At 37.3% G+C, this 72,089-nt stretch overlaps 2 protein-coding genes across 3 annotated transcripts; one reads left to right on the plus strand and one right to left on the minus strand.

Moving 5' to 3' along the window:
* Window positions 1–605: 605 nt before the first annotated feature.
* Window positions 606–40,195, minus strand: LOC6653174 (FUN14 domain-containing protein 1). Its single transcript, XM_002075541.4, has 3 exons — window positions 40,018–40,195; window positions 22,751–22,946; window positions 606–1,018 (listed from the first exon to the last, which is right to left on the minus strand). The coding sequence occupies exons 1-3, from the start codon at window positions 40,104–40,106 to the stop codon at window positions 836–838; spliced, it is 468 nt and encodes a 155-aa protein (XP_002075577.1). The 5' UTR covers window positions 40,107–40,195; the 3' UTR covers window positions 606–835.
* A 650-nt stretch (window positions 40,196–40,845) lies between these two features.
* LOC124459829 (protein ALP1-like) lies at window positions 40,846–42,953 on the plus strand. Of its 2 annotated transcripts, none has more exons than XR_006953831.1 (2): window positions 40,846–41,239; window positions 41,574–41,660. XR_006953831.1 is itself a non-coding variant. In XM_047009555.1 (2 exons), exons 1-2 carry the CDS (start codon window positions 40,956–40,958, stop codon window positions 42,838–42,840), a joined length of 1,230 nt encoding a protein of 409 aa, XP_046865511.1. In that variant the 5' UTR covers window positions 40,867–40,955; the 3' UTR covers window positions 42,841–42,953. The 2 variants fall into 2 exon arrangements, 1 of the variants encoding a protein (XP_046865511.1); XM_047009555.1 differs by lacking the exon at window positions 41,574–41,660 and adding an exon at window positions 41,895–42,953 and having other exon boundaries at window positions 40,867–41,239.
* Window positions 42,954–72,089: the final 29,136 nt, after the last annotated feature.

Below are 72,089 nucleotides of genomic sequence, written 5' to 3' on the forward strand. Positions count from 1 at the left end.
TAGCCACAGATCACATGTTAGAATGGAGGAAACCCAATAACGAGCATATTTCAACTGGAGGTTTTCGTTTTGTATCGCTATTAAGAAAACTAAAACTTGCAGCTAGCAATACGGTGAACGAGCATTGGAACAGGATACAGCATGCAAGACGACAGATTGACAGCGCCGATGCTATGTCTGAGCTGCACGCATCTCATGCTTACAAACTAAACCTTATTGATTGCACCAACCGAAGAAAATGTAAGGCAACCAATGGCAAGCGTAGCTTTGGCTCATCTATGGAACTCGCTTCAGGGTCGAGCAAACGAACTATATACCAACTCTTGGTTTTCGCCAGACACACGAATATCCTAACAGATGTAAGTCGCCATTGGTATTATCCACATCCGCCAAAACTACGAACCACAATGGGTCTGTGTGGGATTTCGAATTGATGTCCACCGGCTGAACCTAAAGAACCTAAAGATATTTATCTTACTAATTCGTGCTTCTCTCTTGGTCGTTACTTTTACCTCTATAGCAAGATTTAAAAAAGTCGACGAGTCGCCCATGTTGGCCCGCAGCTAATAAATAGAATTGGGTTGTCATGAGTTAAACACTTTCACTTCGTCAAGGACGTTTAGTTAAGCTTTATTTTTTGTTTTTTGATTCAAACTTATAATTATGTAAGTTTAATGTAGCTTAAAAAGATCTTTTTTTTTTGTTTTTTTGTTATTATTGATGTAAACAAATAAATAAATAGATACTGTAGTTTACATGTCTTATTGAAATATCGACCTTTATGATCGAAGATTGGATAGAAAATATTTTTGAAAGAGATATATTATTGTTGAAATTAGCTAGTAGCTATCCCCAATGCCACTCCACCAATAAAACCACACAGGAAAATGTGTAACGATGTTATTCTGGGTCCATTATCATCGCCAATCATTTTAGTGTACCACTTTTTAAAGGTCTTATTGCTGTTTTGTACAAAACTGTCAGCTTTGTCTAGTTTGCCATCAATATATGTTTCTGTCTGAAATGAAAAAGTTTATTCATACATCAAAAAATTGTTTTAAACTTGAAGCCGTTCTGAAAAACGCAATATAAGTATCTTTGCAAAATGGGTGCATTAATGAATGAATGAAGCATATCCGACTATATGAAGTATATATATTCTTGATCAGCACGACAAGACGAGTGAAAATAGTCATGTCCGTCTGTTCGTTCGTCCGTGAAGGCGAACTCCTCCTAGACCGTTAAAGCTACAGGCTTGAAATTTAGCAAGTAAGTTGGTATAAGCATTTCATAAGCTTCTGCTCTCTGACGTGACGGTAGTGTTTTTGATAGTACCTAATTGTTTATCAATAGTTATTGTTTCTCTTAATTATTTATTGTACTATGAGCGTAGTAATTATGAATTGTACTTAGTTCGCTTACGCTTTCGCCGGTGTGTTTTTCTTGACACCCTTGTGTTTTATTTACACAATTTGCCAAATCAATTCGTTTTTTTTTTTGTGTTTTAGTGTTTGGTGTTTTTTTTTTTTATTTTTTCTGTTTTTGTTTTTTTTTAAGAGTATATTCCGTCAATATTATTACTTCGTCCAAAAATCTACCCGACTTATAGTCACAACAGAATCCAGCCTAGAAATATATGTTTCTTTAATAGTATCCCAACGAAAGGCTTCGGTCCCGAAGCGTCAGCTTGATCACGGGGCCCTAAATACATTTGGAACTTTCGGGGATATCCATAGGAATGTCTACTTGAGGGGACAAATCGGACACCACAATTGGTGCTAAAAATTAAAATAAAATTCAGCTTTGTCGAAATGAACAGAGCAGCAGATCACAAATAGACGCAACTCTACATTAACTCTATTGGAGAAGAAAAAAACATTGTAGTAACAATTGTAATAGTTTAAATATTTTTGCCAAGGATATATAATTTTTTGCAAGGGTATATAACCATCGGCATAACCGAAGTTAGCTTTTTTCATATTTTTACAATAATTCTACAATCGAACTTTCGGCAATATCCATAGAAATGGCTACTTTTCCGTACAAATCGGACACAACAATGGGTAATTAAAATGAAAATAACATTCAAGTACAAAACATTATAATAAAGTTCATAGTGAGTTTAGAAGTGATTATAATGTTTTTAGTCTGGCTATAATTTTACTCAGCCATCTTAAAAGCTTTCGGGCTGAATTTTTTTCTCTGCTTTTTATTACCTGGGTCAGATCAAGTATGAAAGTCTCTCTGATCGGACCACTATATCATTACACACGAAAAGTTGGTGAAGCAGTTTGAGTACCGCTATGATTTTCACAACCCAAAATTTTGATAGATATGGATGGCTTTCTGATCGGACAAATAGAACACAAGTTACAGTCAATAGAAAATTAGATAGAAAATCTGCTCAAGCGCTGCCTACTAGGTTGGCCTACAAATTGGCTGAAAGGTGCAGCTACGAGTAGCGACGGAGGGCAGCTGGTTATCCTTCAGATCAGAAAGATTACCAAAGAAGTCCGGTACCCTAGATCTGTTAAGAACCCTTGGGGCGGACGGAGCACGCACCTACGTCTTAAGAAGCGACACACCCTGTAGTCCGGTGAGGGGAAGCAGAACCTTGGTCTCGATACTATAACAGAGGCGGCCCAATTACTCTTGTTTTGTACGGAGGCAAAGACCATTGGAAGAGGATGTCGCAGATGTCGCTGTAGTTCTGACCTTAGTCCTCAAACTTCCATCTCTACCATAGTAAGTAGAACTAGAAGGGCCGCCTGGGTACGTAAAGCACTATATCTGGGGCCCGCAGATTTTATCCTTTTAAATAACACTACAGTAAGGTAGTGGCCCTACCTTATCTAATGTGATTATCTAAATACAAGTAAAGTCCTAAGCAGACCATCCTTCTCAAATTCCGAACTGGGACCGTTGTCAAACACAGGCTATCACATGGCATGCAGGACAACGAAACACAAGATGCGGAGCAAGTAGGCTGGCTTATATGAAACTTCGAAGAACGCGGAAACAACTCCAAGAAATGTTTATGTTAGCCAAACAAGCTGACTATGAATTTGTATAGGAGGAACACAAGCGTATTTTTCGTCAATTTTAGAGGGAGATGCACTCAGCAATACGGAGAGACTGGAAAACGTCTCAGAAGCGGTCAGACTTTGGAAGAACGGAGAGTAGACATCAAACAGCAGAAGGAACTGCTGGAACAACTTTTCTACGGGGAGCAGACTATCAATTCCTTCAAGCCTCGTGTGAAATGCAGGAAAGTGCAAGCTGAATGAACACCTACAAAGGAAGCACATGGAGTTTTATCCCCTCTAATATGGTAAGTGACCAGCTCAGCAAAAACGAGAGGACTTCCTCCAGGATTACTGCCTATGCGGATGAAATAACCATTATCCTAACGGGGCGATGTCGTTCAACACCTAGTTGTCAAATGAATTACTCTTGGTGTTATGCTAAAGTGGGCCCGTGAAGACGGAGTGAATCGTGAACAAGACGGAAGAAATTCACTGCACTAAGAGATACAAGGTTCCACACTTGAAAACGCCCAAAATAGATGGCATTTCTCTGACACCATGCCAAACTTTTAGCGAGCAAGACAGCACAGCGTCTTGCTGCCATTAACTTAATTAAAGTATAGGGATACGGTCATATGTCATTAGCTAGAACTATGCGGAAACCTGGAAGCCCATCTATGGAGCTTCAGGGTCGACCAAACGAACTATATACTAACTCTTGGTTTTCGCCAGACACACGAATATCCTATTCTGCAAAATTCAGCAAAACTACGAACCACAATGGATCTGTGTGGGATTTCGAATTGATGTCCACCGGCTGAACCTAACGAACCCAAAGATATTTATCTTACTAATTCGTGCTTCGCTCTTGGTCTTTACTTTTGTCTCTACCCTATTGGATAATGTTGCATTTTTATTTTGTTTGTTAATTTGGTATTATTGATGCAAACAAACTAATAAATAGATGCATGTAGGTTACATGTGTTGTTGAAATATCGACCCCTTAATGATCGAAGATTGGATAGAAAAAATTTATTCATACATCAAAAAATTGTTTTAAATTTGAAGGCGTTCTGAAAAACGCAATATAACTTTGAAAAATGTGTACACTAATTTTGGTCAGAAACGTGCGTCGCATAGAAAGAACCATCTCCGACCATACGAAGTATATGTATTAATGATAATTTCTGTATTGTTGTCCGTCAGTGCGTCCGCCCGTCTGGATCAAAGCGAAATCCTCCTAGACCGTTAAGGCTACAGGGTTGAAATTTAGCAAGTAGGTTCGTATAAGCTTTTCATAAGCTTCTGCTCTCTGACGTGACGGTTTTGATAGCGCCTGTATATATTTGTGCTTTGTGTTTCTCTTTGTTTTTCAATGGCTTGTTGTCTACCTACTTGCAAGCATGCTGATCGTTTTCATGATCAGTATAGATAAATATTTTGTTAGCTCTGCGATTATCTAATTCACTTAAAATGTGCTGTCCTTAACGGCCGTGACTATGACAAATTTTCTGATTTGTCTGTGTCTAAGCCTGAGCTTGGCTTAATGCGCTGGACATCTTATGCCAGCCATCAATTACATTTTAGCCGTATGTACAGGGATCTTCGTTTAAAGTTTCTTTCTTTAAACAAACTGGCCAAAGCTGTATAAAGAGCGTGACTATAGCAAACATTTATTATCGCAATTAAAGTTCGTTCCATCTTCTGATATGTTGTTAAGAAGTGTGCAATTGAGTTGCCCCATGTACAATCGCCAGCCCTCTCTATTTTATCCTCTCCCATTTTATTTCGCCTACACCAAGATGGTAGTTCCTCTTTATGCTGTTCTTTTCAGATTGAAGTACTCTGTACAAGCCCCGCTGTACCTCAGTGCCTCACGGGAACGGTATTTGATTATACTGGATAATACTGGTTTTCCAATCACTCGTGGATTCCAATGATCCTCCGCCTCTAACTGTAGTGCCTCATCGCAAACAATTATTTATCTCTAGGCTTGCTCCAGAGGCGTCGTTCTGAGACGCGTGTGGCAGCTTACATTGATAATAAATGCCCTGCTAAAGTCTCAATTCAAAGGTTTAGGTACTCTAGGCCTCGCGAAATATCCTGCTTTAAAAAGAACTGCACCAAATGAGTATTTCTTAGCTATGGTAGACCCCAATTTTTGGCCAGATGGCTTAGCTGTACCCAAGTTTGCGTTTGGATCACGAAATTTTTTCTAACAACTTCATTTCTTATAGGCTTGGCTTGGTCGTTCTGCTGTTAATCCCAATCTATGTTCAGATGTTGTGCCTGCTTATATATTTCTTGTTCTTATATTCCTTCGGCTTTTAATATTATCACCTACATGCACCATGATGATGAATAACATCTCAGTTTCTCGTCGTAGATGTATTTGTAAAGCAAATTTTAATCTTCTTAACAACCTTATTTCGTCGTTTGATCATTGGTCATTTCTATTTGAGTGCTGTAATATAGATTGTGCAGTGAATTTTTTCTACTCTGCTCTTAATTCTCTAATTTCGATTAGAAATTACGATTTCGGTGCGTTGGTATGGTTCACCCATAGACTGTCTAATCTCCGTCACATTTAATCGAGATATTTTAAAAGGTTTAAAAAACTGGTTCGCAACTTGACTAGGAAAATGTTTGTGTACCGAAATCTTAATTTTGTCTTTGAAATTTCAAAAGGTAAAAATATTATTGCTAAGGACTGCAAGGGTATATAAACTTCGGCATAGCCGAAGTTAGCTTCTTTGATATTTTAAAGTAAATTTAATATTATTTATTTATTTTTATTCCTTTGGAATATAAAATAGAAACGATAATCTTTAAAGTAAAAAATATGAAGTTGTTGTTCGAGGCACATAATTTTAATTCATAATTCATAATATTTGAATTAATATTTAGTTGTTCCAACTTTATTTTTCTAGACTTCGCGGCAACGACATCTAATGGAATCAAATAACTTGGCCAAATCGCTGGTTTTATAGAAAACCATTTAACCTAGATCTTTACCCTATATACTTACTTATTTACGCTTTATATCCAGCAGTGTTTTTTTTAAATGTTCCCTGAAGCTGTTCTATTAAGTTTTAGTCCGGGGACTAAAACATGGCGGATCCAAAACGTTAACTTTATTTTCCTTGAACGGTTTGTTTGTCTGCTGATATTATCACTTTAAAGGCAAGGATATTTACATTGTTGATGGCGCTAATTTTATCTTTTATCAAAAATAACGGACCGACAATTGAGAAAGAAACATGTTTCCACCTTAGTGCCTAACTATCTTTAAAGTGTGTTTTGGATCATAAGCACTACTTTTTTCCTGTCTTACAAACATTTGTTTTTTTGTTGTTTGTTTTTTTACATTTGTTTCATCCGCCCACTGCACTTTTTTTAAATAGGACCGAAGCACATATTGGGTGTCAAAATCTAATCTATGTTGTATATTTTTCTTGCTCAAGCACGGTTCGTTTCGAGCACTTTATGCCTTTAACCGCTTTGACTTCAATCTTTCACTGTTAGTTCTACTGGTTATTGATGCATCTAACTTATTTTTGAGCTTTTTTGATGAAAGAAATGGGTTTTTATTCGCTTCCGGCATGATGATCCGTTCGAATTTTGACGTTGTGACGCGTTTCCGACCTCGATTTTCTTGCTTATATTCACGATAAATAGCGGAAAGCCCTTTTACTCTTAGGCAAATTCATTATTTTGGCGACCCATGCAGCATATAATGTTATAAAATTGAATGGACTTTCGAAACCTTTAATATATTATATTATATTAAATCTAAATATCAAAGAAGCTAACATCGGCTATGCCGAAGTTTATATACCCTTGCAGTCCTTAGTAATAATAATTTTACATGTTCAAAATTTGTTTTCTGCAACTCAATTCATCAATATACAAACAAAACAATTTTACTCTCTATTTTACAATCACATATGTAAATTTCATAGCATACTCCGATTTTTATGAAAATGTTTCTTCTAGTTCTTTGTGAGCTATATGATATAGTGGTCCGATCCTGATGGTTTTCATACTTTATTTTTCCCGGGTAATAAAAAACACCGAAAAAAAATTTTAGCCCGATAGCTCTTAAGACGGCTGAGTAAAACGCATTCGCACAGGCGGACGGACAGACTGACATGGCTATATCAACTCAGCTTCTCATGCTGATCAAGAATATATATACTTTATGGGGTCGGAAACGTCTCCTTCTGTGCGTTACAAACATCTGACCAATTTTATAATACCCTCTGCAATGGTATAAAAATTGACATCTATGAGACGTAAAATGTTTTTGACTGAAAATATACGGAGCGTTTCCATTTTTGTTTTCAACCGAATAACGTGATTTTTTTACTATTAAGCATGTAGATGAAAAAGTTTCGCGAAAATAGGTGTCGAAATGAATTGAAATAATAGAACTACTATCCAACATTGTTAAACACCGATGTCCACCTCGGATAATGTGTCCAATGTTGAAAAAAAAAAGATTTCAAAAAAGGTTGTCGTTTCTATTATTTCTTCCAACACTGTACTTTCGTTTTGTTTTTCTTCATACATCCATTTACTCTGCCAAAATATAGTGAAAAACCTTAACATGTAAAATTAAAAGGAACTATCGCGATAGTTCATACATATTGTAATAGAAACGTCCAATAGTAGAAATTTAGGTTCAAAATGTTTAGACACAAAATAGTTCCTTTGTGGTTGAGCTCAGTTTATTGATTAAATTTTAATTCTATTACAATTGTTCTCCATAGCTAAAACCGCGTAGCTGCGCTGCTGGCAATGCAGGCAGAGGAGCGGTATGCTTATGTATAAACATATGTATGTATAAATGTATAAATGTTTACATAAAAGTATGCATGTGTATATGCCGCCGCAGCGAGAGAGTGAGGATGTATCATATTGCATATTGGGCCAGAGTGGCCGCGCGTGTTATATTTGCCGACACAGCAATTGTCCAGCACCATGCACTCAAGGGTGGTCATGTTGCTTGAGAGGCAAACGCACTTGAATGTTGCGCACATAAATATTTTAATTAATTGGTACAATATATTTGTATACATTGTAATGTTGTTATTCTAGAACATGCTACAATATGTCACGAGAGAAAACCACTTTGTTCGCAGTACAGGAGTCTACATTTTATTTATTTATTTATTTATTTATTTATTTACGTCAACACGTTAACACAGCAGTCGACGAAAAAGCTTAAGCTAAAGACAGATAGTAATTAAATGAAGAAGGTAGCTTAGCTTTATACACAACTAAACATCCCCGGCCCGGTGGAGGTGTTTTATTTGCACAAGGTGCCAGCTATGCCCCGATTCACAGCCAATGTGGCCAGGGATGAGTTGCAGCCAATCCAAGTCCAGAATATTTTCATTGGTTTCGCTGTAGATGATTAAAAAGTATAGCGCGAAGAGAAGTGACAGAAAGATGAGGAGAGATAAGGTGAGAAAGGTTGTTAAAAGATTGGCAAAGAACACGAAGAGGTTCGTGAAGAGAGTAGTTAGTCAGACATCTACTAAGGTGAATAGGAAAAAAGTTTCTGGTCCGACGTGAGGGTACACAAAAATACAGCGTATCTAGTAAATTGGTAGAAATGACTTCGCCGTTGACTAGTTTATGGAGAAAGAGAATGCCAAAAACAAGCCTACGGTTATAAAGTGAAGGAAGATTAATAAGAAGAAGTCTATCAGAATAAGAAGGTAGGCGAAGACCCGGGTCCCAATTTAGACCGCGTAGCGCAAACTTAAGGAATTGCTTCTGTACCGATTCAATACTACGCTGGTGAACATCATATTGCGGGTTCCACACTGGCGAGCAATATTCTAGAGTAGGGCGAACTAACGAAGTGTATAAAACCTTTGTTACATAGGGATCATCAAATTCTTTGGCCCAACGTTTAATGAAGCCGAGAAGGCAGCTTGCTCTGTTGACAATTGAAGAAATATGAACATCAAATGAAAGTTTTGGGTCAAACATAACGCCTAAGTCTTTGATTGATGGAACACAATCTAACAGAACAGACTTAATAGAGTAATGAGCTAGGAGCGGAGACAAACGACTGAAAGTCATAAAAGAACACTTAGAGGCATTAAGGTGTAATTTATTAACGTGGCACCAATCACAGAACGCATCGAGATCTGATTGCAAGTACTGTTGGAAAGAAGGATCATTATAGGAATAACAAATCTTGACGTCATCCGCAAACATGAGCACGCGTGAATGCGCCAAGGCCAAAGGCAAATCATTTATAAACAATGTAAATAATAGTGGGCCCAGATGACTGCCTTGGGGTACACCTGACGTAACTCGAACAGTTTTAGATATCGAGGAACGAAAAGACACCTTTTGGGTTCTACCAATAAGATACGACTTTAACCAACCCAATAATTTTGGTGAAAAACCCATGATGTTAAGATTCGCGAGAAGCAAAGAATGATCAACCGTATCAAAAGCCTTACTGAAGTCAGTATAAATAACATCAGTTTGACACTTTTTACGGAAGCCATGGTGTACAAGGGTAGTCAATTCTAAAAGGTTGGTAAGCGACGAACGACCTTTCATGAAACCATGCTGACAAGGAGAAATAGTGGATCTGGATAGATGTTGAAGAGAAGACGTAATAATTTTCTCAAACAGTTTAGGTATTGCCGAAAGTTTGGCAATGCCACGGTAGTTGGAAACATCCGATTTGCTACCCTTTTTAAAAAGCGGAATAATAAATGACTCCTTCCAAATATCAGGAAATCTACAAGTCTCACTCGATATAAAGAATAACCGAGCTAAAGGCTTAGATAGGGAAATAGAACACATTTTAAGGATGCAACTAGGTATATCATCAGGCCCGGGAACGAAGGAAGACTTCATAGATGACAAGCTAGAGAGAATACAGTCTTCAGTAATACTGGGAAAAAACATACAATTTAAATGTGGGATTGAAAAGGGATAGGGTGTGGGATCCGAAACAGTAGTAGAATATGTCGACTGAAAAAATTTAGCAAACAGATCTGCAATATCTAAATCATTATTAGCAGACTGGTCGTTAAGTCTGAAGGTGGAAGGTAGGACATTAGAGCGTCTTTTGGAATTGACAAAGTTGTAAAATCTTTTGGGGTTATTATAAAATTCAGCCTTACAGCGAACGAGATAATTGTTGTAGCATTGAGTATTTAAGAGACAAAATTGAGATTTGGCTATACAATAATTTGCATAGTCAAGTCGCGAACCAGTTTTTTTAAATCTTTTAAAATATCTCGATTTAATGTTACGAAGATTAGAGAGCCTACGTGTGAACCAGACTGGCGAGCTGGAGACGGTAGAGACATTCACATAAGGAACGCATTTATCAATTAGAGAATTAAGAGCAGAATAGAAAAACTTCACTGCACAATCTATATCGCAGCACTCAAATAGAAACGACCAATCAAAAGAGAAAATAAGGCTGTTAAGAAGATTGAAATTTGTTTTACGAAAACATCTACGACGAGAATTTGAGATGTTTTTAAATAAATTAGTAACGGAATTGTAAGAAATAGTAACTTCAATGTTAGGATGATAAGGATCTTCAGGTTTCACTAGTGGCTGTGTTTGCGATACAGCACTAACAGTGGGATCAGAGACAAAAACAAGATCAAGGATTCTTTTAGAACAGTTAAGGAAAGAATTCAACTGATATAGTGGACATTCAAGTAGGCTATCAAGAAAAACATGTTGAGATGAAGGAATTAAGAAAGATAGATTATCATCAACAAGCCAAGAAATATTAGGCAAGTTGAAATCACCTAAAAGTATAAGAACATCACGATCTTTAAGACGACCAAAAATAGTTCGTAAAGCATCAGCATGGTGCATGGAGGAATATAAGAACAAGAGATATATAGGCTAAAGTTAGAACATGTAACTTCGACGCAAATAAACTCAACACCTAAGGGGAGATCAATCGGCACCACACTTGAAGACAGATTCGAGTTTACAGCAATGAGTACTCCAACGCCACGACGACCAACACGATCAAGCCTATAAGAAATAAAATTATTAGAAAGAATTTCATTATCTAGAACAGAGGAGTTAAGCCAAGTTTCAGAGAAAGCTAATATGTCAGCTGAAAAGGTTTGGCTATCACAGAAAAGGTTCGACAGCTTGGTAAGAAGTCCTCTTACATTTTGATAATGAATGCAAAGACTAGACGTTATTAGTTTTTTGAAGCAGAAGATAAAGTAGGAAGGTGGACAGGCAACGGACGAGAGCGACTTTTGGGCGCAAACTCGTGTACAACTAGGCCCTCTGGCCAAAAATTAGGGTCAACCATAGCTGAGAAGTACTCATTTGGTACTGTAATTTTAAAAGAGGAGATTTCGCGAGGCCTAGAAAACTTAAACTTTTGAATTAAAACCTTAGCAGGGCAAATATTACCAATGTAAGCTGCCACAGACGACTCAGAAGTATCTGGAGCAAGCCTAGAAATAAATAATTGTTTGCGATGAGGCACTACAGTTAGTGGAGGCGGAGGAGCATTGGGATCCTCAAGTGATTGAGAGCCGGCATGATCCTGTGATTGATCAGAGTTCCCGTGAGGGATAGATTGAGGTACACCAGGGCTTGTAATGGGTACTTCAATCTGAAAAGAAGATGGTGTAGGCGAAAGTAAAATCGGAGAGGAAGTAATAGAGAGAGCTGGCGACTGCTTACGAGGCAACTCAAGGGTACATTTCTTGTGCAATTTCTCAGAAGGTGGAACAAATTTGAATTGCGACAATAATTGAACGCTAGAGTCACACTCGTTTGACAGCTGTTTGGCCAGTTTGTTTAAAGAAAGAAACCTTAAACGAAGATCCCTATACATACGGCTAAAATCAAGCTGCTGGCTGGCACAAGATGGGCAAGTCCATCGCATTAAGCCAAGCTCAGGCTTAGACACAGACAAACCAGAAAATTTGTCGTAGTCGCGGCCATTGAGGCCAGCACATTTTAAGTGAATAAGATTATCGCAGAGCCAACAAGATATTGCTCTATACTGATCATCAAAACGATCAGAATGTTTGCAATTAGGTAGACAACAAGCCATTGAAAAGCCGAAAGAAAGGCAAAAAAATTATATATATATAAGAATATATTTATTTTATTTATTTATTTATTTATTTATTTACGTCAACTAACACAGCAGTCGACGAAAAAGCTTAAGCTAAAGACAGATAGTAATTAAATAAAGAAGGTAGCTTAGCTTTATACACAACTAAACATCCCCGGCCCGGTGGAGGTGTTTTATTTGCACAAGGTGCCAGCTATGCCCCGATTCACAGCCAATGTGGCCAGGGATGAGTTGCAGCCAATCCAAGTCCAGAATATTTTCATTGGTTTCGCTGTAGATGATTAAAAAGTATAGCGCGAAGAGAAGTGACAGAAAGATGAGGAGAGATAAGGTGAGAAAGGTTGTTAAAAGATTGGCAAAGAACACGAAGAGGTTCGTGAAGAGAGTAGTTAGTCAGACATCTACTAAGGTGAATAGGAAAAAAGTTTCTGGTCCGACGTGAGGGAACACAAAAATACAGCGTATCTAGTAAATTGGTAGAAATGACTTCGCCGTTGACTAGTTTATGGAGAAAGAGAATGCCAAAAACAAGCCTACGGTTATAAAGTGAAGGAAGATTAATAAGAAGAAGTCTATCAGAATAAGAAGGTAGGCGAAGACCCGGGTCCCAATTTAGACCACGTAGCGCAAACTTTAGGAATTGCTTCTGTACCGATTCAATACTACGCTGGTGAACATCATATTGCGGGTTCCACACTGGCGAGCAATATTCTAGAGTAGGGCGAACTAACGAAGTGTATAAAACCTTTGTTACATAGGGATCATCAAATTCTTTGGCCCAACGTTTAATGAAGCCGAGAAGGCAGCTTGCTCTGTTGACAATTGAAGAAATATGAACATTAAATGAAAGTTTAGGGTCAAACATAACGCCTAAGTCTTTGAATGATGGAACACAATCTAACAGAACAGACTTAATAGAGTAATGAGCTAGGAGCGGAGACAAACGACTGAAAGTCATAAAAGAACACTTAGAGGCATTAAGGTGTAATTTATTAACGTGGCACCAATCACAGAACGCATCGAGATCTGATTGCAAGTACTGTTGGAAAGAAGGATCATTATAGGAATAACAAATCTTGACGTCATCCGCAAACATGAGCACGCGTGAATGCGCCAAGGCCAAAGGCAAATCATTTATAAACAATGTAAATAATAGTGGGCCCAGATGACTGCCTTGGGGTACACCTGACGTAACTCGAACAGTTTTAGATATCGAGGAACGAAAAGACACCTTTTGGGTTCTGCCAATAAGATACGACTTTAACCAACCCAATAATTTTGGTGAAAAACCCATGATGTTAAGTTTCGCGAGAAGCAAAGAATGATCAACCGTATCAAAAGCCTTACTGAAGTCAGTATAAATAACATCAGTTTGACACTTTTTACGGAAGCCATGGTGTACAAGGGTAGTCAATTCTAAAAGGTTGGTAAGCGACGAACGACCTTTCATGAAACCATGCTGACAAGGAGAAATAGTGGATCTGGATAGATGTTGAAGAGAAGACGTAATAATTTTCTCAAACAGTTTAGGTATTGCCGAAAGTTTGGCAATGCCACGGTAGTTGGAAACATCCGATTTGCTACCCTTTTTAAAAAGCGGAATAATAAATGACTCCTTCCAAATATCAGGAAATCTACAAGTCTCACTCGATATAAAGAATAACCGAGCTAAAGGCTTAGATAGGGAAATAGAACACATTTTAAGGATGCAACTAGGTATATCATCAGGCCCGGGAACGAAGGAAGACTTCATAGATGACAAGCTAGAGAGAATACAGTCTTCAGTAATACTGGGAAAAAACATACAATTTAAATGTGGGATTGAAAAGGGATAGGGTGTGGGATCCGAAACAGTAGTAGAATATGTCGACTGAAAAAATTTAGCAAACAGATCTGCAATATCTAAATCATTATTAGCAGACTGGTCGTTAAGTCTGAAGGTGGAAGGTAGGACATTAGAGCGTCTTTTGGAATTGACAAAGTTGTAAAATCTTTTGGGGTTATTATAAAATTCAGCCTTACAGCGAACGAGATAATTGTTGTAGCATTGAGTATTTAAGAGACAAAATTGAGATTTGGCTATACAATAATTTGCATAGTCAAGTCGCGAACCAGTTTTTTTAAATCTTTTAAAATATCTCGATTTAATGTTACGAAGATTAGAGAGCCTACGTGTGAACCAGACTGGCGAGCTGGAGACGGTAGAGACATTCACATAAGGAACGCATTTATCAATTAGAGAATTAAGAGCAGAATAGAAAAACTTCACTGCACAATCTATATCGCAGCACTCAAATAGAAACGACCAATCAAAAGAGAAAATAAGGCTGTTAAGAAGATTGAAATTTGTTTTACGAAAACATCTACGACGAGAATTTGAGATGTTTTTAAATAAATTAGTAACGGAATTGTAAGAAATAGTAACTTCAATGGTAGGATGATAAGGATCTTCAGGTTTCACTAGTGGCTGTGTTTGCGATACAGCACTAACAGTGGGATCAGAGACAAAAACAAGATCAAGGATTCTTTTAGAACAGTTAAGGAAAGAATTCAACTGATATAGTGGACATTCAAGTAGGCTATCAAGAAAAACATGTTGAGATGAAGGAATTAAGAAAGATAGATTATCATCAACAAGCCAAGAAATATTAGGCAAGTTAAAATCAAAATTCTAAAATTATAGAAAAATTAAATTCACAGCACAAAGATAATTATTGATAAATAATCAATAATTACAAATAAAACAAAGAGACAGCTAGAGTGCACAGCACAACAGAGAGTGCAAGAACAGTTATAAGCCGAGCTTTGAGAGGCGGCCTTACAAAAGAGATTACGCGGGAGAGAAGCTAAGCACAAGCACAAAGCAGAGAGAACAACAAAGCCACTAGCACTGATGGTATGATGGGGGCGATGAGGGGAGCAACTGCAGAAGCAATGACGAAAGAGAAAAAAAAAAAAAAAAAAAAAATATGTAATTGCACCAAACACTAATCACGAAAAAGAAAAAACTGTTTAAACTGATTAATTTGGCGAATTATGGAAATAAAACACAAGGGAGTCAAGCGAACAACACCAGCGGAAGTGTAAACAAATTAAGCACAATTAAAAATTGAGAAAAAACAATAAATATTAATAAAAACTCAGGAGCTATGCAAAAACACGACCGTCACGTCAGAGAGCAGAAAGCTTTTTGATTTTAGATTTTACATTCTTGGATATGAATGTGTTTATACATACGGATCAGTTTTTTATCATCTTCAACACTGACGTCCTTCATGTGGTGCTGTGAGGGAAACTCGGTTTTTGCAAGCGCAATTATCCTTCCTATTCAACTTATTTGTGTCCATTTACCTATCGATTTGAATTGTTATAGGAATAACTAAGTTGTTTGGAGGTCGGTTCTGTATGCTAATAAACTTTCTCATCTTTGAAGACCAAGTCTGGATTATCCTTACATTCGTGCTCGATTTGTGACTTTTCCAAGTCTAAATTGAAGACAACAATGAGTTCCCAATTAGAACCTATTTCTTCAATTCATTCAAACATAAAGTCTTCACTGTGGACTTATTTTTTCGCAACAGTTCTACATCTGAATTTAGCGGACGTTGACGATACTATGCGCAGTACGTTCAAGTGGCCCCTACGACACCATTACAAATCCTGTTACGCGCGAGCCCAAGCAACTAACTACCCACCTTCCACCCGACCGACCGAGGGGTGCAGCCTTATAAAGCACGGCACGAATCGTGTGGACAAATACACAATAGAAAAGACAGACAAACACATTATACTATAGCTATCTATTAACTAAATGGGATAGGATAGATGTTTTAAGCATATTAATAGAAAACTCTGAGCCGATTACAGGGGATAGAAGATTGTAATCAGAGCAGAGGACCCTAAAAGGTTCATGCATAGCATAGTTAGAAGAACAACGACTAAGGGATAAAGGTATTAAAGGATGTCTACTCCGTCTACATGGTACCGACAGATTCACCTGAGCTAATAACTCAGGCGAGTCGATATCACCAATTAGAAGCTTGTGCATAAAAATGACACCAAGCATAATTCTACGGTTAGTTAGGAACGGAAGGTTAATCAAGAGAAGTCTACTAGAATACGAAGGCAAATTGACATTGCGATCCCAGCTTAAGCCACGAAGAGCAAATAGCAAGAACTGCTTTTGAACGGATTCTAGTCTAATCTGGTGCGACTCATATTGAGGTGACCAAATGCAAGATCCATACTCTAAAATAGGACGGACAAGCGAAGTAAAAAGAACTTTAGTTGTATAGGGGTCATCAAATTCTTTTGACCATCTTTTAATGAAACCCAGGACACTCATGGCCTTTGCGACCGTAGTGGAAATATGGGTGTTAAAATTTAACTTATGGTCCATAAGTACGCCCAAATCATTCATATTATTTAGACGTTCTAAAGGGCTGTTGTTTAGAAAATAAGTGACCAGTTGAGGAGAGCTACGAAAAAAAGTCATTACCTTACATTTGGTAGTGTTAAGATTTAGTAGATTAAACTGGCACCAGGATTGAAAGTTTTTAAGATCAGCTTGTAGCCGACTAATTGAATCTGTATCTTTATAAGTAAGACAAAGCTTGACATCGTCAGCATACATAAGCAGACGCGAATGAACAATGACTGATGGAAGATCGTTAATAAATAGTGTGAAGAGCAGAGGGCCAAGATGACTACCTTGAGGTACACCAGAAGTCACAGGAATAGAAACGGAAAAAGAAGACTTAAAAAGTACCTTCTGTTTTCTATTTGTTAAATATTCTCGAACCCGAGAAAGGAAAAGGAGTCTACTTAGCAAAATTAATGATTGTCTGCTTTCGCACACAAAAAACGAATTATTTGAAGACATCAGTCTCAGTCGAAACTTCACGGAGTAAAGACGTGCTATCAATCGTCACCGCCAGTGGTAACAATTACAAAAGCAACAACCTTGCAAGTGCACTTGAACAAGTAAAACGCTCAGCAAAAACAATTACACAAAAAACAAAAAAAACAATCAAAAACAAAACATCAACGAACTCGTCACGAAGTCGAACTAAGCGGGCGCCAGCCCAACAACAACGACAATGTTGCGACCGCCCGACATAAGCATCCCAACACCGTGGGACAAATCTACCGACACGGAAGCGAAATTAGTTGTAATAAGAAGAATAGATAACAACAGCTTCGAAAAAGTGTCACCCTTCATTATTAAAAAAGTCATTGATAACTCGTGCAACGGAGAAGTAGAATCATGTACCAAAAACCAAGCGCAGCGACTAATTAAAATAACACAGTTTCACGACTTCCCAGTGTGCGCAAGCGAACATAAGTCGTTGAACTCTTCAAGAGGCGTCATCTACTCCAATGACCTGCGGATCGTTGACGAAAAAGAAATATTAGAAGAACTGAGTACACAGAAAATAACCTATGTACAAAAAATAAAAAAAACGGTGAACTGGTTGAAACCGGACTTGTCATTTTAACATTTGAGACGACAAAACTTCCAACTACAATGATGATTGGATACGAAAGGGTTAAGGTTCGACCTTACATTCCCCTACCTCTTAAATGCAAAAAATGCTTTAGATTAGGACATGCAACAAAAAACTCCCTAAAAGAAAAACAACATTGCCAAATCTGCTTCACAGACATGCACAAAGAAGGTTAATTATGTACCAAGCCTAAATTTTGCATCAAATGCATACATGATATAAATGACGAATTCAACCATAGCCCGTTAGACAGATCTTGTCCAGCGTTTGTAAAACAAAAAGAAATATTGGCAATCAAAATAATAGAAAGAGTCGATCACAAAACGGCTACACGAATTTATGTCACACGCCACCTACATCAACCTACGCCTTACGCAAAGATTGCATCAATGCAGTCTAACATCTCCAATGACAAATCATCTCATCCAGCAAGCATCAGCCCAACACCACAGAATCAAAATAAAGCGCAACCTCGCCAAGTCAAAAGATACGATGACATAATGGATAGCGACCCAACACCCATTACCGGAACAACACAAGGCACCGAAGAAGACATGGAAGGAGACCCAACATTGAGAAATGACCATCCAAAAAAAATCGATACCGGAATCAGATCGTAAGCTGAGAAGTCACTCAAAACCTAATCCTCTTACCAAATCTCTAAAAGCTGAAGACAAATCTGACAAACTAGAAAGTCAACTTAAAAGTAAAACTAACCAACTAATAAGTTCGTAAAATCGTTATAAATAACATACTTAGATTTAGAAGTAATGATAATAATAATTCAATGGAATTGCAATGGTTACGTAAATAATTACGACCAACTACAAATAACGATAAAAGCAGTTAGCCCAAAAATTATCTGCCTTCAAGAAACCCACATCCACTCCCAACCTAATATCCCTATCCCACTTAACTTCACAATAATCCACAAAAACTCATCAAAGAATTCACATGGAGGAGTAGCTATGCTAATCCACAAATCTCTCCAATATGACTCGCTCAGGACAAATAATGATTTCGATGCCGTTGAAATAATCCTTCATTCCAAATATAAAGTCAAAATTATAAACACATACATCCCACCAAATAAACAATTCAACAAACATAATTTAGAAAATATGTTTGGTAGCCCGAGCATTAATACCATAATATGCGGAGACTTTAATAGCTGGCACCAAAGCTGGGGATCACCAAAAAACAATGTTAAAGGGAATATTGTATTCAAATTTATTTCCCAGTCAAACTTCATTACCCTAAACGACGGCACACCAACTCACTACTCTACTCACCATACGATGACACATGTAGATCTCACTCTGACGACCCCGAATCTGCTACCACATCTTAAGTGGAAAGCAGACACAGACCTCCATGGGAGCGACCACTTCCCCATCTACATAACTATTTTTGGCAGTACAAGCTATGAACACCAAGATAGACGTCCTAAATTTAGACTTGATATGGCGGATTGGCTAAAGTTTGCTACCCAAACTGAACTTTTTCACTTAAAGAGGCCAAATAGCAATGAGGTAAACAAGGAAATAGCGAATTTAGTCAAAATAATTAGACAAAGTTCAAATATAAACATACCACAGACATGTCCAAAATTCAAAAAAATGTTCTCAGTACAGTGGAGCAAGAAGCTAGAAGAGTTAAAACCCAGAGGGCCGGGGCTAACTTCGACCGCGTCAAAGTTTGTATACCCTTGCTACTTTTTTGGTAACTCTTTAAGGAAAGAGGTAAGGACCTATAGCCATCAAAATGGAAAAACGTTTTTTCTAAAAAGGCTAAAGTTTGCGAAAGAACGGCCTACAATCTTAGCATAGGAAAGATATTGATCAAAGTCACTGTTTTCCACTAATCGTTCCGATGGGAGCTATATGATATAGTCACCCGATCTTGATAAAATTTGGCATAGTCGTTTATATGTGTAATTAACTCACCAATATTAAATTTCACGACAATAGCTCAAAATAATGAAGTTATTGAGAAAAGTCACTGTTCGTGAATTTGCAGTTTGTATGGGAGCGATATGATATAGTGGTCCGATCCGGCTGAATCTGAGATATACAACCCCTGCAGTATATGCAAGCCTATATGCAAAATTTCAGCTCTGTAGCTCTTACGGTCTAGGAGTTTGCGTTGATCCAGACGGACGGACGGACGGACATGGCTATTTGAACTCGTCTCGTCATGCTGATCAAGAATATACATATATACTTTATATGGTCGGAGATGCTTCCATCTATGCGTTGCACACTTCTGACCAAAATGAATATACCCTTTTTGCAAGGGTATAATTAGCAAAAACAAGGCATGGAACGAACTTAGGAAAAAATATAAACACTGAAAATATAGTAGAGTTCAAAAGCACTCTTTAGAAGAGAGTTAAAACAATCAAAAAACTCTCTTAAAACAATCACTACAAAAATTCACTTCCGAAATTAACCCAAAATCAACCCCTTTAAAAATTTGGTCAACACTTTCTGTGGCAGAAAATTGAGAAACGGAATTCACTGTATAACCTCACCAAATGAGCCAACAATAAATGTCATAAATAAGACAGACATAGCACAGTTGTTTGTAAATCACTGGTCTACAAATTCAGCACCTCGTTTAGGAATCACAAAAATCGATCTAAAACAATTACCCCCTCCTACGAACCACCCCAAGAAGCGCTCAGCATTGAATCTGAGATTAAACACATCGAATTCAGGTCATCATTAAATAGCCTTAAAGGTAAGAGTCCAGGGCTCGACCGAATCTCTTACCCTATGCTAAAAACTTGTCCACCGAGGTCTCAGACCGGGTAATAAAACTGTATAACAACATTCTTAATTCTCATATCCCACAAAACTTCCAAAAACAGCATAGTAGTGTCTATTCATAAACCAAATACTCCAAAAACTGCAATAAACTCATACCGCCCCATTTCATTAAACCCTTGCATGGCTAAAGTTTTGTACAAAATTTTAGCAAACCGACTATGGTGGCTTGCTACCAATAGTAAGCTTCTCGATAGTCGGCAATTAGGCTTTCGAAAGGGCATGTCAGTGTCGGAATGTCTAACCCTCTAAGACTACCAGACTACTTCCGCCCTATCCACAAGAAACCATCTCTCAGTCATGTGCCTCGACTTTGAAAAGACCTATGACAAAATAGGAATCCATACAATCATTGATGAGTTAATTAATTGGAAAATAGGACCTAAAATATTAAACTACGTCAAAAATTTTCTGACAGATAGTATCTATCTATTAGATACATAAAAATTCAAGTAAACAATCAATTTTCGGAAAGTAAACCGCTTGAAAATGGTATACCGCAGGGATCCCCTTTATCCGTAATTCTTTTTCTCATAGCTTACAACAAACTGTGTCGCACCATCTCAGTACACAAAGGCTTTGACTTTGTTGCATATGCCGACGACTTCACAATAATATAAAAAATTAAAAAAGGCACAATGATGGTAAACATAAACCCCCTTTTCACAGATATTCTAAACTGGTGTGAATACTCGGGAGCAAAACTATATGTAAATAAATGCAAACACATGCACATTTGCAGGAAAACGAAATGCAATTTTTAATTAAGCTCCCAAACTTACAACCTCAACGCAAGTAATGCCATAAAAATCCTCCGTCTGGTTATAACAAAAAGATACAGATGGAAACAACACATAGACAACTTAACAGTCGAGATTTCACAAAGACTTAACATAATAAAATGGTTAGCTAACCAAAAATATAGTTGTGACATTAGATCACTAATACAATTGAAACTTTGATCATGTCAAAAATAGACTTTTGTTTACCTTTGTACGGCAATTGCCCCCCTTCCTAAAAAACTTAAATCCATATACCATGATGCATTGAGGAAAACTTTCGGAGCCTTTCGGTCTACTCCAACTAACAATCTTCTTTATGAAGCCGACCTTATGCCAATCGATTCGAGATTTTCGCTAGCAACAGCTAAACTGTACAAAACTCTAATGCTCGCATCAAACACACCTCTCCAAGAAGTGTTAAACAAAATAAAAAAATTGAAAAAAACACCCACAATACCATCGATTCTGCATAACACTTTGAACTTCTGCAAACACAATGATCTATTGTTTACCCCAATAAGAAGTAGAAAATTATTAAAACCCCCATGGTCCCTCAGTAAAGAGTCAGTGAACCTCCCTCTTCACTATACGACGAAGTCATCTACACCCCCCATAATATATCGCAAAATGCTCCTTAGCCTCAAAGAGAGATTTGATAGGTATAAATTTATTTACACGGATGGATCAAAATCAATAAAAGGAGTCTCATACAGCATCACAACTGAGTCAGACATAGTTAAATAAAATGGCTTTGCTCCCACCTCACACTTCGAATTACACAGCGGAAGCAGCAGCTATACTGGCTGCCTGTAAATATGCACTAAGAGAAAAACAGCATTTTGCAATTTGTTCAGACTCACTGTCAGCAATACAGGCAGTAACCCAGGTCAACAACCAAAATCCGTACATCTCTCATATACGAGACATAGTAACTCACCAATACCCCAAAATAATTTTGATATGGGTACCAGGTCACACTGGCATTTAGGGCAATGAAACAGCGGACAGAGCTACAAAGATAGCTTACAGTATCCCATATATAGTTGAGCAAAACATTAACCACAAAGACACACCAAAGTACATAAAGGACATCATCCTTAAAAAATACAAAAGCAAAGTTTGGAGGGATTCATCAGACCACTACAAGACGACTAATAGAAACCAAACCTTGATAAGAGACTCACAAATAAAAATAGACAACGAATTCATATTAAAAAAACAGAAAAGCTTTTTATGTAAACATTTATCTTAAGACATGAGTCTTTCGTAACGTATCCGATTGGATTTTCATGTGGGGTCAAATTTGACCCTTACTAGGAACATGTAACTTATCATTTTTTCACGTTCAGGAAAACCAGAAACGTTCGAAAAAGATATTTTAAACTAAAAAAAAAAACTATTTGAATCAAGCAATTAATAAAAATATTATTTAAAAAAAAAACAACAAAAAAAGGATCAAAAATGATACTGTTAGGAAGTAGGGTTAATTTCTTACCTTTTTAATCAGAGTCGCATGATTTTCTACTACAGGAGATTGTATTTGTTTTGTAATTATGTCCATCTTTTTCATTAACTTTGGCCAATTAACTTGGATAAGGCCCTCTTGATGAGCGATTTCCACTAAAATAATACTTCCTCCAATCACAAATGCGGCAATTTTTCCAATTTTCATAGTTGTAAATCCAGTCGCCCTTGAAATAAAAAATTACATATAACTAAAAATTGTATCGGTGGTCGGTTGTTTATGAATTTAGCGATCTTTAATTAGTTTGTAACTCGCTTTGCCGGCTTGAGGTCTAATCTTTTGTGAATAAATGTAAAAAACAGTTTGTTTTTGCATATATATTCGTTGATAAATGATTGGACTGTATTAATCTTTTATTTGGCTAAAGTTTAATTATTTAGTTAACAATAAATACGACTGTTCTATTACGCTGTCAAAATGTAAGTGTTTTAATTACGCATGCCTTATAAGCTGAGCAACGTAAGCAACTGTCTCACACTCATCCGTTTGATCAATCATACAATCATTACGTTCAATGCATAGAAAATATACATACAGTGGTGATTACATGAATATTGACTAAAACTATATAAATTTTTAAACGTTTAATTTTTAAACAATATTTTATTCCAATATATTTCGACCATATTTTCTTACTATATATTTCAAAACGAATAATACTATATAGTTCATAAAATAAATATTAATACAAATTTTTTTTTACCGAAATTTAGACTTCACCTGGATTAAAATCAGTGTTTAAATTGATGTAGTCGAATTAGCAAAAGTCGTAAATTGTGTGCTATTCATTGCTGTTTAGCAAATATTAAAACGAACACTTTGTGTTACTTTTGCTTCCGAAAAAAACGCACTTTCCGCACTTCGCAAAAACGTTACTTTCCAAACCTGGCTGAAAGTAACAGTCGGAACAGTTCCTTATTTTTAAAATGTATGATTTGGCTGTTGCTATGAAAGCAATTTGTTTTGGCACTTTGCTTTTGCGTAGCAAGTGTTTAATTTCGGTTATTTGCTATTGCTGTTGCTGTCGGGTTTTTTGCTTTCCGATTTTTGCTGTTTGCTGCTGTCCGGTTTCTCGGTTTTTGTTTTTGGCGTTTGCTGCTGCTGTCATAATTTTCTATTTCGGCTATTAGCTGTTGCTGTCGAATTTTGCGCTTTCGGTTTTTTTTTGATTTCGGTTTTTGCTGTTGCTTTCAATTAATTACAAATCTTCCTGTCGCCGGTTTGTAAAAAGTTGTTTCGGGGAAATCACGATCAAAGTTTAATGTTTAATTACACATGACGAGAACATGGCGAAAATATCGTATCTCCTAAAGTATTACGAATTTTAAAACATTGAGGCAACCTCCGAATTGAAGGCGTATCTACATTAACCTGACGTCGAGGAAACTCGATGGTGAGATCTGTTAATTTTTCTTTGGTTCATTTTTCAAATATTCTCTCATATCTTGTAAACCGTATTGTCCAGCAATATATATGTCAAATTAGTCAAATGGTATTAAATTAGTCCTTACAATAATTTGCTGGTTAGTAATTGAAGCATAGATCAGCAATATAAGGTAAGTTGTGTACATGGGTTAAAAATTAACAAATTAAAAAGAATTATAAAATTGTTTAAACCCACGCACCGTTGCATACATGTGGCTTTGGAGCGATTTTAACGCGACGTGTGCTTTCATATAGCTTCCTAAAATTAAATTCTCTATTGACGCAAAAAGAAAAACCGTTTCAAAAAGGTCCTGGAACAGGACGAAAGTCTCCTGTCCTGAGTTCTGCCAAGACCTCCACATTTTTCTACGTTTGTATGGGCATATATTGCAACTTCCCCTTTATTTTTAAACATTATAGGTGTACATTTGGAATTCCTTGCCTTTAGCGTTTCTTTTGACATACATACATAAAACCATTTACAGACGCAAAATATAAAAAAAAAAACCTTTTTAGTTGAACAACTATTTCCTAAACAAAACTTAAAAACGATGTTTGATAGCTTTCCAAATATTAACTCCTTTTCGGTAAGAAATAAAAAAAAGTAATTTAAATTTCGCGTCGAATAAAATATTGTCGATTACAATTTGTTAAGTATTGAATGACTTGTGTATTGTTAAGGACAATAAATTGCACCGATATTTCACCAACTTCCTTAGCTAAAATTAAACGGACTATTAATCATGTGTTTTTTACAATGCAATTCTGCGAAATATGACGATATTTGGCAAATACGGCAAGTGGTGCTATTTTTATATTTTGAGTATTTGAAGAAAATCCTTGAAAACTTTGAATACGTTGGATATTATTAAAATTCTTTATTTTTTTTGCTATCATTAGTAGTAAATATTTTACGTTATAGCGGACGTTGACGATACTATGCGCAGTACGTTCAAGTGGCCCCTACGACACCAGGACAAAGCCTGTTACGCGCGAGCCCAAGCATCTGCTTGTTATCTGGCAGTTATCTAACTGCCCACCTCCCACCCGACCGACCGAGGGGTGCAGCCGTATAACGCACGGCACGAATCGCGTGGACAAAATACACAATATAAAAGACAGACAAACACATAATACTATAGCTATCTATTAACTAAATGGGATGGGATAGATGTTTTAAGCATATTAATAGAAAACTCTGAGCCGATTACAGGGGATAGAAGATTGTAATCAGAGCAGAGGACCCTAAAAGGTTCATGCATAGCATAGTTAGAAGAACAACGACTAAGGGATAAAGGTATTAAAGGATGTCTACTCCGTCTACATGGTACCGACAGATTCACCTGAGCTAATAACCCAGGCGAGTCGATATCACCAATTAGGAGCTTGTGCATAAAAATGACACCAAGCATAATTCTACGATTAGTTAGGGACGGAAGGTTTATCAAGAGAAGTCTACTAGAATACGAAGGCAAATTGACATTGCGATCCCAGCTTAAGCCACGAAGAGCAAATAGCAAGAACTGCTTTTGAACGGATTCTAGTCTAATCTGGTGCGACTCATATTGAGGTGACCAAATGCAAGATCCATACTCTAAAATAGGACGGACAAGCGAAGTAAAAAGAACTTTAGTTGTATAGGGGTCATCAAATTCTTTTGACCATCTTTTAATGAAACCCAGGACACTCATGGCCTTTGCGACCGTGGTGGAAATATGGGTGTTAAAATTTAACTTATGGTCCATAAGTACGCCCAAATCATTCATATTATTTAGACGTTCTAAAGGGCTATTGTTTAGAATATAAGTGACCAGTTGAGGAGAGTTACGAAAAAAAGTCATTACCTTACATTTGGTAGTGTTAAGATTTAGTAGATTAAACTGGCACCAGGATTGAAAGTTTTTAAGATCAGCTTGTAGCCGACTAGATGAATCTGTATCTTTATAAGTAAGACAAAGCTTGACATCGTCAGCATACATAAGCACACGCGAATGAACAATGACTGATGGAAGATCGTTAATAAATAGTGTGAAGAGCAGAGGGCCAAGATGACTACCTTGAGGTACACCAGAAGTCACAGAAATGGAAACGGAAAAAGAAGACTTAAAAAGTACCTTCGGTTTTTTATTTGTTAAATATTCTCGAACCCAAGAAAGGAAAAGGGGTGGAAACCCAATGTCGCTCAGCTTAGAAAGTAATAGGGTATGATTAACGGAATCAAAGGCTTTGCTGAAGTCAGTGTATATGACATCAGTTTGTTTACCATTTTTGAACCCCTTGATAATTATTGATGTAAATTCTAAAAGGTTAGTGGTTGTAGATCTACGTTTCACAAACCCATGTTGGGATGGCGAAATAATAGAGCTGCAAAAATGTTGCAATTGAGAAGTTTTAATTTTCTCAAAAGCTTTCGGAATAGCGGACAATTTTGAGATACCCCTATAGTTAGAGGCTTCGGACTTTTTGCCATTTTTATGCAGAGGAATAATATACGACTCCTTCCAAATAGATGGAAAAGAGGAAGATTCTACAGACAATAGAAACAATTTTAAAATGGGTTTACATAATGCGTTTGCACAGAACCTGAGTACACATCCAGGAATACCGTCTGGCCCCGGAGAATAAACAGGTTTAACTAATTTAAGTTCGCTAAGAATAGAACTTTCATCAATCACTGGATTAAAAATGCAATTAGCCTTTTTTAAATGATAAGGATACGGACTTGCTCGATATTCCGTTGAGGAATAAGTTGTTTTGAAAAAACTCGCAAACATATCAGCAATTGCCTGATCAGTGCTCGCTTTTTTATTTTGAAAAGACAAAAAAGATGGGTGCACAGAGGTCTTACGTTTAGAATTAACAAAATTATAAAATTGTTTAGGGTCAGAAGAAAACTGAAGCTTACACCGCTGAAGATAATTCTTATAGCATTGTGTATTAAGCATCATGAATTTTGAACGAGCGACTGTATAGAGAGCACAATCTGATGAACGACGTGTTTTTTGAAACTTCTTATAATATCGTGTCTTCACATTTTTCAAATTGGATAGCTCGCGAGAGAACCAGGGAGGTTTGTTAAGCCGCTCCAGCCTACCAAGAGGCACACAAATATCAAAGAGTGAATTCAGAGTATCATAGAAAAAACGAACAGCCGAGTTCATATCACTACAATTGTACAGATAAGACCAATCGGTAGTAGCAATGTTTTCATTAAGGCTGGCAAAGTCAGTCTTACGAAAGCACCTAGTTAGTGGTAACTCATTTGAACCAAGTAATGGTGAAAGCAAGGGCAAATCAATTTTTAAATTTAATGTAGGATGAAATTTGTCTTCTGGAAGAACAAATGGTTCGATCCTAGAAACCTCACAATAAGAAGAATCCAATACAAAAATAAGATCTAACGATTTTCCATTAGAATTTAAGACAGGATTGACTTGGGATAAAGATAAGCCTAGAAGGCCATCAATAAAGTCATGTGACAAAGAGGGCAACAACGTGGTAGATTCATCTGTTAGTGACCATGCTAAAGCGGGTAAATTAAAATCACCTACAACTATGAGCATGTCTTGACTCGACACTAAAGAGGAGACAAACTGAATTGCCTCTAAATGATTTAAATATACCACCATGTCTGACAACGGTGGAATATAGGAACAAGTAATGAAAGAAATCCGGTCACGTCTGAAAATAGAAAAGTTTGTGGAAAAAACCGATGCATCAGCAATATCAGGTTTTAGCCACGTCTCTGTGAAAGCTAGAATGTTATGCACAAAAGAAAGACTATCTACATAGAGATTATGAAGTTTAGATTTCAGTCCTCTAACGTTCTGGTAACCCAAATTAAGGGACGAAGCTAGTTTTTTGACACACCAGCAGATGCTGATGTGGCAGGAATAGTATTAGTTGTTGTTGTAGGCAAGCGAATCGGTTGCCGATTTTTCTTTTTTACAGTATATTCCTTAACTATTATATGTTTAGGCCAAAAATCTTCTCGACATATAGTGTCGAAGATATTGGCAGAAACACTAATTTTAAAAGACGAAATGTCACGAGAATAAGAAAATTTAAACTTCTCCACAGCAATATTCGAGACGTTAACTTTCTTCCGAATATAGGCTATTACATCATCAGATGTGACAACAGGGTCTAGCCTAGACACAAATATATGTTTCTTTGGTGGTATGCCAACGAGAGGCCGCGGTCCCGAAGCGTAAGCCGCAGCAGTAACGTTCGACAAGTCACCCACTGCAGCAGTCAACTTGTTGACGGGGCCCTCGATACTTTTAGAACTATCGGCAATTTCCATTGGAATGGGTAATTGCCCAGACACATCGGACACTACAATAGGCATCGTTTTTAAGAGATCATTCCCAGGTGATACCGGTAATTCATTACTAATAGCATTCACAACCGGGCTCTTAAACGATATCAATTGCTGTACATTAGGAGTGGACGGTGCATGAGACCGGTCGGGGACGATAAGAGACGCTGGCGGATCTACAGATACAGAAACACCCCAAGGACTGGTCCTTTTACGTTTCGGAGACTCATTCATAAGCGATAAACTTCTGAACTGAGTCTCCACCGCAGTAAACTCCGCTTGGAGTTTATTAAAACCTGCCCTTAAAGTGTCAAAACTATCTTTAGTCCGCCTCATGAAAGAGCGCATCTCATTCTCGACCTTCCGGCAAGCATCACATCCATATTTTAAGCCACCACTTCTGAACTGAGTCTCCACCGCAGTAAACTCCGCTTGGAGTTTATTAAAACCTGCCCTTAAAGTGTCAAAACTATCTCTAGTCCGCCTCATGAAAGAGCGCATCTCATTCTCGACCTTCCGGCAAGCATCACATCCATATTTTAAGCCACCACCTTTAGCAATAGACTCCTTAATTCTGCCTGTGTAACCTGCACACGTAACGTGAACCGCATTGTCACACAACCAACAAAGAATATAATCATGGGAGTCAACCGCATTAGTGGCAACTATGCAATTATTTTTTGAGCAGACAACCATTTTATCAAAAGTTTAATTTAATTACAAAAGGAAATACAAAAATATAAAAAATAAAAATTCTAAAGGTAAAAAAATCTGTGTATAAGAATATACTGACCAGTTCTGACACAAGGGTTAATGTGCAGAGTAAGCCTTCACAACTAAAGAATAAAAAGAAATGAAAACACAAAAACAAAAACACGTATCACAGAGTCGCGGGTAGGCAAAAGACGAGAGCGCAAATCAATCAAGAATAGGAAAGAGCGGGAGAGCGCGTCAAATTGAACACATGCAACAACAATTTGTACGCAAGAGCGCGAGAGTTAGTTAAAACGGTAAAGACACAAAAGCAAAAGAGATAAACAAAACAACAACACCGCTAATGCAAGTATTGTTGTAAGTTTGGATTTTATTTAAATTTAAACAAAAACGACAGCAAGAATTCGCGAAATGAAAATAAAATTCGGATGTTGTAATTATTATTAATTAAACCGATAATTTAAGAGTTATGTAAAAGTAAAACCAGAGGGCCGGGGCTAACTTCGACCGCGTCAAAGTTTGTATACCCTTGCAACTTTTATGGTAACTCTTTCGTTACCTATAGCCATCAAAATGGAAAAACGTTCAAGCTAAAAAGGTTAATGTTTGCGAAAGAACGGCCTACAATCTTAGCATAGGAAAAAACTAAGATATTGATCAAAGTCACTGTTTTCCACCGATCGTTCCTATGGGAGCTATATGATATAGTAACCCGATCTTTATCATATTCAGCACAGTCATTAACAGATATATTAAACTAACAAATGTTTAATTTGAAAGCAATCGCGTCAAAAGTAACGAAGTTATTCACAAAAGTCACTGTTTTCGAAAGATCGTTCCTATGGGAGCTATATGATATAGTCACCCGATCTTGATCAAATTTGGCACAGTCGGTTATATGTGTAATTCACTTACCAATATTAAATTTCATGAGCATAGCTCAGAAAATAACAAAGTTATTGAGAAAAGTCAATGTTCGTGACTTTGCCATTTGTATGGGAGCTATATGATATAGTGATCCGATCCGGCTGAATCCGAGATATACAACGCCTGCAGTATATACAAGCCTACATGCAAAATTTCAGCTCTGTAACTCCAACGGTCTAGGAGGAGTTTGCGTTGATCCAGACGGACGGACAGACGGACGGACGTACGGACGGACAGACGGACGGACGGACGGACGGACATGGCTATATGAACTCGTCTCGTCATGCTGATCAAGAATATATATACTTTACATGGTCGGAGATGCTTCCTTCTATGCGTTGCACACTTCTGACCAAAATTAATATACCCTTTTTGCAAGGGTATAAAAAGCGAGAAAAAATAAAAGTTGATAAGCGCAAAAAAAAACACGTCCGTCCTCTGCAACGAGTGAAAGTTTTTACGTTGAAAGACGTATTCACATGTTAAATTGAAGCCGAGAATCCTTTGAACACATAACCTCAGCAAGTGGTGCTACTTTTAAGTTCGCAACTGTATATTCTTGATCAGCATGAGAAGCCGAGTTGATAAAGCCATGTCCGTCTGTCAGTCCGTCTGTGCGTATGCGTTTTACTCAGCAATCTTAAGAGCTATTAAGATGAAACTTGAGCTACTTATAACCCAGGAAAAATAAGGTATGAAAATTGTCAGGATCGGACCATTATATCATATAGCTCTAGAAGAAACATTTTCATACTGGAGTAATTGGAGTATCCCCATGAAATTTACTACCATGATAGTATTGGATATAAAACCCAAAATTTGAATCTGATCGGATAAATAGACCCCAAGTTACAGTCAATATAAATCGGTTCAACCGCTACCGGCAGAGCTGCTTACTATGTCATCATTAAAACAACAGAGTACATGCATACACGCACGCTACATGAACTGTATGTGTATGCGTGCCGTGCTTTCTTTAGGGAATGATGGAAGAAAGAAGAAAAAATTGTAGTAAAAAGAGTAATAATGTTTTATTTGTGTATTGATGAATTGAGTTGAAGGGAAAGAAATTTCAAAAGGTAAAAATATTATTGCCAAGGACTGCAAGGGTATATAAACTTCGGCATAGCCGAGGTTAGCTTCTTTGATATTTTAAAGTAAATTTAATATTATTTATTTATTTTTGTTCGAGGCACATAGTAATCTTTGTTTTCAACACATATTTGAATTAATATTTAGTTGTTCCAACTTTATTTTTCTAGACTTCGCGGCAACGACATCCCATGGAATCAAATAACTTGGCCAAATCGCTGGTTTTATAGAAAACCATTTAACCTAGATCTTTACCCTATATACTTACTTATTTTTGGTTTATATCTAGCAGTGTTTCTCTTAAATGTTCACTGAAGCTGTTCTATTAAGTTTTAGTCCAGGGACTCCTTGAACGATTTGTTTGTCAGCTCAGATGAATATTTGGGATCATTATCCTGCTGATATTATCACTTTAAAGGCAAGGATGTTTACATTGTTGATGGCGCTAATTTTATCTTTTATCCAAAATAACGGACCAACAATTGAGAAAGAAACATTTGTTTCCACCTTAGTGCCTAACTATCTTTAAAGTGTGTTTTGGATCATAAGCACTACTTTTTTCCTGTCTTACAAACACCTCGCCTTCAGATTCAAACTATCTTTAGTCCGCCTCATGAAAGAGCGCATCTCATTCTCGACCTTCCGGCAAGCATCACATCCATATTTTAAGCCACCACTTCTGAACTGAGTCTCCACCGCAGTAAACTCCGCTTGGAGTTTATTAAAACCTGCCCTTAAAGTGTCAAAACTATCTCTAGTCCGCCTCATGAAAGAGCGCATCTCATTCTCGACCTTCCGGCAAGCATCACATCCATATTTTAAGCCACCACCTTTAGCAATAGACTCCTTAATTCTGCTGTGTAACCTGCACACGTAACGTGAACCGCATTGTCACACAACCAACAAAGAATATAATCATGGGAGTCAACCGCATTAGTGGCAACTATGCAATTATTTTTTGAGCAGACAACCATTTTATCAAAAGTTTAATTTAATTACAAAAGGAAATACAAAAATATAAAAAATAAAAATTCTAAAGGTAAAAAAATCTGTGTATAAGAATATACTGACCAGTTCTGACACAAGGGTTAATGTGCAGAGTAAGCCTTCACAACTAAAGAATAAAAAGAAATGAAAACACAAAAACAAAAACACGTATCACAGAGTCGCGGGTAGGCAAAAGACGAGAGCGCAAATCAATCAAGAATAGGAAAGAGCGGGAGAGCGCGTCAAATTGAACACATGCAACAACAATTTGTACGCAAGAGCGCGAGAGTTAGTTAAAACGGTAAAGACACAAAAGCAAAAGAGATAAACAAAACAACAACACCGCTAATGCAAGTATTGTTGTAAGTTTGGATTTTATTTAAATTTAAACAAAAACGACAGCAAGAATTCGCGAAATGAAAATAAAATTCGGATGTTGTAATTATTATTAATTAAACCGATAATTTAAGAGTTATGTAAAAGTAAAACCAGAGGGCCGGGGCTAACTTCGACCGCGTCAAAGTTTGTATACCCTTGCAACTTTTATGGTAACTCTTTCGTTACCTATAGCCATCAAAATGGAAAAACGTTCAAGCTAAAAAGGTTAATGTTTGCGAAAGAACGGCCTACAATCTTAGCATAGGAAAAAACTAAGATATTGATCAAAGTCACTGTTTTCCACCGATCGTTCCTATGGGAGCTATATGATATAGTAACCCGATCTTTATCATATTCAGCACAGTCATTAACAGATATATTAAACTAACAAATGTTTAATTTGAAAGCAATCGCGTCAAAAGTAACGAAGTTATTCACAAAAGTCACTGTTTTCGAAAGATCGTTCCTATGGGAGCTATATGATATAGTCACCCGATCTTGATCAAATTTGGCACAGTCGGTTATATGTGTAATTCACTTACCAATATTAAATTTCATGACCATAGCTCAGAAAATAACAAAGTTATTGAGAAAAGTCAATGTTCGTGACTTTGCCATTTGTATGGGAGCTATATGATATAGTGATCCGATCCGGCTGAATCCGAGATATACAACGCCTGCAGTATATACAAGCCTACATGCAAAATTTCAGCTCTGTAACTCCAACGGTCTAGGAGGAGTTTGCGTTGATCCAGACGGACGGACAGACGGACGGACGTACGGACGGACAGACGGACGGACGGACGGACGGACATGGCTATATGAACTCGTCTCGTCATGCTGATCAAGAATATATATACTTTACATGGTCGGAGATGCTTCCTTCTATGCGTTGCACACTTCTGACCAAAATTAATATACCCTTTTTGCAAGGGTATAAAAAGCGAGAAAAAATAAAAGTTGATAAGCGCAAAAAAAAACACGTCCGTCCTCTGCAACGAGTGAAAGTTTTTACGTTGAAAGACGTATTCACATGTTAAATTGAAGCCGAGAATCCTTTGAACACATAACCTCAGCAAGTGGTGCTACTTTTAAGTTCGCAACTGTATATTCTTGATCAGCATGAGAAGCCGAGTTGATAAAGCCATGTCCGTCTGTCAGTCCGTCTGTGCGTATGCGTTTTACTCAGCAATCTTAAGAGCTATTAAGATGAAACTTGAGCTACTTATAACCCAGGAAAAATAAGGTATGAAAATTGTCAGGATCGGACCATTATATCATATAGCTCTAGAAGAAACATTTTCATACTGGAGTAATTGGAGTATCCCCATGAAATTTACTACCATGATAGTATTGGATATAAAACCCAAAATTTGAATCTGATCGGATAAATAGACCCCAAGTTACAGTCAATATAAATCGGTTCAACCGCTACCGGCAGAGCTGCTTACTATGTCATCATTAAAACAACAGAGTACATGCATACACGCACGCTACATGAACTGTATGTGTATGCGTGCCGTGCTTTCTTTAGGGAATGATGGAAGAAAGAAGAAAAAATTGTAGTAAAAAGAGTAATAATGTTTTATTTGTGTATTGATGAATTGAGTTGAAGGGAAAGAAATTTCAAAAGGTAAAAATATTATTGCCAAGGACTGCAAGGGTATATAAACTTCGGCATAGCCGAGGTTAGCTTCTTTGATATTTTAAAGTAAATTTAATATTATTTATTTATTTTTGTTCGAGGCACATAGTAATCTTTGTTTTCAACACATATTTGAATTAATATTTAGTTGTTCCAACTTTATTTTTCTAGACTTCGCGGCAACGACATCCCATGGAATCAAATAACTTGGCCAAATCGCTGGTTTTATAGAAAACCATTTAACCTAGATCTTTACCCTATATACTTACTTATTTTTGGTTTATATCTAGCAGTGTTTCTCTTAAATGTTCACTGAAGCTGTTCTATTAAGTTTTAGTCCAGGGACTCCTTGAACGATTTGTTTGTCAGCTCAGATGAATATTTGGGATCATTATCCTGCTGATATTATCACTTTAAAGGCAAGGATGTTTACATTGTTGATGGCGCTAATTTTATCTTTTATCCAAAATAACGGACCAACAATTGAGAAAGAAACATTTGTTTCCACCTTAGTGCCTAACTATCTTTAAAGTGTGTTTTGGATCATAAGCACTACTTTTTTCCTGTCTTACAAACACCTCGCCTTCAGATTCAAACAAATTTACATTTGTTTCATCCACCCACTGCACTTTTTTCAAATAGGCCCGAAGCACATATTGGGTAGCAAAATCTAATCTATGTTGTATGTTTTTCTTGCTCAAGCACGGTTCGTTTCGAGCACTTTACGCCTTTAACCGCTTTGATATTAATCTTTCACTGTTAGTTCTACTGGTTATTGATGCATTTAACTTATTTTTGAGCTTTTTTGATGAAAGAAATGGGTTTTTATTCGCTTCCGGCATGATGATCCGTTCGAATTTTGACGTTGTGACGCGTTTCCGACCTCGATTTTCTTGCTTATATTCACGATAAATAGCGGAAAGCCCTTTTACTCTTAGGCAAATTCATTATTTTGGCGACCCATGCAGCATATAATGTTATAAAATTGAATGGACTTTCGAAACCTTTAATATAGAATATTATATTAAATCTAAAAATTGACATCTATCAGACGTAAAATGTTTTTGACTGAAAATATACGAAGCGTTTCCATTTTTGTTTTCAACCGAATAACGCGATTTTTTTACTATCAAGCATGTAGATGAAAAAGTTTCGCGAAAATATGTGTCGAAATGAATTGAAATAAAAGAACTACTATCCCACATTGTTAAACACCGATTTTCATCTCGGATAATTTGTCCAACGTTGAAAAAAAAATTTCAAAATCAAAAAAGGTTGTCGTTTCTATTATTTCTTCCAACACTGTATAGCGCTCAATTCATTGGCCTTCAGGAAAGATTTTCGAGTGTGTAAACCACTTTAAATTGATTGTGACGAACAGCATTTTCAAAGTCTGTAAAAAGGTACTTTGAAAAAAAAAAAATTTGAAAAATGGGTTTGCATTACCAGAGGATATCTAGCTAACTTCGGCTATGCCAAACTTTATATACAGTGACTAAAATTTTTGATCACGAATGTTAACACGACATAAAACACAAAATTTAAAGGTGATTTCGTTAATTTTCTAATCAGTTGAGAGGTACTGATGTTTTAGATATTGTATAAATTTTTTTCTTTAAATCTGTTTGGCTATATTTCGAAAATAAGCAACAAAAAGCAAAAAAAAGCCAAGTGACTAAAAGTTCCAAATGTCAGAAAGATACTAATTCTATTTAAATTTATTTATTGAATAACGAACCATTTTTATACCCTTGCAGAGCGTATTATAAAATTGGTCAGATGTTTGTAACGCACAGAAGGAGACGTTTCCGACCACATAAAGTATATATATTCATGACCAGCATGAGAAGCTTAGTCGACATAGCCATGTCCGTCTGTCCGTCCATCTGTCTGTGCAAATAAACTTGACGCCGCCATCTTAAGAGCTATCGGGTTGAAACTTGATATTTGAGCTACTTATCGCCTAGAGCAGATAAAGTATGAGAATTGATCGGACCACTATATCATATAGTTATAGAAGAAACATAGATGAAGAAATTGGAGTATCTCTATGAAATTTGCTAATATGATAGTTTTGAATATAAAACATCAGATCCCGAAATTTTAATCAGATCGTATAAATAAAACAAGCTACAGTCAATATAAATCGGATCTACTACGTCATTGCTTGAAATCCACAGAGCAGCTGAGCACACGCATTCACACACAGACACAACGCTAAATAAACTGTATGTGTATGCGTGCACATCGCAGCATGCAGCATGGGATAGAAGGAGAAAAAGAAATTGAAATGATATTTGGAAGGTTTTGTCTGTGAATGATAATGAATTAATGATACTGAAAAAGAGTTTGGAACATGTAAAAATATTATGGCCAAGGACTGCAAGGGTATATAAACTAGCTAACTTAACTTCTTTCATATTTTTGATTAAAATACAGACAATTAAACACATCAAGCCAAAAAATAAAAATCATTTGGTTCAATGAATTTAAAAACCAGGGCAAATGTTGAAGCGTTTCCTATTCAAATTTAAGTCAAACTCAGCTCTCGATATCACCTTTTATGGGACTCTATGACGGTTGATAAAGCATAAGAGGGTTTTCAAATTGATGTCGGATTGGATGCAGCCCAGGATCTTTCAATTTTGGACCTTGAAAATAGTAAGAGAAGGATTGATATGGAAAATACCCCCGGAGGATATTTTTCTACACATTCCTAGCCCCATAGCATGCTTTAAGGAGTTAAAAAGATGGTTTACTGGATCAAAATTCCAGGCAGACAGCAATACAAATTATTAACAAAAAAGTTTTGATAAATTTAGTATTAAGCCGTCCTAATCGTATTCTTGTTGTTTTGGCTTCAAAGATAGTCTCAGACAGTAAGTGTCCACTAATATCTTCTTTACAACACCTGAAATATCAATACTTTCTGACCTAATCAGGAAAACTTAATGAAAGACATATATTATTAAAAAAAAATTTTGTAAGAGAACCTAGGTATAGTTGCGTGATCAAAAAGTTTAGTCACTGTACCCTTGCATTCTTCAAAATGCTTGTTGTTGTAAACCTTCGAAGTTCCTTTCTACCAGCAATTTCTTTTTCTTCTTCTTCCCCAATGCACATTGCAAACCAATTGTATGTGTGCATGCATATGCATACGTCAGCGTTCGGCACGCTTACGATACACACACAGTTTATGTGGTGATGTAGTGATTCTGTATGTGTATGCCTGTGCTCTGCTGATCTATTAATTCTGCGCAACAACGAAGTAGGCTGCTGGTAGCGTTTGAGTATAGCCGATTTTTATTGACTGTAACTTGTGTTTTATATATCCAATCAGATTAAAATTTTGGGATCATATGTTTTTTCAAAACTATCACATTAATAAATTTCATAGGGATACTCAAACTCCTTCAATGTGATATAGTGGTCCGATTCCAACGATTTTTATACCATACACCCATAGGGTGAAATGGTATATTAAAGTCGCCAAAATGTATGTAACAGGCAGAAGGAAGCTTCTGCGACCCCATAAAGTATATATATTCTTGATCAGGATCAACAGCCTAGTCTGTATGAACACGCAGATCTCGGAGACTATAAGAGCTAGAGCTACCAAATTTGGTATGTAGAACCGTGTGGTATGTAAATGTATAGAGTTAATTGAAATTTTGGCCACGCCCCCAGAATTTACATAGAACTGTTTTTCTTAAAAAGTATAACAGCTGGACACATCAAATTTGGTTTACATACTCGTTTAGTAAGCGCGCAGAAAATAATTGTTCCAACTTTTTGCCACGCCCCCGGAATTTACATAAAACAGATTTTCTTAAAAACTATGAAAGCTACCGACATTACATTTGGTATGTAAGCTAGCTTAGTAGACGCGCAGATATTGACTATTTAAAAATTTTGCCACGCCCATTTCCGCCCCCGCAAATTAAACAAAACTGATTTTCTCGAAAACTAACAAAGCTAAAGTCACCAAATTTAGTATGTATACTGGATTAAAATGAGCGCAGAATATACAGTAAAGGAAAAAAGTCAACATACACCTCCAATTTTGGCATAATTCGACTTTTTGGTCTAAAAATTAAAAATGTAAGTATGTCATAATTTAGAGGACTGAAGATGAAGTCTATGCGAGAATGTAAGTATGTCATAATTTAGAGGACCGAAAGTGAACTCTATGCGAGAAAAAAAATTTCAAACAATTTTCAACAATTAAAGTAACAATTAACAACAATTAAAAATACAAGCGAAAACAGAAAAAGTGATGGGAAAATGACGTAAAATAACAATGATTTTTTGTATTTTTCAGGACTTTTTCGACAAAATGCTTCTTTGTAGGTTTTTATCTATTTTTATCTATTTCTACCAAACAACATTTTATTGAAATCGGACTAGAAACATGCAAAATATGCGTATGAACGTATTTTGCTACGCGATCCATAAAAATTCTTCAATATTTTTCTTATTATAAATCACTGCTTTTTAAAAAAGTCAGTCATCAGCGACTAATTGCGCTTCTTGTTAATATCTTTACGGACCTCCTCATAAATAGCCCTATAAACATCAAAATATCTTATCCTTATCATCTTAGGCTCCAAACACAGTGCACGCTGAGACGAAGACGATTATGAAGACGAAGCTGAAGAGAAATTGCTTTCGTTGCGAGTAAGCGAGTAGGTTGCACAGTGCAAGACGAATTGGTTGCGCTTTTGTTATGTTAGTTGCAATGGATTCTGGATGAGATTATGACCTGCTGATTGAGCAAGGCTTATATTTTAAATTAAAACGTATAAAAGTAAATTAAAAAAGTACACCCTATAAATTTGGAAAAAGAAACATTTGGTGTATTTCATCAATTTGTGGAATATACCATAAAGACAATTATAATCAAATATGTATATATTAATTAAAATTGAGCCACTTATTATTAAAAATTGGACTACTTTTAATAAAACGCCAATTATATGTGCTAGAAGGCTAATTGTGACGTAAATGAAAAATTGTAAAAAACAAACAAAAACAATGATAACTAGCAAGCGATTCGTCTTCAAATTCAGTACAGCAACGTTTGAAGCTGATTGCTTGTGTTTCGTCTTCATCTTCGTCACAGCGCGCACTATGCGTACGAGCGAGCGAATTAGTACGATTTGTTCTGCACTGTTTTTCATCTTCAGCTTCGTCTTCGTCTCAGCGTGCACTGTGTTTGCAGCCTTATCCACCAATTGTATTTGCTATGCTTATTATGTTAGAATATTCAGTTTGTAATTCGGACGTAGCCACCTCCACAATGTTAAGCTATGTATGTATGTATGTATATTAAATTTGGTGTGACGTTTACAGGCTGTAATACAGTCGAGAGGACCAACAAAAAATTAGCGTGTTTCAATTGCCTTGGATAAAGCTGATTACGTTACGTGTGCCAAAACTTTTTTGATGAAAATTTGTGCCTATATTTACATTTTTGTATTTTGCAAATGAACCAAAACTGAAATATAAATTTTTTTGTTCAAGATTAAATATAATATATGAGTTTAATAAATGTAATTTTTCATTTACATATAGCTGTGTTAACAAAAAAGTTACAGCTCTTAGAAGTTGGATTTTTCAAGTGTGCCAATACTTTTTTGACTCACTGTATGTACATATGTACTTCTTTCATTTGCAAAGAGCCCTATTAATTAAAGTACACATGTAATAATTAACTACAAACAAAATTAATTTGTGTGCTGTTCTTACCAACCGGATGCAACTCCAATAAGAATTTGAGAATATGCTGATCGTCGGCTGATATCACCAAGTACTTTATCAAAAATAACGCTACCCATTTTTCTCAAAAATATTAAATTTGTTGTAATTATTCTTAAATGATGGGGTGATGATTTTCCTCGAGCTGCAAGTCCAATGATGAGGACTATCGATAATATACATAGATGGATTTTTCCATCGATGGAAAAATTATCGGGTAGAGCTATAGTTTTGAAGATTCAGCTTTGACTAAGACCCGATTCCCACTGGTAACCATCTACCATTGTGGGGATGGTACATAAGGTTTTGCCGTGATGAAATTTTACCATCCCTTTCACCATCCTAAAGAGACGTTCCCATTTCAGGCGGTTCGATTGTCGTTATTATCGATATTTTGCACATGCAACACTAAAAATTTGTCATTCACTGGACAAAGTGTTTACAGCCAAAATGTAAACAATGAATGGCAAGAAAAAACAAAGAGAAAAAGATTAATTTTGCTACAGACGAAAAATTTTGGCCCAATCTGGACAGAATGTTCGTTCCTGAGTTTTAATTTGTCAAACATAGATTTTTTATCACTTGTAGATTCGCTTGCTTGATAATGAACTTAGCTTGTATCTGTCACCATCCAAAACCTCTATTACCAAAAATGGTCCCTTAATTTTGGGTCTAGTTTGGTTTGGTGTCTCTAATCGTTTTTAAGATGCATATAATCACCAACACTGTGTCTAACAATGGCTACCTTTGTCAAATCGATTTTTATCATAAGGCTGATGTCAGAGTGGACGCGATAAGCGATGCGATGCTACAAGCGATAATTATCGTAGCGATCTGCAAAGCGATGGCATGGCAGAGTGAAAGCTTTCCGCAAAGCGAGAAACCTAGCGAGGGTTCTAATTTTAGTCTCAGTTGCAATCATCGTCGTCATGGATTCAGACGAAGAATTTTTTGCGTCAGCAGCAGTTATAAATGTTGTAATGAAAAAAACCACCGGGATCCATCCACTGAATAGAAACCGTTTAAAAGGAGAGTTTAATAGTTTGTATAAAAATTTAAGGCAGTATCCTGACAAATTTTTCAATTATACTCGAATGTCGATCAATACATTCGATTATATTTTGACGAAGATTCATTCAAAACTGGAAAAGTGTTGGACAAATTTTGTTGTTAATCCCATAACGCCATGTGAAAAACTTATTCTAACTTTGAGGTAACTATGTAATTATATATTTATTTTTTTTTTGCAACAAAAATGTTTGATTTTTTTAATTGTTTTCGGAATTATTTCCGTCTCCAAAATGAGAAAGTACGATCTTTTGAATTTCCATTCTGCAAAGCATTTTTTTTCGCATGTCCATAGACTTCATATATGGCAGAAGGCTCTCAAAAAAACATTGGTCATCGTCGGGTGTTTTTGGTATATTAATTTTTTTTTCTAAAAGTTTAAGTTTCTCCTTCTCAATGGACAGCAGTTGAGTAGGCATACTTAATTTTATTTTTTTATTTTTTTTGGGAAAATTCTCTTCCTCATCTGTGTCACATAGCTCAGCCAAATTGTGGGATAATTCTGTGTCCAGCGAATCTTCACACTCTGGAACACAGAAACTTTTATTGGAGCAGCTGGCCTCCAAATTTCCAAACGTTTGCCTGGGCTTCATTTGGTCTTTTAAAAATAAAAGGGACTCAAAATGAGGCCAAGAGGTATAGATGCCAGCATCAGGTGCACAGTCTCCTGACTTTTCTGTTGGCATTTTTTTATACTCATTTCGAAATTGGTCCCGAAGATTTTTCCATTTTTTTTTCAAACAGTCTCCTGAAGGTTAATCAAAAAATTTAATTATGTAAATAAAATTAACCAATTGCAGATATTTAGCAACGGGGGCTTCGTTTACTTCATTGTCGTATTTATTTAAAATTGGAAGGACTACAGTCTCCGTTATTGTAAAGGAAACAGTCAAGGCACTTTGGGAGGAGTTGCAGCCAAAGCACATGCCACAGCCTTCAAAAGAAATGATTACCGAGATAGCTGATGACTTTTGGAAATTGTGGAAATTCCCAAATTGTGCTGGGGCTATTGACGGAAAACACATTCGTATTCAGTGTCCACCTCATTCTGGATCCATGTTCTACAATTACAACAAATTTTTTTCTGTTGTTCTTCAAGGAGTGGCTGATTCAAACTGCAAATTTATTGCAATTGAAGTTGGAGGATATGGAAAACAAAGTGATGGTGGCACTTTTAATGCATCACAGTTTTATCGACAACTAATACTAATAACTAATACTAATTTGCCTGGATCAAGTATTAAAATGCCCTACGTTTTTGTAGGCGATGAAGCATATCCGCTATTGGAAACTCTGTTAAGGCCATACTCAAGCCGCACTATTAATGCTGAAAGAGAGTATTTCAACAAGCGACTCTCCCGAGCTCGCAGGTGCATTGAATGTGCTTTTCGAATTATGACTTCCAAATGGCGTTTGCTCTGGAAGCCAATTGAAACCGTTCCAGATTTCGTCGACATTATTGTAAAGGCAATTTGTATTCTGCATAATGCAATTATTGACCTTGAGGGAAGTCCCAATGTCAATCAAGACACACACACAAGCAATGAAAATAATGGAAGTGAAGTTTTCACCCAACAAGTTAAAGATCTGGACAACTTGTTCGTGATGCCTTTTGCAGTTTATGTGTACAAATATGCTTTGATATTAAAAATCCACAAATATAATATAAGCAAAACTTACTTGGTACTTGGAGACTTTTCTCAATCTCTTTCCAATTTTTTTCAAACAACCAGCCGATTGTGGTAATTTTAACATTTTTGGTCCCACAAAACAGAACGACAAAAAATTTCCGTTATTAAGTCCTCAACATTTATGTTCGCACTCGAACTCATTTTAGCATTTGCTTCGTTGGACTGTTTAATTGCATTTGAAAGCAAATACACAAAAATATAAAGTGTTTGCATAAAACTGTTATTAAAGCTTGAGTTGCGCAAAAACATTTTTCAACCAACTATTTTTATACCCTTGCAGAGGGTATTATAAAATTGGTCAGATGTTTGTAACGCACAGAAGGAGACGTTTCCGACCCCATAAATTTTTTTTATTACCCGGGAAAAATAAAGTATGAAAACCATCAGGATCGGACCACTATATCATATAGCTCACGAAGAACTGGAAGAAACATTTTCATAAAAATCGGAGTATGCTATGAAATTTACATATGTGATTGTAAAATAATTGTAGAATAGAGAGTAAAATTGTTTTGTTTGTATATTGATGAATTGAGTTGCAGAAAACAAATTTTGAATATGTAAAATTATTATTACCAAGGACTGCAAGGGTATATAAACTTCGGCATAGCCGATGTTAGCTTCTTTGATATTTTAAGCTCAGAACGCAACGAAATCACACGTATAACAACAGTTAGATAAAGCGATAAAGCGAGAAAGCGATTCAGAATCGCTTTCTCGCAACTCGCTTCAACTTGTCGCTCTCTTCTCGCTTCGCTTGCACTCTGACATGCATTCAACGATTACATATAAATTTGAATGCAGAGCTTTCTCGCTCATTGTCGCTCAATATTATCGCATCGCTTATCGCGTCCACTCTGACATCAGCCTAAGAAGCTAAGGATTTTGTTGTATTACTGGCTCTAGCTTGCATAGAGTCTAAGTCTTTTTCTAGATCTGTGACTAATGGAGGAACCAATCCTAGAGGTCGAGCTTCTTTCCCTATCAACATCTCTAAAGGACTTGCATCAGTTACTCGACAGTTGTGCAACTTAATGCTAAATGCACTTTGCCAAGAGCTTCTTGCCAGGGTCTGTGTCTTAGTTCAACTGCGATTAATATATTTTTAAGCGCATTTATTACACGCTCAACGTGTCCATTAGCAAGACTTGCCCCAGTCGCAATTAATTGATGTTGAATATTTTGAGAATTGTGTGCTTGGGAAACATTTACCCTGGCCGTCTATAATGCGCGTTGGCTTGCCAAATAAAGAGAGATCTTTTGCGGTCCTAGATGCATAATCGACTGATGCTCCTGGTTTACCACCGACCATCTAAAAGTTTGGGGCACTACTGGTAAGCATCGTGTTTTGCCGGTTTTCTGTATTTTGCGAAACAACATTCCTTTTCTTATATCATATGCTTTAACTATATTGTGTGCTAACTCTTTGAAATTCAGCTTACTAACAATGCTGACGAAATCTGGATTTAGTTCCTGTCGGGCCAAGAGCCAATTACTATATATTTCTGCTATGTGTATTCGGCTTTAAGGTATTTTATCCAAAACTAAAAAAAAAAAATCTACGTATTGTATTGTGAAATTAAAGTTTTGTAAGTAGGACCACCAACTGTGAACTCTATGAGTTAGGTCTATTTTATTTATTTATTTACGTCAACTAACACAGCAGTCGACGAAAAAGCTTAAGCTAAAGACAAATAGTAATTAATTGAAAAAGATAGCTTAGCTATATACACAACTAAACATCCCCGACCCGGTGAGTGTGTTTTATTTGCATAAGGTGCCAGCTATGCCCCGATTCACAGCCAATGTGGTCAGGGATGAGTTGCAACCAATCCAAGTCCAGAATATTATTATTGGTTTCGCTGTAGATGATTAAAAAGTATAGCGCGAAGAGAAGTGACAGAAAGATGAGGAGAAATTAGGTGAGAAAGGTTGTTAAAAGATTGGCAAAGAACACGAAAAGGTTCATGAAGAGAGTAGTTAGTCAGACATCTACGAAGGTGAATAGGAAAAAAGTTTCTGGTCCGACGTGAGGGAACACAAAAATATAGCGTATCTAGTAAATTAGTAGAAGTGACTTCGCCGTTTGCTAGTTTATGGAGAAAGAGAATGCCAAAAACGAGCCTACGGTTGTAAAGTGAAGGAAGATTAATAAGAAGAAGTCTGCTAGAATAAGAAGGTAGGCGAAGACTCGGGTCCCAATTAAGACCGCGTAACGCAAACTTAAGGAATTGCTTCTGTACCGATTCAATACTACGCTGGTGAACATCATATTGCGGATTCCACACTGGCGAGCAATATTCTAGAGTAGGGCGAACTAACGAAGTGTATAAAACCTTTGTTACATAGGGATCATCAAATTCTTTAGCCCAACGTTTAATGAAGCCATGAAGGCTGCATGCTCTATTGACAATTGAAGAAATATGAACATCAAATGAAAGTTTTGGGTCAAACATAACGCCTAAGACTTTGAACGATGGTGCACAATCTAACAAAACAGACTTAATAGAGTAATGAGCTAGGAACGGAGACAAACGACTGAAAGTCATAAAAGAACACTTAGAGGCATTAAGGTGAAATTTATTAACGTGGCACCAATCACAGAACGCATCGAGATCTGATTGCAAGTACTGTTGGAAAGCAGGATCATTATAGGAAGAACAAATCTTGACGTCATCCGCAAACATGAGCACGCGTGAATGAGCCAAGGCCAAAGCAAATCATTTATAAACAGTGTAAATAACAGGGGGCCCAGATGACTGCCTTGGGGTACACCTGACGTAACTCGAACAGTTTTAGATATCGAGGAACGAAAAGACACCTTTTGGGTTTTGCCAATAAGATACGACTTTAACCAAGCCAACAGTTTTGGGGAAAAACCCATTATGTTAAGTTTCGCGAGAAGCATAGAATGATCAACCGTATCGAAAGCCTTACTAAAGTCAGTATAAATAACATCAGTTTGACACTTTTTACGGAAGCCATGGTGTACAAGGGTAGTCAATTCTAAAAGGTTAGTAAGCGACGAACGACCTTTCATGAATCCATGCTGACAAGGAGAAATAGTGGATCTGGATAGGTGTTGAAGGGAAGACGTAATAATTTTCTCAAACAGCTTTGGTATTGCCGAAAGTTTGGCAATGCCACGGTAGTTAGAAACATCCGATTTGCTACCCTTTTTAAAAAGCGGAATAATAAAAGACTCTTTCCAAATATCGGGAAAGGTACAAGTCTCACTCGATATAAAAAATAACCGAGATAAAGGCTTAGATAGGGAATTCGAACACATTTTAAGGATGCAACTAGGTATATTATCAGGACCGGGAACGAAGGAAGACGTCATAGATGACAAGCTAGAGATAATACAGTCTTCAGTAATACTAGGAAAAAACATACAATCTAAATGTGGGATTGAAAAGGGATAGGGTGTGGGTTCCGAAACAGTAGTAGAATAAGTCGACTGAAAGAATTTAGCAAACAGATCTGCAATATCTGAATCATTATTAGCAGTCTGCTCATTAAGTCTGAAGGTGGAGGGTAGTACATTAGAGCATCTTTTGGAATTAACAAAGTTATAAAATCTTTTGGGGTTCTTATAAAATTCAACCTTACAGCGAACGATATAATTATTGTAGCATTGAGTGTTTAAAAGACAAAATTGAGATTTGGCTATACAGTAATTTGCATAGTCAAGACGCGAACCAGTTTTTTTAAATTTTTTAAAATATCTCGATTTAATGTTACGGAGATTAGAGAGCCTACGTGTGAACCAGACTGGCGCGCTGGAGACGGTAGAGACATTCACATAAGGAACGCATTTATCAATTAGAGAATTAAGAGCAGAGTAGAAAAACTTCACTGCACGATCTATATCGCAGCACTCAAATAGAAATGACCAATCAAAAGAGAAAATAAGGCTATTAAGAAGATTGAAATTTGTTTTTCGAAAACATCTACGACGAGAATTTGCGATGTTATTAAATGAATTAGTAACGGAATTGTAAGAACTAGTAAGTTCAATGGATACAGCACTAACAGTGGGATCAGAAACAAAAACAAGATCAAGGATTCTTTTAGAAGAGTTAAGGAAAGAATTCAACTGATATAGTGGACATTCAAGTAGGCTATCAAGAAAAACATGTTGAGATGAAGGAATTAAGAAAGATAGATTATCATCAACAAGCCAAGAAATATTAGGCAAGTTGAAATCACCTAAAACTATAAGGAAATCGCGATCTTTAAGACGATTAAACATAGTTTGCAAAGCATCAGCATGATGCATATAGGTCGTTATATCAGAAGCTGGAGGAATATATGAACAAGAAATATATAAGCTAAAGTTGGAACATGTAATTTCGACGCAAATAAACTCAACACCTAAAGGCAGATCAATCGGCACAACACTTGAACACAGATTCGAGTTGACAGCAATAAGTACTCCACCGCCGCGACGACCAACTCGATCAAGCCTATAAGAAATAAAGTTATTAGAAAGAATTTCATTATCCAAAACAGAGGAGTTAAGCCAAGTTTCAGAGATAGCTAATATGTCAGCCGAAAAGGTTTGGCTATCACAGAACAGGTTCGAGAGCTTGTTAAGAAGTCCTCTTACATTTTGATAATGGATGCAAAGACTAGACGTTATTAGTTTTTTGAAGCAGAAGATAAATTAGGAAGGTGGACAGTCAACGGACGGGAGCGCTTATTGGGCGCAAACTCGTGTACAACTAGGCCCTCTGGCCAGAAATTAGTGTCAACCATAGCTGAGAAATACTCATTAGGTACTGTAATTTTAAAAGAGGAGATTTCGCGAGGCCTAGAAAACTTAAACTTTTGAATTAAAACTTTAGCAGGTGCGTGATGTTTTCAATGAGTTACAATCAGTATAAACCACAAGCAAATAGTGTCGAAAATGTTTAACGAACACAAATACTGCCAATCTTTCGAGCTCTTACCAGTGTTATTTAGACCCAGCGGTAGAAGTTATTTTGCTAAAATATTCTACAAATCCAATCGAGCTAGCATCGGTTTTAGCATCATTTCAAGCAAAACTTTCTTTTCTTGATGTTAGTGGTACAAACTTGCGAAAATAGGATGCTAGACCAATCAACTGTCTCACACTAAAGACTGAAGTAACTTTTTGTGTGATTGGTCGAATTTCTCATGCCTTTATTTCATATCCTATAAACTGAACAGATGTTTTCAAAAAACTACATTTGCTGATATTAAAAATAAAACGAGCTCCTGTGAGAAAGTCTAGCACTATTTTTAGCCTTCCTAAGCCTAATTCAATTGTGGACGACACGATCACAATATCGTCTACATAAACAATGAAATACAAATAGGCCAAGTTACCCAAAACTAACCGCCCGATGGAACACACATTCTTTAATCAGAACGGCATAATTAAGAATTCACACTAGCCATCAGAAGTAACAAACGCAGTATACTTTATGGAATCGGGGTGAATTGAGATCTGGTGAAAGCCACTTGCCATGTCAAGACAGGTGAAATAATTCGCGCCCCGCCATCTAGCAATCTGGTCATTTATTAACGGCGTAGGATACCTGTCTTCTACCGTGTTAGAACCAAGCAGCATCGAACTTGCAAAGGGGGAGCAACTGGGTCGAATTATATTACATTTTAGTAGCTCAGTCAACTTTTTTCTAACGATATCTTTCTTGAGGGCTAAGTCTATAGAGTCGACGTTGTACAGTTTTGCTATGGGCAATCAATCGATTTTTTTTCACCTATAGGAAGACGTTCTTTTAATATGTGGAGTGGAATAATTCTCAAGCAATTTTATTAATTTATTTTTATCAGATTCAGATTGGTAAGATTAACTGGATTTACATCTACTGAACAAATACTTAGAGCTTTGGCTTTCACGATTTCGAACTTGTTTGGAGATAACCACGACCAATAACAATGTTGGTTCTCAAATATTTATTTTAAACAATATGAAACAATATTTGAAGTGAGTTTTCATTTATCGTACCATGACTTAAAATTTGTAATGTGCTATATATACCATTATCACCAATGCCTTTTAACATGATAATGTTATTAAAGCGCTTTCCGAACATTCTGCACCGGAATCAAAAAAAAAAAAAAAAAGTGCGTCTAACGGTTAGACACGATAGAAGTGAAACCTTCCGTAACACAAACTGAGAGAGAATGAGACGAAAGCAGCATTAGGAGCGGGATAATTATGGGTTCATTATAATATTGCTATAAAGGTCATGTTTTATTTTCTTCATTTTATTATTATTCATCCTCAATGTTTTCAATTTCAACAAATGATACGAGTGGCTTATGATAGCTAAAATATGATACAAATGCTTTGGTTTCGATGTTGTCAACATATCTTTGAAATACCGCGTCAATTGTTGTTTTTGATCGTGTTGTTGATTCAGTGCGATTGTTACACATTTTTAAACTGAATGTTGTATTGAGAAAGTCAATTAAAGGAACCGCTGTGTCCAATGCAAAATTTACGTTAAAATCGCCACTTAAAATCATTGGAACTTTATCGTAATCTTTTCTAAGTATCCGCGATACTTCTGGTGTATACTTTATTAAATTTTCATGAATGAATTCCGTGATGCTATTTATTGATTGATTCGGTGAAATATAAATTGCCACAATTAAAACTGTTTTTCCATTGCTCAATCTGGTTTCGCATGCACATATTTCTCCCAGACAGTGATTCTAGTTGCTGTGCATTCATTCATTATATATTTTGTGATACATTTTTATTTACTTTTTATACCCTTGCAGAGGGTATTGTAAAATTGGTCAGAAGTTCGTAACGCACAGAAGGAGGCATTTACGACCTGAGAAGCTGAGTTGATATAGCCATGTCCATCTGTCCGTCCGTCTGTGCGTATGCGTTTTACTCAGCCGTCTTAAGAGCTATCGGGATGAAATTTTTTTTTGGGGTTTTTTATTACCCGGGTAAGATAAAGTATGAAAATCCTTAGGATCGGACCACTATATCATATAGGTCTAGAAGAAAAAACTTTGCGGACATGGCTATATCAACTCAGCTTCTCATGCTGATCAAGAATTTATATACTTTATGGGGTCGTAAACGCCTCCTTCTGTGCGTTACGAACATCTGACCAATTTTACAATACCCTCTGCAAGGGTATAAAAAGTAAATAAAAAGTAAATAAAAATGTATCACAAAAAATATATAAATATAAAAAAAGGATTATGAATAAAAAGCATTATAAAAAAAACATCGACCAAGCTGGGAGTCGAACCCCGGCCGCCCGATCGCCAAGCGAGCACACTAATAACAGAGCCACGTCGACACTTTCTAAATTGCCGTCGAGTTCTGTAGTTAAGCACGCATCTCATTTTCGCATTGTCGTTATGTCTCTTTTTAGAGACACGCGAGCACACTAACTACACAACTCGACGACAATTTACAAAATGTCGACGTGGCTCTGTTGTTAGTGTGCTCGCTTGGCGATCGGGCGGCCGGGTTTCGACTCCCAGCTTGGTCGAAGTTTTTCATAATGCTTTTTATTTATAATGCTTTTTATATATTTGCATCTCATTCTCTCGCAGCGAGCACACTAACTACAGAACTCGACGGCAACTTACAAAGTGTCGACGTGGCTCTGTTGTTAGTGTGCTCGCTTGGCGATCGGGCGGCCGGGGTTCGACTCCCAGCTTGGTCGAAGTTTTTCATAATGCTTTTTATTTATAATGCTTTTTATATATTTGCATCTCATTCTCTCGCAGGCTAAATACTATAAGATCTATATGTGTCTCTGTTTAGTGTCGCTTTTTCGTTTCATCGAGTCTGAAATCACTCCCAACGATTCTAAAGAAGTTTTCACTTCAAAAAATGGGTAGATCTTACCACGATGTATACCTTCTGTTGGCTTTGGCACGTAACACTGGTTCACGGTGGTCTTCTGTTGAAACAACCCCTTTTTGTTTGTTGATGCATCTTTCGAACATTGATTTGCAAAGTGTCCGGGCGGGCTGGCCACACTTAATACAGTACGCTCCGACATATACAATACTGCAGAAGGATTCATAAATATGTATGTATGTACACATGTACACATACAATATTTTAAATATATGTTCAATTTAGTCGGAACTCTACTCCAAGCAGGGCCGTGCCGAAGGTCATGGGGCTCTTGTGCAAAATTCACACGGAGGAACCTTTTCCAAAAAAAAAATACATGACACAAAAAGTTACTACTATGGTTCGATCAATTGCGCGCGCTCAAAAACTTTGGGGGCTCTGGTATGTACAGTCAAGGAATAAAGTCAACATACACCTCCAATTTTGCCATAATTGCTCTAAAAATGAAAATTGTAAGTATGTCATAATTTAGAGGACCAAAAGTAAACTTTGCGAGAAAAAAAATTTTCAACTATTTAAGTTATTGGCAAAAAACTGAAAAAGTGATGGGAAAAAAGTCAACATACATCAAAATACCTCCTCTTAACGTTAAAAAAAATGATTTTTTGTATTTTTCAACACTCTTTCGCCAAATTGCTTTAATGTAGTTCTTACTTATTGCTCAGAATTCTATAAACAGGATCTACTCTAAGAAGAAATCGGGTTACTTAATGTCCGTTTCAGGGCTTAAAAAGTCCTTCAAAAAACAAAACAAGTAGGCAGAAATGGACGAAACACATCGCAAAATGACCCTTAAGGAACAGAGAACTATGTTGCAACTCAATTCATCAATGTACAGATCAAACCTACCAAATATCATTTGCATTTCTTGTTATTCTTCCCCATCCCCTTTTACATGCATGCCGCGATTTTCACGCACATACATACAGTTTATGTAGCGTTGCGTCTGTGTGTGTAAGCATATCGAAGCCTATTATAGCATCAAAAGTATCAAGGGTATCTAAAATGAAAAACGGGGCATTCCTTCCGAAAATTCTCATGAAGCATTTTTCTTTAATTTTACTGGACCCATGTATTGAGATCACAGTAAATGGGGTGTCGACAAGTGTTATGTTTCTTAACTCCCTTAGGGGTTTTACATAATTCTTTGCCGCCCCAGTGTCGATTAGGATTTTTAGTGTTCTACCAGGCAACTGTCGCTCGACGAACGGCAGTTGGGAGCGTTCCCTAAAAAATTTAACATATCATTGTCCGGTATAGAGTAGTTCTCATCGCTAGCATCTGCGACTGCGGGCTCTGCTATACGCGCGTATTGTTGGTTTTTTTAAGAAATGTTGTTAACTTTCTGGCGACCCTGCCCGGACATACGCTCTGATGCGTTCTCTCTCTTTTGAGATTCGCCGTAAGTGGGTTTTACCCCAACTAGTCTGCTGTCTCAGCTTGGAAAATGATGGATCATCATCCATCGATTATACTTGGTCTATGGCTTTGTTTGTTATTTGAGGCTGGTCCCTGCTCACCTTGTTGGGGTCTATTTTGTCCGTGTTTTCCTGTAAAGTGGGGGCTTTTCTCAAAATGTTTTACCTGTCTGGGCATTGAGCTATTTCCTTGCCTGTTATTTTCCCCTGGGTGGCACCTATCTTTAATTGCTTTAGCATACGTAGCAGCGAATATGCTCCTTTCTATGCTATTCTCGGCCTCGCGAGCCAGTGCTAAAGCCGACGGCAAAACTTTGGGCTGTGCTGGTATAACACGTGCCTTAATAAGCCTCCACAGGCCTGCCATGAAAACGTGCAGAGCATCATATTAATTTCTGTAATAAGAATGAACGCTGATTGTTCCTCATGCGTCATGGCAATTTTATTCGTGATAAGAATGAGGTTTTTCTCAACCTCATCATAGTACTGCATTAAGTCTGGGTGGCCCTGTAAGCCTGATATGCCTCTGTGGCTGATTGTCTCCAAGACACATATTCTTCGTGGTCACCAATAAAATTCGGCACCGCTTTCGCAGCGTCCAGTCTAACCACACATCTAATGCTGCGGTCAATTGTTTCGCTTTCGTACACCTGCACTTGAGAAGCTTCTATTCTAAGTGAGCTTACTTACTGAATCTCGCCTCTTATGCGTTGTTCTTGTGCGTTAAGCGCGGTGCTGACTGCGCTCTCTATTATAGCTTTTAACATTGGTGGATCTATTTTTGTTTGATCGAGTGCCTGTGGTCTAGCTTGTATTATAATATCTTCGTCGCTATCAGATTTTTTTTTTAATGTCCCTATGGGACCAACTCATTGGCAGTTGTCTAACGTAACGTGTAGCGAAATAAATCTAACAATAGAACCGCACACATTCAAAGTCACAATTAAATTCAGTGCAAATAAATTCAATGCAAATTAGTTACAAATTCAATGCAAATTACTCACAAGATCACGTTACGCTGCTACTATTATTTATTTATTATTTTTTTATATTTGTTTTTGTCGCTATTTTTTCCGAACAGTCACTTACATGTTTGTAGGGTGTGAATTCTTAGAGGGTAATTCAATTCCGGTTGGGCGCCAATTAAGATGTTGTGTCCGTTCACTGGTTCCCGTTGGGGGCTGCCGTTGGTGCCATCTAACTTATGGGTTGATTTATGTTGATTAGGATGAAATACGATTAAGTATCTGAATCACAGTCCTTGTGGATCAGCAATATATTAGAGATTATAATTTGTGTTACGCCCAAGTGCCGGAGTTATGCGTCTTTATGAGTAAAAAGCTTTTTTGCACTAAGTATTCCATGACACGTGATAGCAATTGTATATGCCTTGTTTTTCTAATCTGACTCTCATTCAATTGTAGAACCTCTCTTTCAAATTTTTTGTAGTAAGAGCTGTGCGAATATTACGTCAACTTCATCGAACAAATTTGCTTTTATTTTAATTAAGTGTATTGACTCATTAACTATGTCAATCACTCCTTTTACACTCTTTGCGGATTCATTGTTGATCATTGGTAAATCATCGATCCGACTTAATTGTTTGGAAAATACCCTCCGATTATTTTCATATCGATTGGTTAACAACTCCCAAGCGGCACAATAATTGTCAGCTGAACCTGAGTAAAAAGCTTCGCCCTTGAACGTGGATTTTATAATTGAACTTAAAAGCCAGACTTAAATGCTCTCTTTTTTCAATTAATTCCACAAATAGGTTCCATTCTCTAGGTTCTCCAGAAAATGTGGCTACCTGTATTTTTGCGACACCGGTAGTTCTCCTCTCACGGTAACATTCTCAACTTTCAACTTCTTCTGATCGTTTATTTTTTCTTCTAATGCTACCAAGGTATTCTGAAGGTCGAACTCCAATTCTTCTATGACATCTTGAAACGTTTCATTATATCTGTATAGTTCATCTGTATAAGCTTGGCACATGTGTACCTTCCTGAATAAGAATTTTATTTTTTTAATATACAATTCGCCTGCTCTATTGTCTATCGTACGTAAATCTTTGCTCACCATGCCCAAATATTACTGGAGCTGACGGACCTTTTCTTGAAATTTTCCCTAGCTAACATTAGCGTTCTCAGTACTGGAGGTCGCATTCCCGCGCGACTCTCCTTTGCCATCATCACACATTTCTGACATATTCGCATCTGCTTCACTGTTTTCCGAATCACCAGTGCCCTGCCTGCTTGACTCTCCTTTGGCTATTAATCTGGCTGCCATTTCTAACCCTTCCTCATATTTTCCATCTGTGAAATAGAGATGTTCGGTTACTCCACACTGTAGCGTTTGGCTATGTTAACTAATCCATTGCTTCTGTATGTCCCTTACTTCGTTAATAGTTTTGCTAGTTAACTTACTAGCATCTAACTCTTCTATCTTCTTTAACCTTTAATGCAACTCGTGTTGCTTCGATAACAAAATTTCAGTTTTGGTAGGGAAAATTTTATATGGTGTATGTATAAATTGATTTTTTTTTTTAAATATATTATAAATTATCTCAGCTGTGTCTTGCACAGTGAGTCAGAGGCGTGGAAAAAGTTGTTGTTAGAGTATGTGGTTGGCTCACAATTCAAATATACATTTCATTTTTGAATTAAAGGTGGTTTTTTTTTTTTACAAATTTCCAACCACATTGTTAGTAAAAGCCGGTCCTTGCACCAGATTTCCTTATATTGGCAGTGTACGTACTCCAGCGGCCTCTTCTTTGCAACTATCTTGTTGCTCTGCTGATGTTTCTTGTTGCCTACTTGTAACTATATTTGTGTATAGGTACATATACACTAATTTCTGTTTTATATTGCTTTATTTTTCAATTTCGATATCTGGGCTTTGAATACGGCACACACCAACTCCGTAATTAATTTTTTTTACCGACGCCGAAATTATTGCAGTTGCTCGACTAGCCAAACTGCCTTTATTTAACTCGGACGCCCGCACATGTTTTTTATTAACTAAAAATATTTTGATTTTATTTTATACTCTGTCTCTTACCACTGGTGAGGGAAAACAAGAGTTTTTCTTATTTTGCTACCTATAACTGATCTTAATTATACTTGCATAAGACTTCAGACTTTAAGAAGCTGATTCACTCTCTGAGTCTCTTACCATTGGTGGTGAAAAACTGCAAAGTTCCTTTTTCTCGAAGGACCAAAATGAATAGGGATTCCAGGCAGAAGGAAAATAACCCAATCTTCATTCGTTGAATTCAAAATATGAACTGATTTTATATACAAAAGTGTTGTGTATAAATTAAAATGTTTTCCACTGTCCTGTCCGTCCACTGGTTCCTGTTGGGGGCTGCCGTTGGTGCGATCCAATTTATGGGTTGATTTACGTTGATTAGTATGAGATACGATTAAGTATCTGAATCACCGTCCCTGTAAATCAGCAATATATTACAGATTATAATTTGTGTTACGGCCAAGGGCCGGAGTTATGCGTCTTTATTGTTTTATTGGTTATACAAAACTGAATATGTTGAAGGACATAAAAGAGAACTAAACTTAAGTACATAAATGGGAATATGAATCTAAAGCTAAACACAAAAGAAGTAAATATGTAAGGCGTATGGTCATGCTATGAGCTCTTGGTCAGACGTGTCAGCGTATTTATGGAATTCGTCACATCGAAGTTGCAGCTGCACAGATTCACCTAAGACTTACAATTAGTGCGGGAACAGTTCATTGGATTGTTTGTTAACGTCTTCCCTCCTAAGTTCATTGACGTCCTCGGTGATGCATGACTCTTGGACGAATCTCTGCATTTTAGCAGCTGACTTTCTCTGGTACCGGCAATGACCAGCTACGACGAGGCTACAGAGTAAGAAGCTTACGAGTACTCCGATTGCGAACCATACGTTGTGGGATCCGTTGGATTTCATATCCTCTTTGAACTCCCTAATGGCGTTTAAGTTGATTTCATTCATTCGCTGTAGCAGAGGTAGACTTAACACATGATCGTGTCCCGTTCTACGTAGCAAAGGGGAAGCCGGAATGCCAGGAATCTTGCTTATGACCTTGTTGTGGTTGACGTACATGGTCCCGTTTATCGTAGCGCTTTTCTCAAACGTTATAAGATGGGTTCCGTGGCGTGTAACGTAGGGCCATCATCTACGCTGATGCTCGCAAGCTTGTTGGCAATAATTATCTCTTCGTCAACCCTTGCAATGGGCTCCAGGTGACTGGGCTGCGTACGGCATATAGCTGATTGCCCTGCATGTAGTCCGAGCGCATGTGTCATGCTTAGCCAGTTTGCAAAATGTTACGTGATTGTTGGTAACGCATTCTGTGACCGCCTTCACTCCGTCATCGCATTCTGCCACTATGTTGTCGTGTATCTCTAGTATGCTGTCCCCATGAACCCCAGGGAAAATATTGACCTTCTTACATAAAAGTTTAATTCTAGGGTAATCTATGATTATGTGGATGGTGCTATCGGGCTGAAATATTTTTATGTTGGACACTCCCACTAGACTGACTATGAAGACTGTTGCGAACTGTTCGGTACAAAATAGATTTTAAATCTTCTTGATCAAAAATAGCAGGGTTTATTATATTAGATTTAATAAGCATAACGTCCTGAATTTCTGTAATTAGCATTCTATTTCATGCTAGTAACGTTTCGTATAATGTGGGATATCAGTAATTTCACCACTTCTGGATTGTATTATATTATTAACAGTATTTGTAAGTAAATTAATTTGCCTTTCAGTTTCTGTGTTAATTATTATTTGTCTATTGTTAGATTGAATTAGCTGTGCTTCTGTTATTTTAATTCTTTCCAAATATGCCGCATCAGGTGTTCCTTGTTTCCCAATCTTTTATTGTTCTTAATGAATACCTTGTCACCACGTCAAATACCTGTTTTACCTATCTGGGTTGCATCTGTTGAGTTGATCTTGCTGGGCTTTGTTTATTGTGTCTTTAATTTTTTCCCGCAAATAAGTTGTTGTGCGTGGATAACGTCAATTGGATTTTCTTCTGTAACCGAGTGAATTGTTTTATTAAATTTCATTGCTGCTCTTACTATGATTTAAGTCGTATCATTGAGTTGTTTATCAATTTTCATGCATCTAGCTATCTCTAGCAATGTACTGTGGAATCGTTCCACTTGTCCATTCGAGCAGCTATGCAAAGGAGGTCCGTTTACTATGTCTATTTCGAATTGATTTTTTAACAACAAAGTAATCGTCTCTGGATTAAACGATGCTTCGTTGTCACAATAAATTGTCTTTATTTTTGGAAAATATTGACTAACTGCAATATGGGGATAGTAATATCCGTTATTATTCGAGACAATAAGGGTTGTACAACAGCAAATTTGGAAAACTTGTCCACGCAGGTCAGGAATAGCTTGTGGTCAGTAGTGAATATATCGATATGCAACATTTCGCCGGGATAAGAAGAAATGGGCGTTTCCCCAAGTTCTTCTTTTTTTGGGTGACGGTCGTACTTAGCTGTCGTGCAGACTTTGCAATTTAAGACGATTTCATTGGTTAATTTGACCATTTTTGGGAAGTAATACTCCCGAAGTATTTGTTTGATATTTTCTTGCGTAGCTCTACGTGGCTTTCCCTTGAGACAACACTGCTCCAATTCCGTCGGCAGAAGCGTCGGTTGTGAGGTCGAAAGGTTTTTGAAAGCTCTGGTGCATGAGTATGACGTTCTCTGATGCCAGAATGTTTCTTTAGCGGTCAAAGGCTTGACGTTGCGATTCATCAAAGTTAATTGGGACCTTTTGGGGCAAGTGCTTGCTTACTTTTCCATTTTCGCCTTTCAGTATGTCGGTTAAAGGTCTTGCGATTGATGCAAAATCCTTTATAAACGCCCTGTAATAACTTGCAAGGCCCAAAAATGATCTTAGTGCATAGAGAAGGTCTTGCGATTGTTGCAAAATCCTTTATAAACGCCCTGTAATAACTTGCAAGGCCCAAAAATGATCTTAGTGCATAGAGGCTCTTTGGCTCGGGATACTCCTGAGCTGCATTGACCTTTTCGGGATCAGTTTTTGTTTCTTCACTGGAGAGGATGAAACCCAAATATTGGACGCTTTCTTTAAAAATTTTTGTCTTTTCTTTCGACACTCTCATGTTGGCATTATAAAGCAGTTTGAGCACAGTGGCAATGTGTTTGACATACTCGGCTTCATTTTTGTCATACACGTAGACATAGCATATTTTCCCGATTTGTTCCCTTAGTACATCATCGATTGCTCTCTAAAATATGCTTCTTGCATTTTTCGCGCCGTTTTCGCGCGATCCTATTCAGCTAAATAAATTTGGAGGTACCCAGATTTTAAGGCCAATGTCGTGAAAAATTTTGTCTTTCCAAGATTCGCTAGAATCATTGGAATGCTTGGCATTGGATACCGGTCGGTAATGGTCCGCTCATTTAACTTTCCAAAATAGATGACGAGTCGTTTGTTTTTGTTACCATTTGAGTCAAAGCCTTTTTTGTCAACAACCCATGCAGAACTGTTGTACGCAGACCGAGATGGTCTTATAATGCCGTCTTTCACCGGCTGAAAGATTTCGTTGTTAACGAAATCGGCTACACCAATAGGATATGGGTAAAGCCTGGAGTACACTTCTTGGTTGTCTATTGTCTGAATTATAGCAATGACTAAAGTGTTATATGGCAATGCCTCGTTAGAGGTCGCAAATGCGCCGATCCTGTTCAGTGTTACCTTTTTAAACTCCTCTCTTACGCTATCAGGAACTATTATATCATCAACGCGTGTGAAATTAACACTATCGCAAGTATGGTGTTGTAATGCAGTAATGCCATATGTAATACTACCGCAGTTTATGTTTAGGGTTACCCCTGTCTGCGTTAGCAGATCGAAGCCTATTATAGCATCAAAAGTATCAAGGGTATCTAAAATGAAAAACGGGGCATTCTTTCCCAAAATTGTCATGAAGCATTTTTCTTTAATTTTACTGGACCCATGTATTGATTTCACAGTAAAGGGGGTATTGACAAGTGTTATGTTTCTTAACTCCCTTAGGGGTTTTACATAATTCTTTGCCGCCCCAGTGTCGATTAGGATTTTTAGTGTTCTACCAGGCAACTGTCGCTCGACGAACGGCAGTTGGGAGCGTTCCCTAAAAAATTTAACATATCATTGTCCGGTATAGAGTAGTTCTCATCGCTAGCATCTGCGACTGCGGACTCTGCTATACGCGCGTATTGTTGGTTTTTTTGAGAAATGTTGTTAACTTTCTGGCGACCCTGCCCGGACATACGCTCTGATGCGTTCTCTCTCTTTTGAGATTCGCCGTAAGTGGGTTTTACCCCAACTAGTCTGCTGTCTCAGCTTGGAAAATGATGGATCATCATCCATCGATTATACTTGGTCTATGGCTTTGTTTGTTATTTGAGGCTGGTCCCTGCTCACCTTGTTGGGGTCTATTTTGTCCGTGTTTTCCTGTAAAGTGGGGGCTTTTCTCAAAATGTTTTACCTGTCTGGGCATTGAGCTATTTCCTTGCCTGTTATTTTCCCCTGGGTGGCACCTATCTTTAATTGCTTTAGCATACGTAGCAGCGAATATGCTCCTTTCTATGCTATTCTCAGCCTCGCGAGCCAGTGCTAAAGCCGACGGCAAAACTTTGGGCTGTGCTGGTATAACACGTGCCTTAATAGGCCTCCCCAGGCCTGCCATGAAAACGTGCAGAGCATCACTCCTAATTTCTGTATTTAGAATGAACGCTGATTGTTCGTCATGCGTCATGGCAATTTTATTCGTGATAAGAATGAGGTTTTTCTCAACCTCATCATAGTACTGCATTAAGTCTAGGTGGCCTTGCCTGACCATTTCTAATTGATACCTGAGAACGCGCAGAGACGTTTTATCGGCGTATGTGCAATCAAGTCCAGCAATGATTGCATCGAAATTTAGCACAGTATTATGTGAGGTAAGCAGAGCGCGTGCCGCACCACACACTTTATTTTTTAAAATGATCACTGCCTGGTAATGTGTTTCACTTCCATAGTATTGCCTGTAAGCCTGATATGCCTCTGTGGCTGATTGTCTCCAAGACACATATTCTTCGTGGTCACCAATAAAATTCAGCACCGCTTTCGCAGCGTCCAGTCTAACCTCACATCTAATGCTGCGGTCAATTATTTCGCTTTCGTACACCTGCACTTGAGGAGCTTCTATTCTAAGTGAGCTTACTTACTGAATCTCGCCTCTTATGCGTTGTTCTTGTGCGTTAAGCGCGGTGCTGACTGCGCTCTCTATTATAGCTTTTAACATTGGTGGATCTATTTTTGTTTGATCGAGTGCCTGTGGTCTAGCTTGTATTATAATATATTCGTCGCTATCAGATTTTTTTTTAATGTCCCTATGGGACCAACTCATTGGCAGTTATCTAACACAGTGTCTTAGCGAAATAAATCTAACAATAGAACCGCACACATTCAAAGTCACAATTAAATTCAATGCAAATAAATTCAATGCAAATTAGTTACAAATTCAATGCAAATTACTCACAAGATCACGTTACGCTGCCACTATTATTTATTTATTATTTTTTTATATTTGTTTTTGTCGCTATTTTTTCCGAACAGTCACTTACATGTTTGTAGGGTGTGAATTCTTTTTTTTAGTAAGAATTGTGCGAATATGACGTCAACTTCATCGGACAAATTTGCTTTTATTTTAATTAATTGTATTGACTCATTAACTATGTCAATTACTCCTTTTACACTCTTTGCGGATTCATTGTTGATCATTGGTAAATAATCGATCCGACTTAATTGTTTGGAAAATACCCTCCGATTATTTTCATATCGCTTGGTTACCAACTCCCAGGCGGCACTATAATTGTCAGCTGAACTTGAGTAAAAAGCTTCGCCCTTGAACGTGGATTTTATAATTGAACTTAAAAGCCAGACTTAAATGCTCTCTTTTTTCAATTAATTCCACAAATAGGTTCCATTCTCTAGGTTCTCCAGAAAATGTGGCTACCTGTATTTTTGACAACACCGGTAGTTCGCCTCTCACGGTAACATTCTCAACTTTCAACTTTTTCTGATCGTTTATTTTTTCTTCTAATGCTACCAAGGTATTCTGAAGGTCGAACTCCAATTCTTCTATGACATCTTGAAAAGTTTCATTATATCTGTATAGTTCATCTGTATAAGCTTGGCACATGTGTACCTTCCTGAATAAGAATTTTATTTTTTTAATATACATTTCGCCTGCTCTATTGTCTATCGTACGTAAATCTTTGCTCACCATGCCCAAATATTACTGGAGCTGACGGACCTTTTCTTGAAATTTTCCCTAGCTAACATTAGCGTTCTCAGTACTGGAGGTCGCATTCCCGCGCGACTCTCCTTTGCCATCATCACACATTTCTGACATATTCGCATCTGCTTCACTGTTTTCCGAATCACCAGTGCCCTGCCTGCTTGACTCTCCTTTGGCTATTAATCTGGCTGCCATTTCTAACCCTTCCTCATATTTTCCATCTGTGAAATAGAGATGTTCGGTTACTCCACACTGTAGCGTTTGGCTATGTTAACTAATCCATTGCTTCTGTATGTCCCTTACTTCGTTAATAGTTTTGCTAGTTAACTTACTAGCATCTAACTCTTCTATCTTCTTTAACCTTTAATGCAACTCGTGTTGCTTCGATAACAAAATTTCAGTTTTGGTAGGGAAAATTTTATATGGTGTATGTATAAATTGATTTTTTTTTTAAATATATTATAAATTATCTCAGCTGTGTCTTGCACAGTGAGTCAGAGGAGTGGAAAAAGTTGTTGTTAGAGTATGTGGTTGGCTCACACTTCAAATATACATTTCATTTTTGAATTAAAGGTGGTTTTTTTTTTTACAAATTTCCAACCACATTGTTAGTAAAAGCCGGTCCTCGCACCAGATTTCCTTATATTGGCAGTGTACGTTCTCCAGCGGCCTCTTCTTTGCAACTATCTTGTTGCTCTGCTGATGTTTCTTGTTGCCTACTTGTACCTATATTTGTGTATACATATGTATACACTAATTTCTGTTTTAAATTGCATTATTTTTCAATTTCGATATCTGGGCTTTGAATACACCAACTCCGTAATTAATTTTTTTTACCGACGCCGAAATTATTGCAGTTGCTCGACTAGCCAAACTGCCTTTATTTAACTCGGACGCCCGCACTTGTTCTTTATTAACTAATAATGTTTTGATTTTATTTTATACTCTGTCTCTTACCACTGGTGAGGTTAAACAAGAGTTTTCCTTATTTTGCTACCTATAACTGATCTTAAATATACTTGCATAAGACTTCAGACTTTAAGAAGCTGATTCACTCTCTGAGTCTCTTACCATTGGTGGTGAAAAACTGCAGTGTTCCTTTTTCTCGAAGGACCAAAATGAATAGGGATTCCAGGCAGAAGGAAAATAACCCAATCTTCATTCGTTGAATTCAAAATATGAACTGATTTTATATACAAAAGTATTGTGTATAAATTAAAATATTTTCCACTGTCCTGTCCGTCCACTGGTTCCTGTTGGGGGCTGCCGTTGGTGCGATCCAACTTATGGGTTGATTTACGTTGATTATTATGAGATACGATTAAGTATCTGAATCACCGTCCCTGTAAATCAGCAATATATTAGAGATTATAATTTGTGTTACGGCCAAGGGTCGGAGTTATGCGTCTTTAATGTTTAATTGGTTATACAAAACTGAAAACATAAAAGACAACTAAACTTAAATACATAAATGGGAATATGAATCTAAAGCTAAACACAAAAGAAGTAAATATGTAAGGCGTATGGTCATGCTATGAGCTCTTGGTCAGACGTGTCAGCGTATTTATGTAAGAAGCTTACGAGTACTTAGTAAGAAGCTTACGAGTACTCCGATTGCGAACCATACGTTGGGGGATCCGTTGGATTTCATATCCTCTTTGAACTGCCTAATGGCGGTCAAGTTGATTTCATTCATTCTCTGTAGCAGAGGTAGACTTAACACATGATCGTGTCCGATCATACGTAGCAAAGGGGAAGCCGGAATGCCAGGAATCTTGCTTATGACCTTGTTGTGGTTGACGTATATGGTCCCGTTTATCATAGCGCTTTTCTCAAACGTTATAAGATGGGTTCCGTGGCGTGTAACGTAGGGCCATCATCTACGCTGATGCTCGCAAGCTTGCTGACAATAATTATCCCTTCGTCAACACTTGTAATGGGCTCCAGGTGACTGGGCTGCGTACGGCATATACCTGAATGCCCTGCATGTAGTCCGAGCGCATGTGTCATGCTTAGCCAGTTTGCAAAATGTTACGTTATTGTTGGTAACGCATTCTGTAACCGCCTTCACTCCGTCATCGCATTCTGCCACTATGTTGTCGTGTATCTCTAGTATGCTGTCCCCATGAACCCCAGGGAAAATAATGACCTTCTTACATAAAAGTTTAATTCTAGGGTAATCTATGATTATGTGGATGGTGCTATCGGGCTGATATATTTTTATGTTGGACACTCCCATTAGACTGACTATGAAGACTGTTGCGAACTGTTCGGTAAAAATAGATTTTAAATCTTCTTCATCAAAAATAGCAGGGTTTATTATATTAGATTTGGTAAGCATAACGTCCTGAATTTCTGTAATTAGCATTCTATTTCATGCTAGTAACGTTTCGTATAATGTGGGATATCAGTAATTTCACCACTTCTGGATTATATTATTTTCTTAACAGTATTTGTAAGTAAATTAATTTGCCTTTCAGTTTCTGTGTTAATTATTATTTGTCTATTGTTAGATTGAATTAGCTGTGCTTCTGTTATTTTAATTCTTTCCAAATATGCCGCATCAGGTGTTCCTTGTTTCCCAATCTTTTATTGTTCTTAATGAATACCTTGTCACCACGTCAAATACCTGTTTTACCTATCTGGGTTGCATCTGTTGAGTTGATCTTGCTGGGCTTTGTTTATTGTGTCTTTAATTTTTTCCCGCAAATAAGTTGTTGTGCGTGGATAACGTCAATTGGATTTTCTTTTGTAACCGAGTGAATTGTTTTATTAAATTTATTTTTGGAACTGCAATATGGGGATAGTAATATCCGTTATTATTCGAGACAATAAGGGTTGTACAACAGCAAATTTGGAAAACTTGTCCACGCAGGTCAGGAATAGCTTGTGGTCAGTAGTGAATATATCGATATGCAACATTTCGCCGGGATAAGAAGAAATGGGCGTTTCCCCAAGTTCTTCTTTTTTTGGGTGACGGTCGTACTTAGCTGTCGTGCAGACTTTGCAATTTAAGACGATTTCATTGGTTAATTTGACCATTTTTGGGAAGTAATACTCCCGAAGTATTTGTTTGATATTTTCTTGCGCCGCTCTACGTGGCTTTCCCTTGATACAACACTGCTCCAATTCCGTCGGCAAAAGCGTCGGTTGTGAGGTCGAAAGGTTTTTGAAAGCTCTGGTGCATGAGTATGACGTTCTCTGATGCCAGAATGTTTCTTTAGCGGTCAAAGGCTTGACGTTGCGATTCATCAAAGTTAATTGGGACCTTTTGGGGCAAGTGCTTGCTTACTTTTCCATTTTCGCCTTTCAGTATGTCGGTTAAAGGTCTTGCGATTGATGCAAAATCCTTTATAAACGCCCTGTAATAACTTGCAAGGCCCAAAAATGATCTTAGTGCATAGAGAAGGTCTTGCGATTGTTGCAAAATCCTTTATAAACGCCCTGTAATAACTTGCAAGGCCCAAAAATGATCTTAGTGCATAGAGGCTCTTTGGCTCGGGATACTCCTGAGCTGCATTGACCTTTTCGGGATCAGTTTTTGTTTCTTCACTGGAAAGGATGAAACCCAAATATTGGACGCTTTCTTTAAAAATTTTTGTCTTTTCTTTCGACACTCTCATGTTGGCATTATAAAGCAGTTTGCGCACAGTGGCAATGTGTTTGACATACTCGGCTTCATTTTCAGAAAATATAAGCACGTCATACACGTAGACATAGCATATTTTCCCGATTTGTTCCCTTAGTACATCATCGATTGCTCTCTGAAATATGCTACCTGCATTTTTCGCGCCGTTTTCGCGCGATCCTATTCAGCTAAATAAATTTGGAGGTAACCAGATTTTAAGCCCAATGTCGTGAAAAATTTTGTCTTTCCAAGATTCGCTAGAATCATTGGAATGCTTGGCATTGGATACCGGTCGGCAATGGTCCGCTCATTTAACTTTCCAAAATAGATGACGAGTCGTTTGTTTTTGTTACCATTTGAGTCAAAGCCTTTTTTGTCAACAACCCATGCAGAACTGTTGTATGCAGACCGAGATGGTCTTATAATGCCGTCTTTCACCGGCTGAAAGATTTCGTTGTTAACGAAATCGGCTACACCAATAGGATATGGGTAAAGCCTGGAGTACACTTCTTGGTTGTCTATTGTCTGAATTATGGCAATGACTAAAGTGTTATATGGCAATGCCTCGTTAGAGGTCGCAAATGCGCCGATCCTGTTCAGTGTTACCTTTTTAAACTCCTCTCTTACGCTATCAGGAACTATTATATCATCAACGCGTGTGAAATTAACACTATCGCAAGTATGGTGTTGTAATGCAGTAATGCCATATGTAATACTACCGCAGTTTATGTTTAGGGTTACCCCTGTCTGCGTTAGCAGATCGAAGCCTATTATAGCATCAAAAGTATCAAGGGTATCTAAAATGAAAAACGGGGCATTCTTTCCCAAAATTGTCATGAAGCATTTTTCTTTAATTTTACTGGACCCATGTATTGATTTCACAGTAAAGGGGGTGTCGACAAGTGTAATGTTTCTTAACTCCTTTAAGGGTTTTACATAATTCTTTGCCGCCCCAGTGTCGATTAGGATTTTTAGTGTTCTACCAGGCAACTGTCGCTCGACGAACGGCAGTTGGGAGCGTTCCCTAAAAAATTTAACAAATCATTGTCCGGTATAGAGTAGTTCTCATCGCTAGCATCTGCGACTGCGGACTCTGCTATACGCGCGTATTGTTGTTTTTTTTTAGAAATGTTGTTAACTTTCTGGCGACCATGCCCGGACATACGCTCTGATGCGTTCTCTCTCTTTTGAGATTCGCCGTAAGTGGGTTTTACCCCAACTAGTCTGCTGTCTCAGCTTGGAAACTGATGGATCATCATCCATCGGTTATACTTGGTCTATGGCTTTGTTTGTTATTTGAGGCTGGTCCCTGCTCACCTTGTTGGGGTCTATTTTGTCCGTGTTTTCCTGTAAAGTGGGGGTTTTTCTCAAAATGTTTTACCTGTCTGGGCATTGAGCGATTTCCTTGCCTGTTATTTTCCCATGGGTGGCACCTATCTTTAATTGCTTTAGCATACGTAGCAGCGGCCTCCTTTGTATGCAAATTTCTATATTTAGAATGAACGCTGATTGTTCGTCATGCGTCATGGCAATTTTATTAGTGATAAGAATGAGGTTTTTCTCAACCTCATCATAGTACTGCATTAAGTCTAGGTGGCCTTGCCTGACCATTTCTAATTGATACCTGAGAACGCGCAGAGACGTTTTATCGGCGTATGTGCAATCAAGTCCAGCAATGATTGCATCGAAATTTAGCACAGTATTATGTGAGGTAAGCACTGCGCGTGCCGCACCACACACTTTATTTTTTAAAATGATCACTGCCTGGTAATGTGTTTCACTTCCATAGTATTGCCTGTAAGCCTGATATGCCTCTGTGGCTGATTGTCTCCAAGACACATATTCTTCGTGGTCACCAATAAAATTCGGCACCGCTTTCGCAGCGTCCAGTCTAACCTCACATCTAATGCTGCGGTCAATTGTTTCGCTTTCGTACACCTGCACTTGAGGAGCTTCTATTCTAAGTGAGCTTACTTACTGAATCTCGCCTCTTATGCGTTGTTCTTGTGCGTTAAGCGCGGTGCTGACTGCGCTCTCTATTATAGCTTTTAACATTGGTGGATCTATTTTTGTTTGTTCGAGTGCCTGTGGTCTAGCTTGTATTATGATACCTTCGTCGCTATCAGATTTTTTTTTAATGTCCCTATGGGACCAACTCATTGGCAGTTGTCTAACACAGTGTCTTAGCGAAATAAATCTAACAATAGAACCGCACACATTCAAAGTCACAATTAAATTCAATGCAAATAAATTCAATGCAAATTAGTTACAAATTCAATGCAAATTACTCACAAGATCACGTTACGCTGCCACTTTTATTTATTTATTATTTTTTTATATTTGTTTTTGTCGCTTTTTTTCCGAACAGTCACTTACATGTTTGTAGGGTGTGAATTCTAAGAGGGTAATTCAATTCCGGTTGGGCGCCAATTAAGATGTTGTGTCCGTTCACTGGTTCCCGTTGGGGGCTGACGTTGGTGCCATCCAACTTATGGGTTGATTTATGTTGATCAGGATGAAATACGATTAAGTATCTGAATCACCGTCCTTGTGGATCAGCAATATATTAGAGATTATATTGTTGTGTTGTTTAATTGGTTATACAAAACTGAATATGTTGAAGGACATAAAAGAGAACTGAACTTAAGTACATAAATGGGAATATGAATCTAAAGCTAAAGAAGTACATATGTAAGGCGTATGGTCATGCTATGAGCTCTTGGTCAGACGCTGTGTCAGCGTATTTATGCTTATGTGGAATTCGTCATTTCGACGCTGCAGCTGCACAGATTCCACAGACTTAGTGCGGGGGCAGTTCGCTAGATTGTTTGTTATTTTATATAAACGAACTCTTAAACTCTAGGAGGCGACAATTGTTCTTAAAAATACTTATTCTAATGACCCACGTTTTTCGGGGGTTGAAAATTGTTTATATTTCATGCTCAGCGTTGGCAACTTGATATCGCGCCGCTGTTAAAATCTTAAGAGTTTTCCACAGAGTGTGGATGCATATTTTGTTTGGAATTAAGCAATAATTGTCATTTGAATCTTTATGACTTATTTTAGTTTTATGTTTTTGTTTCTTTGGTGCATCTGATTTGGTGAAGCCATTTCAGATGGACACGATGTTTATTCTTAAACATTCTGCAAAGGGCCGCCAATGCGAAGATTTGGATTCTTTTATTTTCATTAAGTTGAACTGAACAAATTATTTTTATTAATATTACCATTAGAAAGATAACTGTTGTTAAAGAAGCATAACCAGCTACAATATGGAAGTTAAACTCTAGCAAATCAATATCATTTTGCTTAAACGATTATAACTGACTTCCTACTCTTTCCTATTCTGCCGTATGGTTTACTTAATTGGCTTTCAATAGATTTTATTTTATATTTGGCAAATTACTAATATCGCCCAATGCTTAACGATTTCTGTTTCGGTATATCTACCCACTCCTGATGTGTATTACTGTGTTGACTTCTTGCCTTTTTATATGGTGTAAACTTTAATGACCAACTACTTCTACCTTTTGGTTTAAGCCAATGTGGCATTTGCTCCACTGTTTTGATATTTCGCTGATAGCTGAAATTTTAGCGGTTATTCTGTTTAAATGTTGTCCGTTTATTTTGCAACGCCTGCTCTTTTTCTAAAACAGACTCGGACAATTTTTTAACGGAATCTATTTTGACAATATTTTTTAAATTATCATTATTTAATTCAACCAATGCCATCTCAATATTCTTATTTTGTACTGACTCTGGGATATATAATTTTTCTATCCCAGGTTTTACTTTACCTCCAATGTGAGGTCCTGCCGGGGGCCATAAATTTATTTCTTGAGTTTTATTGTTGAGTTTGTTTAGCATTGTGTTGTATTTATTTTGACATTTACTTTTCTTGTTCTTCCAACATTGTTTAAAACCTGTGACATCTATTGTTGTTGCCACTACACCCTTATTCTGATTTGATTTGGTGCATCCCGAGACGATCCAACCAAATTGTGTATTGTGGCCTAGCAGGCCATCAATCTTTGTAATTCCCCCTTTTAAGATTTGGGTATATACGCTTACCCCCATTATTATACCAACCTTACCCGGTTTATTGAAGGTAGGATCAGCTAGCACGTAAGTTTGCCATTTTGACATATCCAAGTCAGCTATGTTTAATGGAAGAGCTTCCATTCACTTTGGCAACACAATTGCCTCCACCTTAAGATATCTTTTCCAGGGATTTCGCGTCTTTACATCTATTTTTACCTTATATTTTGATTTTTAGCTTTAATTGAGGACACGCAACTTATTTTTGTATATTGTTTAATTTTAGGTAATTTTAATATTTGAGCGGCTTCTTCAGACAAAATGGTGCTCTGTGAACCACAATCAATTAGGGCTCTTAGAGTCTTATATACACCATTTACATTTTTTACTTGTGTAACGGCACAACCAACACTGTTGGCCACTGCTGTAACAGCATCTAATCTTACTCTCATACAATTGTAGAGCCTCTCTTTCAAATTTTTTGTAGTAAGAGTTGTGCGAATATTACGTCAACTTCATCGGACAAATTTGCTTTTATTTTAATTAAATGTATTGACTCGTTAACTATGTCAATCACTCCTTTTACACTCTTTGCGGATTCATTGTTGATCATTGGTAAATCATCGATCCGACTTAATTGTTTGGAAAATACCCTCCGATTATTTTCATATCGCTTGGATAACGGCTCCCAAGCGGCACAATAATTGTCAGCTGAACCTGAGTAAAAAGCTTCGCCCTTTAACGGGGATTTTATAATTGAACTTAAAAGCCAGACTTAAATGCTCTCTTTTTTCAATTAATTCCACAAATAGCTTCCATTCTCTAGGTTCTCCAGAAAATGTGGCTACCTGTATTTTTGACAACACCGGTAGTTCGCCTCTCACGGTAACATTCTCAACTTTCAACTTTTTCTGATCGTTTATTTTTTCTTCTAATGCTACCAAGGTATTCTGAAGGTCGAACTCCAATTCTTCTATGACATCTTGAAAAGTTTCATTATATCTGTATAGTTCATCTGTATAAGCTTGGCACATGTGTACCTTCCTGAATAAGAATTTTATTTTTTTAATATACATTTCGCCTGCTCTATTGTCTATCGTACGTAAATCTTTGCTCACCATGCCCAAATATTACTGGAGCTGACGGACCTTTTCTTGAAATTTTCCCTAGCTAACATTAGCGTTCTCAGTACTGGAGGTCGCATTCCCGCGCGACTCTCCTTTGCCATCATCACACATTTCTGACATATTCGCATCTGCTTCACTGTTTTCCGAATCACCAGTGCCCTGCCTGCTTGACTCTCCTTTGGCTATTAATCTGGCTGCCATTTCTAACCCTTCCTCATATTTTCCATCTGTGAAATAGAGATGTTCGGTTACTCCACACTGTAGCGTTTGGCTATGTTAACTAATCCATTGCTTCTGTATGTCCCTTACTTCGTTAATAGTTTTGCTAGTTAACTTACTAGCATCTAACTCTTCTATCTTCTTCAACCTTTAATGCAACTCGTGTTGCTTCGATAACAATTTTTCAGTTTTAGGAGGGAAAATTTTATATGGTGTATGTTTAAATTGATTTTTTTTAAATATATTATAAATTATCTCAACTGTGTCTTGCACAGTGAGTCAGAGGCGTGGAAAAAATTGATGTTAGAGTATGTGGTTGGCTCACAATTCAAATATACATTTCATTTTTGAATTAAAGGTGGTTTTTTTTATTAAAAATTTCCAACCACATTGTTAGTAAAAGCCGGTCCTCGCACCGGATTTCCTTATATTGGCAGTGTACGTTCTCCAGCGGCCTCTTTTTTGCAACTATCTTGTTGCTCTGCTGCTGTTTCTTGTTGCCTACTTGTAACTATATTTGTGTATACATGTACACTAATTTCTGTTTTTTATTGCTTTATTTTTCAATTTCGATATCTATGCCTTGAATACGCCGAAATTATTGCAGTTGCTCGACTAGCCAAACTGCCTTTATTTAACTCGGACGCCCGCACTTGTTCTTTATTAACTAATAATGTTTTGATTTTATTTTATACTCTGTCTCTTACCACTGGTGAGGGAAAACAAGAGTTTTTCTTATTTTGCTACCTATAACTGATCTTAAATATACTTGCATACGACTTCAGACTTTAAGAAGCTGATTCACTCTCTGAGTCTCTTACCATTGGTGGTGAAAAACTGCAGTGTTCCTTTTTCTCGAAGGACCAAAATGAATAGGGATTCCAGGCAGAAGGAAAATAACCCAATCTTCATTCGTTGAATTCAAAATATGAACTGATTTTATATACAAAAGTGTTGTGTATAAATTAAAATGTTTTCCACTGTCCTGTCCATCCACTGGTTCCTGTTGGGGGCTGCCGTTGGTGCGATCCAACTTATGGGTTGATTTACGTTGATTATTATGAGATACGATTAAGTATCTGAATCACCGTCCCTGTAAATCAGCAATATATTAGAGATTATAATTTGTGTTACGGCCAAGGGTCGGAGTTATGCGTCTTTATTGTTTAATTGGTTATACAAAACTGAAAACATAAAAGACAACTAAACTTAAATACATAAATGGGAATATGAATCTAAAGCTAAACACAAAAGAAGTAAATATGTAAGGCGTATGGTCATGCTATGAGCTCTTGGTCAGACGTGTCAGCGTATTTATGTAAGAAGCTTACGAGTACTCCGATTGCGAACCATACGTTGGGGGATCCGTTGGATTTCATATCCTCTTTGAACTGCCTAATGGCGTTTAAGTTGATTTCATTCATTCGCTGTAGCAGAGGTAGACTTAACACATGATCGTGTCCGATCATACGTAGCAAAGGGGAAGCCGGAATGCCAGGAATCTTGCTTATGACCTTGTTGTGGTTGACGTACATGGTCCCGTTTATCATAGCGCTTTTCTCAAACGTTATAAGATGGGTTCCGTGGCGTGTAACGTAGGGCCATCATCTACGCTGATGCTCGCAAGCTTGCTGACAATAATTATCCCTTCGTCAACA

This window comes from Drosophila willistoni, assembly GCF_018902025.1.
Source record: "Drosophila willistoni isolate 14030-0811.24 chromosome 2L unlocalized genomic scaffold, UCI_dwil_1.1 Seg168, whole genome shotgun sequence".
In the NCBI taxonomy this organism is placed as follows: Eukaryota; Metazoa; Arthropoda; class Insecta; order Diptera; family Drosophilidae; genus Drosophila; species Drosophila willistoni.

Bases quoted from the DNA above. Each gene is read 5' to 3' on its own strand.
- LOC6653174 (XM_002075541.4), bottom strand. From the start codon at position 40,106: ATGGGTAGCGTTATTTTTGATAAAGTACTTGGTGATATCAGCCGACGA. The intron at 22,947-40,017 runs GTAAGAACAGCA...TTTTATTTCAAG, and splicing joins ATTGGAGTTGCATCCGGTTG to GGCGACTGGATTTACAACTA. The intron at 1,019-22,750 runs GTAAGAAATTAA...TTTTCATTTCAG, and splicing joins ATGCGACTCTGATTAAAAAG to ACAGAAACATATATTGATGG.
- LOC124459829 (XM_047009555.1), top strand. From the start codon at position 40,956: ATGGATTCAGACGAAGAATTTTTTGCGTCAGCAGCAGTTATAAATGTT. The intron at 41,240-41,894 runs GTAACTATGTAA...AACCAATTGCAG, and splicing joins AAACTTATTCTAACTTTGAG to ATATTTAGCAACGGGGGCTT.